This window comes from Corvus brachyrhynchos, unplaced genomic scaffold (assembly GCF_000691975.1).
Source record: "Corvus brachyrhynchos isolate BGI_N302 unplaced genomic scaffold, ASM69197v1 scaffold61, whole genome shotgun sequence".
Lineage (NCBI taxonomy): Eukaryota > Metazoa > Chordata > Aves > Passeriformes > Corvidae > Corvus > Corvus brachyrhynchos.
In genome coordinates, this window is record NW_008236478.1 from 6,048,958 (window position 1) to 6,102,864 (window position 53,907).

Below are 53,907 nucleotides of genomic sequence, written 5' to 3' on the forward strand. Positions count from 1 at the left end.
AAAACACTGATAATGGAACTGGATTTTTGTACCTGGGCTGATGGGTTAATTGTAACATTCAATTTAAAAATAATTAACTCAAAATTAATTACTTAAAGCACTTAATATGCAAAGACCAAGCACAAATAGGGATTTCATGTATGACACTTTAATTGTGTGTGTGTATGTGTGTGAGAGTGTAAAACCCTCCTCTTCATTTTGTGGAATTTTAAAATTCAAATGCATCCAAGAATTTAAAAATACTTTGGTTTCAGTGTCCTAAATAAGGTATTACCATTCAAAAGTTACTGCATCTTTAGCAGCATTAGAACACCGTTTACTTCCCATTTAGTTCCTTTATGCCTTGCACTGCTCACTCTCATCTCTCCCTTGAAAATATATTTTTGTAGGAAATACCTTTTTTGCCAGCTGATTTCAATGTTATATGGGTACAGTTCACAATATGCATCACCTACATTAAAATTACAAATATTAGGCATGGAGATGGCCAAGTCTTACACTCCAGATGAGTGGGAAAATGGCCTAAGAAATGTAACAGTGGTCACTTAAAATGGCCACCTGCAGAATCATACTGATCTGTGTGCTCCAGATTAGAGAGAGCACGGCTCCTTCAGCAGTCAAATGTCTTGAAACCGTTTTTGAGAACTTGGGAAGAGTGGTTTCCCCCTTCCATCAAACAGAGGTTCAGGCTTCAATCTGAGAAAAATCTTTTTCTGGTTGGTAGGGTGCTTGTGTGCCTTTTTACCCCTCAAGTCACCCACAAGACAGATTTTCGCCAAATTGCAGTATGTATTTCACTGGTAACAGCAAAGTAAATTTGGAAGACCCATTTAATTTTTTTTACTAGATTCTAGATCCTCCATTATTTTTGTCCAAAGCACTGGTTTTCACAGATGGCAACTATGCTAGATAAATAAAGCTACTCAAGTATGAATAAAATATACTAATCTGGCTCTGTACCTACTGGATACAATGAGCCAGAAAATGCATAACCTTGTTATCTGTCTTCTTAGAGTCCTTTGTCCATGACTCCTTTTAATCAAATAAGAATTGGGTACAGTTGTATATGCTTGTATGACCCCCTATCCTGATTATCTGTGTATTGTGATCAAAGGGAACAAGATTATGTTACCTCACTTTAATAGTAAACCCCAGGATGTTTATTTCACGTAAATACAACTTTCCTGCCAGTCACCCACTATCTGATTTTCTCTAGCTATAAATTCTCCCTGTGTTTGATTTTGTTGTTGTTGGGTTTGGGTTTTTTTCATTTATTAATTAATTCTGGCTTTTCTCTTTTATGGAATAAATAATTTTGATCTTAAATTGAGCTTTCCTGATCTGAGAATGGTAAAAGCTGAAACATACACTGTGGTTTGCAAAAATAAATACATTTTATCTCTGCGCTGTGTTAGTACATCAGGGAATCAGATTACACACTTGCAAGCGATTAAGACAAAATAACAAATCCTAACACACACAGCAAGCATAATTAACGATATTTTGGGGGGATAGGTTAAAAAAGACCACCTTCAATTTAAAAAAAAGGTATTTATTTAACAGAAGCATTTGGATTAATGTGTTTCACTAATGTAAAGTGACACTGATGACAGTCCGCTACAGCAACTGCAGTAAAACTACTTTAATTTTGTTAAGAAACCAGCCTGAAATTTATATACCTAGAGAATACTACTTCAGTCTTAGGCAGCTGATAAACTAAATTAAATAGCTGTACTTTTGGAAACATATATACTCTCATCACCTAACACACAAATTAAACATTTGGTAATAATACTAATATAGAAGCTGTTTCTCTCCTAGTTTGATTTTTTCTGCAGAAATTCTAGTCAGTGAGTTAGTCAATGACAAGCAATAAACTGCAAGGAGAAGAGGGGGGAGAATTCCTTTATTTGCATCGCTGGCCTCATTCTGTCAACATATCACCCAGATTGCTGGAAACACACAGAGATGCATTCTGGCAATGTTAGGAAGGGACCTGCATTTCCTGCTGTCTATTTCAACTTACTAGTAATAGGATGATGCTTCTGGCACATCTAAAATAAATTAATATTGGATTAATTCACTTCAAAAAGGCGTCAAGAAAACAAGTTGCAGATTCATTCACCACAAACTTGAGACCAAAATGTTTAAAAAAAGAATACCATAGTAATTATATTTACATGTATAATTGCCTAAAGCTGAGCCAAATGACAGAATATATTCTAACACTTCCCAACATGCCTTCAGTGCTGATTAAACCACCAGTTCTTAAAATAAATGTAGTATTTTCAATGCTAACAATAACAGAATGAAATTATTTTAACAGTCTTGTTTTACTTTAGAAAATGTTTTATCTGAATTACTAAATGATTTTTTTTATTGCTTTTGATTCAAAGTTGTGTTCAGTTACTATTTCTTTGGTCTTCGCTGATGGTCATTTAGGTATCTTTGAATATCAAGGAAATATAGTTCAGCAGTGCTCTTTTAGTGGTAATAAGCTGGGCAAGGACAACTGCCAAACTTCACATAATTGCCTTAAGTGAAGTACTGCTTGGAACATTTTATAAGACAATACCTATGTTAAATATAGTATAATACAATGCCAAAAGTAAGAGCAACAGAAAAATCTGAATAAATGTTTTAGCATTTCCACTACCTTATTTATAGGAAGATCAAAATAAACAAAACAAATGGGAGCCTGATTCTGTGCCTTTGACCAGAAAAAAATCCTACCTGTTACAGACACAACACCTGAGCAGAAGTTGCAGATCTGGACCCCTGATTTGGATGCGCCTCTATTCTGATATTTTATTCACGCTACCTGCATCTTCAGTAGGAGCTCAGGTACAGTTATATTCTGCTCAAGTTAAGTAAACCTGTCAGAATTTCAGTGAATGTGGGTGCAGTGTATGAATGATGCACAGTCGCCAGTTGCGGTATAACTAGAAACATTTATTAAAAGTGTACATCGCTTTTATAATATTTTCACTATCAGATTAGAATAACACACACCTGAATAGCCAATAGTATAACTGTTCATGCATCTGCTAACCAGTAATATAAGTGATCACGTTCCTAATATTCACATCAGCTATTCTTCCTTAAAACAAGTGGTTTTGTATAACAATTTTTTTCTGCAAGCTGCTGTGGTTCTGCTACCTGTTACATTTCAGAAACTTTGTTACATCTCTCCTGCCTTGACTGAATAGCCCTTGTTTTTCTTAACCAAGAGGTCTTTGTTCTCTTATTGCTAAGCATTCTTTGTTTTCTTGCCCCACATCTCCCCTTTTTTTATTTACAAAGCATTGCAAAGTGAGTACAGTGTGTGTCTGCATAAGCATTACCTGCTTTATGTTTTGACTGAAAAGCCATTGAATACAAGAAAAGATGCATGGTGAACATAACATAATCATCAAAAGTGCTCTAAGTCCTATTATAGCTAAACCAACTATGTTTAAGCCAAGGTCCAAAATTGAAACTTCCCAACCAGGAGAATAAACTGAAAGGATCCCATCCCTGGTTTTGCTGCAGCTCTCCAGGCAGTTCCTTCAATTCCTGGATGCTTTTGTGAATGGATTCATAGTGGTCACTCAGGTTCATACAGCACATTCCATCAAAGACTTCACATCCGTGTCCCTGGGCTAACAATAAAAAGTCTATTGCTGCTCTTTTGTTTAAGAAGCATATTCTTTAAAAGGGCATGTGTGTGTTCCACAATAGCTTGACCTGTTGAGGAATGAGGTATGCCAGTTAAGTGACATATACCCCAAAAGTGAAAAAAGCGTTTTCATTGGTTGTGAGACATATGCTGAACCTTTATCAGTTTTCACTGCCTTAGGAACTCCTAAGCTCACAGCATGTGCTTAAAGACATCTCTTGCCTTTTCCCCTTTATGAGCAGAGGCAGCAAAAATTTTGGAATATGTGTCAACTGATACACACACATATTTTAAGGTGCCAAAAGAAGAAACATGTGTAACATCCATCTGCCAGAATTCATTGACACCGAATCCTCTTGGATTTGGACCTACTGCAGTAGCTAAAGGTGTTAAGCATGCACAATCAGGCCAAGAATGAAAATTTGTCTAGCTTGAGAAAAAGTAAGATTAAATTGTTTACTCAAAGCTTTTGCATTCTGATGATAGAATTCGTGACAACTTTGCTTGTGTAATTTGATTTGGAACTGTTGCCATCATAGTTAGGGGTCTGCAACTGCATTGCCTTCCACCAGAGGTCCAGGCAAAGATGAGTGAGACCGAAGATGCATAACATAAAAACAATGAGATCGGCATCGAACATAATCATACAGAGCAGATAACAGTATAAACAAATTCTTGTTGTGCGCTTGCTTTAGAAAGGAATGTTCAATATGGTTTAAAATGCCAACTACATACAAGGAATCTGATATTAAGTTGAAAGCCTCATTTTGAAACAATCGAAAAGCCTCTACAGTGGCTGCTAATTCTGCTAGCTAGTCAACCCTGGGTGAAAAATCAGTTTTCCCAATCCCCTGTGGAATTTTTCCAGGCAACAACAGCTTTCTAAGTTTTCCCAGAGCCATCAATGAAGACTGTCTTTGCTCCAGGCAGGGGCTGTGACGATGTTAGAAAACGCGGCTGTAGAGAAAGGTCTTTTAAACATTGGAAAAGTTTACTTTTCGGCAAAGAATTAGCAATGTTTCCCAAAAAGTCTGTCAGGGCAGCCTGTAAAGACTATGATTCCTGGAATATATCCTGAGAAGCGTCTGCAGGCAAAGGAATGTGGATATGAGAAGGATCTTCCCCAGTTAGAGTTTGGCATTGTTTTCATCCTGTGGAAACAAGTCTAACAATCATGTCAAATAATGTGGTTACTGTTTTTGAAAATGTGTGAGGTAAAAATACCCACTCTAGCCTCCGCAATTGTTGTTTATCATCATACCACTGTGCAAATGCATATGGTTGGGATTCAGCTATGATAACAAAAAGTCTCAGTAGTTACTCCTGCTTGTTGTTTGGTTACAAAAGATGTCTGAATTTTATCTGTCACAATTTGCAGTTCTTCACAGGCATCTGGATTGAGTTCACGAGGAGATGTTAAATCTGTGTCCCTTAAGTAAATTAAATAAGGGTGACAATTCTTCAGTGGAGAAACCAAGGGTAGGTCTGAGCCAATTAATTGTTCCAAATAATTTTTGCAAATCATGTAGTGTTTTAATAGAGGCCCACAGCACAATGGGCTGAGGAACAATTTTCTGTTCAAATAATAGGAATCATAGGTATTACCAAGGTGGGACGGCTTGAACTTTGCTGCAATACAAAGATCAAATTTGTCAAGAAAATGATGCAAAAAGGCAAAATGGCTTTGCAATACAACAAGAGTCATCTGCTACTAGCAGTATATCACCCATATAATGATACAATAGAACTGTTGAAAATTGTTGCTGCAGCGGTTGTAAAGCACTTGCTAACACAAATTAGCATATTATAGGACTGTTTTTCATCCCTTGTGGTAACACAACCCAGTGATACCTTTGCACGGGTTCACTGTTGTTCAAGGATGGTAATAAATAAGCAAAACGAGGTGCATCATCAGGCTGCAATGCAATTGTGAAAAAACAATCTTTTATGTCAATAATTAACAATTCCCAAGTTTCAGGGATCATTGCTAGATTAGGAATTCCAGGTTGCTGTGCACCAATTGGGGCTGTTACTGCATTGATAGCTCTCAGATTTTGTAAGAGTCTCCATTTGCCAGTCTTTTTTGGAATCAAAAATATAGGGGTGTCCAATGGGGTAGTGGAAGGAGCTCTATTTCCCAGATCCAATTGTTCCTTGACCAGCTTTTGTGCTTGTTGAAGCCATTCCCCTCTGAGGGGCCACTGATCAATCCGCACAGGAGTTTTAGTGCTCCATGTCAGTTTAAGTCTCAGCTGCACATCAGTGACCCCTCTTAGAAATTTGTTGTCAATGTCAGTCCCCACTGTGACAACAGATCTCTTCCCCACAGTGTACATGGAGTAGAAAGTACATACGGTTTGAGCTGTGCTTGTTTCCCTTCTGGCTCATGTACCATGAGTTCTTTCGCTGACTCCTGTGGCATCTGCTGACCTCTGATGCCTGCAACGATCGCTGCTGGAGTTGTTAAGGGCCATGTGGGTGCCCATTCACGTCTATTGATGATGGTTATGTCTGCTCCAGTATCTATTAATCCTGTAAAAGACTTGCCATCTATAACACAGGTTAGAAAAGGTTGTTGTACTGAAATAAGTTTAGACCAGTAAATGTTAGGAATGCCTGCACTTCCAAAACCTCCAGTGCCCCTGTCAGCATTGACAGATGGTATTGATTGCATATCTGGCAATATAGGGAGTGATATCAGTTGAGCGTGACCCTGCTGGCATAGTACAAGGTGGGTTAGGAGTCCAAGCTATGATTTTTATTTCGCCCCTAGAAGGAGAGTCGATGATTCCTGGTAAAGTAAAAAGTCTACTTTCACATGATGAAGACTTCCCAAGTAGCAATGCATAGCATTTAAAGGGAAGGGGTCCATTTAAACCTGTAGGTATAAGGTGAACCAATGTGTTATTTATTGTGGTTGTGGTGGAAACTGCCAAGTCCAAGCCGGCACTGCCTGGGCTTCTCCTGCTGTAACTTGAGCTGTGTTGGTTTGCTGTGGCTGGATCCTGTTTTGTTGTGGGGCACCGGATCCTGCTCCCTGCTTCGACTTTCCCCATTGTGGCAGAGGTTTGCCATCTTTGTCGTACTTGGAATGGCATTCATTACTCCAGTGGTAACCTTTCTTGCATCCGGGGCACTGTTTACTAGGTTTTCTATCCCCTTGCTTTTTCTTTGAGCACTGCTTTTTCACATGACCTTCCTCTCCACAGTCAAAGCATTTAATTGCTGCCAGAGCCACTTTTAGCTGTTGAGCTAAGGCAGTTGCTAGTAAATCTGCTTTGTATTGTTCTGTACCAACATGTACACAAGTTTTGATAAAGTCAGTTAAGGAAATATTAGGATTGGTTTTGATTTGATCAAGTGCTTTATGACAGTCAGTATTAGCATTTTCATAGGCTAAGGATTTCAATAATATTTCTGCTGCAGCTGGTAAATCAATTTGCCTGTTCACAGCTGTTTGCAAGCGATCGATAAAAGTAATGTAGGGTTCTTGGGGTCCTTGCCTTATGGTGGAGAAGCCAGGTTCAGTTTTGTTAATGTCCGGCACTCTTTTCAGAGCTCTTATAGCCAGCCCCCTCACTTGGTTATATGTCTCTGGGGGCATTCTTAACTGATCTCTTATGCTTGTCTGAGCTCCAGTCCCTGCCAAATGATCCTTTGTTATTCCAGCATTACCAGTGTTCATGTTAGCCCATGCTTGATTTTCACATAGCTCTTCATACTCTGCCCACCATATCAAATATTGTCTTGCTGTCATAATCAATTCAAATAAAGCTTTCCAGTTAGCAGGTAACATAACATAGTTTTTTGCTATAACTTCTACAACTCCCATTGTATAGGAAGACTGCAGACCATTTTCTTTGACAGACTTTCTTAATACCTTAACCATTTCATAAGAAATTTGCTTATGACGAGGCTGATTGCCTTGATATACCGTGGGCATAGCATGGAGAAATTCAACATCCCCAAGATCTAATGCTTGTCTTTGACAGGTGTCTAGGAAGTGTTTTGGCTCAGGGGACAGCAAAAGTTCATTGTCAGTCATATGTCTTAAGGGCTCAGAGGGTGGGGTATGCAAGTGCTGTTTTAGCACCTTTGCATCAGTAGATGGTGATGCAGCCATAATTTTCAGTGGCTGTGGCTTTATGGCAGGATATAAATCACATTCCTGTCTTAGATCAATAGCTCTTAGATTTACGAGATTGCCCTCCAGTTCCTCCCAATTCATTCCCTCCTCCACTTGCAAAACAACCAAATCAGGATGTGAAAGTGGTGCTGTGTGTTCAGGGGAAGCATCTGCTGATGAGTTTATGGCTGGGTGTAATGTTTCTTCTGAATAGCGAGAAGCTTGTAGTGCAGAATATACAACTCCCCATGTAATAAATTCATCGCAGTTAGCCTCATGACTGTCTAATTGATGAGTCTTTAGAGACTCCCCCACTTGCTTCCAGTGATAGAGGTCATAGGAGCCATCAGGGGGATACCAAGGACAGTAAGTTTTCACCCATAGAAGGAGTTGTATAAGCTTGCTTTCTTGTATATTATAGCCTTGTTCCTTTGTAATATGCAATCAACAGTCTTTATGGAGAGTTTCCAGTTTACTTATATTATTGCCCATTTTTATGGGGAAATTTTCCTGGCCGCTCATAAGGCTAACCTGTTCCTTAGCCAGCGATGAAAGGAGTCCTCGGCGATCCCTGAAGGCCACTGTTGGTACAGTGGGGATACGCTGCAGGTCCAGGATCACCTAGGAGATTGTAAATCCCTGTTCAGGGAGCCGTTTCCAGCATAGGAATGATGCATGGTCCCCAGCTGTGAACAACTAGAAAACATTTATTAAAAACATTTATTAATATTTTCACTAGCAGATTAGAATAACACGCTCCTGGATAGCCAATACTGTAACAGTTCATGTGTCTGCTAACTGCTAATATAAGTGATCATGTTCCTAATATTCACATCAGCTTTTTTCTCCTTAAAACAAGTGCTTGTATAACAATTTTTTCTGCAAACTACTGTGGTTCTGCTACCTGTTACATTTCAGAAACTTTGTTACATCTCTCCTGCCTTGACTGAATAGTCCTTGGTGTTCTTAACCAAGAGGTCTTTGTTCTCTTATTGCTAAGCATTCTTTGTTTTCTTGCCCCACATCTGGGGATGAATTTGGACCTACTCTTCTTGTAGTTATGACAGGCAGATGAAATACAGATGGAGTAATAAAGATACCTCTAGCAAAAGAGTCTCAGCATATTTAGTAGCTGATCTTTGTGCACTTTACAAGTGAAGACCATAAAAATCTTATTTGTCTGAAGTACTTAATATCTTATGATTTTTAAAAAGCAATCATAAAAGCCTCTTAAAGATTCTTAAAAGTACTGGAATATTTCATAACCAGTGTCCAAGGTAAAGAGTGATGTCTCTAATAAGACTAGGATATTCCCACAGTCTTTCTTCCTTAGTCTGCTACTTTAAATCATAACTGCTAACAGTTAAATAATTACAACTGATAGTATTGTCATGCAAAGCTTAGGTGGAAAATATATTTTTAAATATACTAAATTTATCACACATCTGAGCTCTGGAGGGAAAAATTCCACACAGCCAGTACTCCAGAGGAAAAGATACTGTATACTCTCAGCAGGCTCATTTCAGAAAGCCCTCAGGCCCCAAATCTCTCCCTCCTAGCCATCAAGATTGAAATGGAATACAGGGCATCAGAAGCTCAAAAATGCACTTGGGATGCAATCCTCTTGGGACTTTAAATATTAATACGAAGAATCTTAAACCTTCGGCTACCAGGCAGCCGAGACAGACAGCAAAACATTGTGAGGAGTCACGCCCCCTTCTGTCGATCTCTCCTTGCAACAACACAAAATTACAGTGAACCAGCTGCAGGCAACAGATCATGTATGCAAGGTGCCCAACGTGCTACATGTATTCCATTAATCTGTCTGCCGTTTCACAAAGATATGCATGGTGATTCTGATCAGGGAATTCAAACGCAGCATGGTCTCATTTTCATTGCTGTGAAGTTACCAGCTGGCTTCAGGTCTGTGTGCTGCAGCCTCTGGTCAGTAACTGCACAGAGCCTGCACAACCTGCTGGCCCTCAGGGACAGCACCTCACCACCATGCAGGGGAACAGCACCTTCTTCAGAGCTCCTGCCCAAATCCACCATTAAGATAAATCTGCAGGGGTTTGGCTCAGCTAATCTTGCCTTTTGATCACATACTTTAGTCATATAAAACTCTTGTTTAGTTGCAACCGGATATAAATTACACTAATACTAACTCAGGCCATCTTCCTCTCAAACTCTCAGTAAGTCAGATTGTGCTTTCAAATAAGTGCAGGAACCAAACCAGACCCCTGTGACACACAATGCAAAAACAGGCAAGAAAATAACTAGGTTCAGAAATATTCTGGCACCACTTGCCACCCCAGGTAGCTCAGGAAAATAAACCAATCCCAAAGAAATGCAAGACTGAAAGAAAAATCATAGGTTTCTTTATGCTCATCAGTTTGAAACAACGCTCTATTGTTTAAGCCTTCAGGGTGTTCTAGTGTCATATTTCCATGCTTTTCTCTCTATAACCAGACAACATAAATGCATGCTTTAATTAAAAAGGAGTAAGGCAAGATACATACACTAGTATATTCCAAATTTTTCAATAGCTGGAAAAAAGAGCAATTACCTTGACACTTGAACTTCAAATGTAGAAGCTGGCAAAGTGGGAGAGAGATTGATCACACACTTCTTATTTCTAGTTTATCAGCTGGAGAGCTATCTGGATCTGCAGCACCAGAGAGAGAGAGAATGCAAAAGGTGGTCAGGTACACAGCTATAAATCACAGGGGCCATCATCTACTCATCAGATACTCATTTTATTTTATGCTATATGCCATAATTCTAATAATTTAATCTGAATTTGGGTCATGGTAGGAATTTACAACACTGAAATCAAACTCTGAACAGAAAATTTTTTATTATCTAGAAAAGATACTCTTTTGTTGACAATCATCAGTGATGCATATTCCTTACATTCTTTTTTTTTTCCTTCTAATGAGACAGGTTATTCTTTAAAAAGATATGTCAAACACATTTAAAAGAAACTCCAAATTTTCAAACTCTGCCCTATAGAGCTCTTTAGATTATGCACATTTCATGTGGATTTTGCTATTACTCAGTCATGAAGCTTTGTTGTATGCTTATGCAATAAAGGAGTTAAACCAGATGAGGGCTGTATTATTGCTCCAATACTGTCAGGCATTCTGCATACAGGAGTGAAATATAAATTGCATAATTTAATAAATGTTTAATTTGATAGCCATCATGAGTGTGTTTTCTTGATGAATAATATGTAGATGTTAGCAGTTTTCTTATGGATGGAAATGACACTGACCTTGTATTTATAAGCCCATCAACAAATCAGAGATCAATTATTTTAAAGAGCTGAGAAGCAAGAATTCATGAATTCTTTAGTTTATCCTCAACTAAATACCTGTACTCTGACACTTTGTAAAACATCACAGTGTGAAATTTCCTTCCAGTCTTTGGAAGCCAGTAGTGTTTGCTTGTAGATCCTAATCTCTCCTGCATCCAATTCTCATCTATTTCAGTTTACCCTTACCTCAATCACTGCAACCAAATAAACTACATTTTTTTTCCCAAGCTTTTTGTAAAGAGGAAGGAGCAGTTTTCTCTGTAAATCTCTAGGCTTACCAGCCACCTGTTAATTTACTGTGACTTCCTTCTGCAGATCTTAAATTGGATGCACGTTTAACCAGGGAAAAGGTTGCAAAAAGCAAAGGCAAGTACTGCTGGAACAATTTCTTTACATGATGTTACAGAATTTTAAATAAAAAATTAAAAAGCCACTCTCCTCTTGCAGGCAATGCCTCTACTGATGTGAATGACCATTAGCATCCTTTATGTACGGAATTCTGCACCAACCGCTGCAGACACCAGGAGCCTTATTCCCTAGGCAGCTTCCTGGACTGTGCAGGCAGAACAGCCACACTGTGCCAACACCTCTGCTGTGGGCAAAACCTCCCCAGGGGCAGGGAGCTTCTTCTCTATAGTGGTGTATCAGTGGTGGTTTATCAATCTGATTTTCTGCTAGCACACAACAAAGAAAAGCAGAAGAGGAAATAAAGTCTCTTCCAAATTTCTCAAACAAAATTGATCCATATCCTTCAATACTGTGGGGCAGGGGCTAGAATATCACACTACTGGGAAGGTCTGAGAAAGGAGAGAGAAAAAGTCATGCATTTATTTACTCCAAAAGCAGACATTCAACTAAACTTCTGTACCAGGAGAAATTTCAAATCCCCACAGTAAAAGTCAACATTTAAAGCATTCCTGTCATACATGGGGAATATAAAATGGTCCCTAGATTTCATGTTGAAAAGGTTAAAATTATCCAGATTTACTTTGATGCTGGGGGTTGAATCAACAAATGTTAAATAGATCTTAATTTTAAAAGAGAAAAGAAATAATGAGTTAAACAGTAAAGAAAAAAATTACGTATCACATAATGAGAACATTTACTAGATTAAATTTAGTGGGGGACAGTTTCTCATGTATTTTATGTAAATACATTATTTGAATGTGTTCAATCTCATTCATTATATTGTTGTTTGTAGGTATAGCAGATGATTTTTACCTCTCAAGATTAATCAGTGTTTAAATACTCACTGTAATCTAATTGGAATACTGACAGGTTTGGAAATATTCTGTACTATAGGAATTATCTCTCAAAGGAATTTTTTTTATCAAATATGTTTTTAATGATAGAAAATGATAATATGAACTTTAACAACCAAACATGTTGAATCAGATGCTGAGACATTAAGAACATTTTCCAGAAAAAATAAAGCCACGGTGGCTGTTCTTGGATTTTAAAGATACATCTTGGCTGTACAAGTTTCACCCGGCTGATTAGAATGACTAGCAGGCTGAACTGACAGATACAATTACTTTTTCCTGCCACAGCAACAGTTTATTTTTTTTTCTACATAGTTGCTTGTGCTTCTTTTGTGAAAGCAAAACAGAAAAAAGAGCACTACAAAATTGGTTTTCATTGAAGAAACCCTGCCTGTTTTGTTTTTACTAAGTCTTAATTACAAATATGTTATTTGTTCAAATATTTTTTGCATCTGTGTATTATCTTTACTCATCATTGTAAAACAGACCTGCAGGATTTTCTAGGTGGTCATAAAGAATCTGGCACTAAATACGGATTTTTTTAGTGTATGCAAGTGTGCAGAGCGTATTTCTATATAAGTAGTTTAGAATTTGTTATTTCCATGTAAGTATAAGGAGAAGTGTAGCATCAGTAGATTTTTCAGATCTATCTATTTAAAATGCAAAGATGTGCATATGTGAGGGTAAAGGTCTATGTCTATAAAAAGCCTTTTTAAAAGCTCAAATTCCTAATTATTTTTTTAAAGATTCATGGAGATTCTTTCATTCAGATCACCTTTCAATTTTTAATTTACTTTATTAAAATCTCAATAAATCATCATATTGTGAGCTTCTCTATCTGGAATTCATTAACAGATCAGAAGATAATTTATCAACCACATCTCATATACTGCTTCTCATACATCAATTTGTCATTCTCTGCTTTTATTCTCTTTTATGGCTAAGAAATCTTATCTAATTTGAAATTTCTATTCATCCAGGACATATAAATTTTGACTATTTAAAGTCATCTAAATGTTTAAGTTAACTAAGTTTACATATGCCAACTTTTTAAACTTTCCTGCTTGATAGATGAAAGTCTTAAGATACCAAATACTATCTGAGGGAGCAGAAGTATATTTTATAGAATTCATTTAGAGTATGCAGACTATCATTAGATAAGAACTCCTTGTGGATTAGCAGAAACTGGAAAGTCACAGAGACTTTACATCATTTAAACATACTATTGCCTAATTCTGAAAAACACAAAAAAGGCAAGTCTTAACAATCTTAGCAGGCCAAAACCAGTCCCATTTTAAAACTTTGTAATATAAACAAAGGAATGATTCCATACACATCTGATAAAACCCATCAGCAAGGATAATAAAAAGTATATGATTTTGTAATAGCACCTTCTCAGGAGGGAATAGAAAAGAATTTATGGAATGGAGACATGAAGTTAAAGCAGAAGAAGCTGTAGATAATCTCTCAACATTTTGCAAGACTGCAACTATGAAATACAGTTGTGAGAAACTGTGAGCAATGATCACTATAACATTAATTCCACCTAAATTTTCATGCTTACATTGTAGCTACCTGCATATAAGTATTGCCTGATTTTTTTTATTCAATTAGAAGTAATATGCAGAAGGGGAAGAAATACTCACTTATAGAACACAGTTCATCTGACCTATTTTAAACATCTATGCAAAAGAATACAAATAATGCCCTAAAGATATCTGCTGCCATTCACTGAAATATACATAAGAGTTAACATTTGCAAATATATGCACTGAAAGTGTTTAAGTTCAAGCAGATGAATCTTACCCAAATTGTTATCAATGAGAAGAGCAAATGAAAATTGTTTATATGTAAACTTGGATGAAAACAACCATATTGTCTCACTCTGGCAACAAAAAACATTGTTGTGGCCATAAATAATTGTGGGAGTTCAAGTAGAATGTATTCTCTTTAATTCACATACTGCCTATTTTTATTTGCCATTGTGCTCAAGGTCCTTGCTTTTAAACCTGCATCTCTTTTATCCATTCTGCAAACTACTCAAAGGAAAAAAAAATTACTAACTGCTGTTAATGAACCCTTAAAAGCTGCTACGATCAGCTCTTGACTTTCCTCAATGACCTCCTGAAACAGCAAATGCTAATGAATGGTTATACTCCAAGAAAAAAAATTGCTTTGGTCCTTAATTTCACTTTATCTCCTTACTTCATACATTGAGATAGAGGTAAAAGGAAGACAGTAGTCATTTCTTACTAATCTTCTCACTTCAATCAAATCCCTATTATTCACCTTATTCAGACTGAATTAGCCTTGCTCTTTTCAATCACTCTTTGTTCCTATAGAAGTTCTACCATACCCTTAATCACCTTCTTTACACCTACCTGGATGCTTTCAGTCTCAGCTTTATCTTCCTGAGGCAGCTGCCAGAGAAGGCTCTGGGATCACAAACAGGTACAGAAACTGCAGAAACAGTTTCTTACGTAGGGTTTCCCAGATTCCCAATGAGCTCGTGCACGCAATTGTTCATTCCTCCGACTTGAAAAACGAGTTGTTCTTGTGCCAGTTTGTGGACTGTAAATAATCTTCTAGATTACACAATAGGCTGTAGAATCTGTGAAAGTTTCTAATGACAACACAAACTTGCAAACTTTTGTAAATAAAATATAGTCACGAGAACAAAGAGGCAGTCTTTCAAAGTAAATATTTTACAACTCCAGGGGAGTAGTGTGGGAAAATACTGTGAATTGTATGATAGAAAATGCAGGCCAAGCAGTCACAGGACTGAGAGAAAGTATAAAGAACATGAAGAGCTGAGTGATGCCTGAAGAGGGCACCTAAAACCAGAAACTAGACAAGAGTAAGGGAACGAATGTAAGTATTTATTTGAAGGGCCTTCAAAGGTCCACCCTGGGAAGCCTAGAGGCTACTGCCAAAATGGACCCCAAGATGGACCACAGGTCACAAGTTCTTCCCAGTTTTATAAGTTTGGTTCATTTGCATATCAGGGTTAATTATCCAATTAAAGCTTCAGTTAATGATGTAGTTTCCCCAAGTTTCCCCCTCTTTAGAGGCTTTTGGTTTACACGTTTTGGGCCTAGGACAGTCTGAGTGTCCTTGGAGAGCAGGCCTGGAGAGGCTTTGTTATGTCTACCTGGCATGAGAGAGCAGAAGTTAACAGGCTACAAGAAACTTCAGAGTTACACACTAGGCAGTACAGGATTTGAAAAATATGAAAGTTAAAAACCTAAGGCATCAAGGAAGTCATAGGAAATTTTAAAAAGAGTAGAAAATTAGATGATCTAGGGTACCTGCCTAGGTGGAAGGAGAAATAGTGGTAGGAGAAAGACACTGAGAGATCAGGGATATTTTATTCTGGTAAAAGTATCAGAGGAAATTAATTCTGACAAAGTCCTTATAAAATTTTGTTCTGAATCCTATGAAGTTTATCTGAAGTTTATATCTTCTGCCCTCTTCCCTCCTCACCAAAGAAATGCATAATGATCAAGTGAGACATTTTGCTCCTTTAAATTAAATTGGATGCCAAGAATGAAGCATTAAAGAGCAACGTTTCCTGGACAAAATTATAACTGCATTTGTAAAGTTTATTGATGTTCATAAAAAAAGGACAGAGGTGGCATAACCCAGCTTAATGATCTTGGAAGTAAAACCATCACTGAAAATCTTGAACGATTTCCTACACATTTCAGTGTACATAACATTGATAGAGTATTTGGGCCAAATTAACCTGACTGTTGATATCAACCTAATTACACGAGGGACAAGTGAAGTCACATTTTCTTGAAAAATTTACAGCTATATAAAACCAAAGAAAAAAGAAGTTACTAAGCATTTTGTCAAAAAGCTTCTTAAACAGATTCTGCATGGCCACAAGAAAAATAAAAATAAAAATAAATAAATTTTTAAGAGAAGAAAAGCTACGGTTAGCGGAGAACTGTGATACCCAAAGGGACAAGACCCACCAGCAGAGATGCAGGTGAATCTAAGGTTTTATTTGGAAGCATCAGTATATACATCTCTACTCCTTAAAGCTTTTTTTTTTGGTTACAACAAATGCTCTGTGTTGACATGGAAATTCGTTCATCCAGTTCTGTCTCAGGTACACACTGACCAGGGAGATGCTGCTGCTTTCTGTTTAACTCTTTCCTTACTCCAACATCTGTTACCCCAAAAGAAAACTGTTCACCAAAACAATAATTCTCTTTGAATCAAAGGTTTTTAAATGGTTTTTAGACAAATTCTGTTGCACCAGGATGACATCAAGTGGCTACTCAAGCTAATTACTCTACACTTGCTGGAAACAGTCATTATGACATCTCTTTAATAAGCTATTCCTATTGTGTAAACATAATTGTATTACCAGCAACTGCCTCTATTTTAAATTCAAATTTTACATGTTTTTATTTCAAATCCTCTGTGCTTTCCTCAAACCTTTTTAAAGAAATAATAAACCTTCCAATTCATTAAATAAATAACTTTTCACATAATACTTTTGAATTCAGGGAATCATAAATGCAGGCTTCTGTGGATTTAACAGATTTATTAAACATTATAGTAACTGGAATAATTAGACTTAGCCAATCATTCTTTAGCTAGAGGGAAGAAATTAATCCTTGAAAGATCTTCTTGGTATGTAAAACACATGATTAATAATTGAAACTAGTCTCACATTTTAAGCCAGTGAGAACCATCAGTCACTGATCCACCTCTCCAGAGACATGGGAGAGCTTCCATCACTGGAGGTTTTCAAGATGTGGTGGGACAGGTTGGAAATAATCTCATCTATGCTTCCCTTTGCTGTGAAAGGCTGGACCAGACGATCTTTCAAGGTTCTTTCTTGCATAGGCTACTCTGTGATTCTGTATTTTAGACAAAAAACATCTGTGGCTTCTACAAACTTGTATTAAGGCCATAAAAATATCATAACCAGTTTAGAACTAGTTAATGGATAAAAATTTCAAGCACCTTTTGACTTTAATAATAATATGGTTCACTACAGTTTGTATTTCTCAAAACTTATTTCAAGAAATGTCCATGTCCTTCTTCAAACATGGCAGCAAGGATTATAATCCAAAATTGAGTTTGCCAAAAATCAAATATTTCCAAGTATTTGACAATCTTTTTACAACATAATGGATGTGATCTTACAAGTTTACATGTATCCTTCCCAGATGCTGCGCAGAATTTAAGAAAGTCTCCAAAGAAAAAGAAACTAATTTTTCAATAGCAGAAGTAATGAAACCTTCCGATGAATTTGTATCACTCGCTCCCCCTACCAAGCTTTACTCACCTCAAGAACCTCACCCTTATTCCAAAGAACCAGGTGTATTCTGCCTGCTTTTCACTTAGTGCAACATTATTTTGAATAAATCTGCTGCATGTAAGTGCCACAGATCTCATAGGAATTGAAGTATATTTCAAATTTGTTTGAAAATAGCTGTCATTTCAACAGTTATTGTGTGTGCAGTGACCAGATGGAGAGAAGCAAAGAGAGACATCATTGCCAAGTAAGCCCTGTCTCCTCAAGGAGGTAGTAAAAACAAAAAACATACACAAAAAAGCCCACAACCACCACAAAACAAAACAAATCTCAAACCCCCTACTATTGCCCTGAACAGATATCAATTTTTAAGGTGTCTGTTTCCATTGTTTCTCTTGCTCTCCCAATGTCCTATATGAATTTATTGTAGGCTAAGAGTCTTCCACATTCCTTTTGTTCTTTCATTTTCACCAAGTCTAAATGCACTTTAAAAGATCACCCACTCTGAAGATGTCTTTCAGAATATACCTACAGAAGATTTGTCCAAACCTTGTCTTGGCAGCAGTTTCTGCTCTGCTTGCACGTCAACTGACATCTTCATTCAAATACTCAAATGACACCAAGCTGCCAAGTTCTGCCAAGAGTTCCTCTAAGTTATGCTGTCATGTTTTTATTTAAAAATCTCTGATTGACTCTTGGAAGGATGTTTTTATCTGCTATGAAGCCCACAGTAAGCAGATCTATGCTAACCCCTAGAAAAGCAGGCCTGAAACAAGTACTCATCTAGAAGAACTAAGCTGCCCTTCAGAGTCTGATTCACCCAAATGCCCCCAGGGACTTTTCTAACAAGACAGTCACCTTGTCTTTTCTGAGCTTTGGGTTTCAGAGCTGAAGTTGATAAGAACTGACAGCTCTTAGTCATGGCAGACTCTGGAACTAACAAACTTCTTTTAGGTGACAGACAAAACTTGCTGCACTGAATCCATGATTTTGTGGTATTGGGTATAACACACTTTTTCAAAAGTATTTGCCCTCTAAATACCTGTGTATTTTTTTCCTCCAATCATTTATTCATACTGAAAATAGTTTTAGAACAATATAAGCATAAGGGTTGCATTATCAGGGTTGCTTTAACCAGTGTTATAGTACCAGCAACTTAGTAATCACTAGAAGAAACAAAAGTGCTTGATTCTGTTTTCACTGAAAGTCACAGCAAAATTCATGAATTTTAACAGAAATACACTTGTGGTCCTAAAATTTTTAATACTTTAACTTTGAATTTTTAAAGTTTTTCCTTTAGTAGCACCCTGAAAGTTCAAGCATCTGTTAAATTTGGGCTATTATCAGTTTGAAGACTTTAAACTATTGCTAGCAGCTTAGTCTTACAAATAATGAGCCGCATATTTAGCTGAAGTAGTTCAGATGGCTTTTTCTAGTGGTGTTTCCTTGTAATGTCCACCTTTGGTAGCTCTACCAATTAATTTTCTTTCCTCCCTGCAAGACCAAAAGGACATTTATTCATTACATCTTCGATTTTCCTTGTTCCAAATAGTTTTGGCCTTCCATTTTTAGGATAAATTAGAAGTGAACTGTGATTGCCATGATGCACAGATAAGAAATTATGCTCGTATTTCAGTCACAAACTGAAATAAAGAATACAGAATTAAGTGCTAACCAGTTAGATAATTCAGTCATTGTCTGTAGAACATTGTCAGAGAATGGAAACATGGGACACTCATCTAGAGCACTTTATGCACATTATTCCAAGTTATTTGATAAATAACCATAAACATTCAATAATCACATCACAAAACCTAAAAGATAGACAGGACATCTTATCTATTAATAAAGGACAGATATAACCAGACTTGTTTGGGTTGGAAGTAACCTAAAGACTGTCTAGTTCCAACCCCCCTGCCATGTCCAGGGACACCTTCCACTGAACCAGGTTGCTCAGAGCCCCATCCAATCTGCCCTTGAATGGTCCCAGGGATGGGGCAGCCACAACTTCTCTGGGAAACCTGTAACAACATCTCACCAACCTCACAGCAAAGAATTTCTTCCTAATATCTAATCTAAACCTACTTTATTCAGTTTGAAGCTGCTCCCCCTTGTCCTATCACTACACACTCTTGTCAAAAGTCCCCCTCCAGCTTTCTTGTAGACCCCCTTTAGGCAGTGGAGTGTGCAAAACCCGGTGCTTGTGTTTTCCAGGGTGAACAGCCCCAATCATCTCAGCCATCATAGGAGAGGTGCTCCAGCCCCCTGATCATCAATTAAGAAGCCTGTTCTTATTGTTGTCCTATACATGTTCCAGTTTCCATAACTTCTTTTTCAAAGCTTTCAGGCTTTTTTTCTCTAAATTAAGGATAATAGTGTGTGTGTCAGAGAGAGAGAGCACGAGCAAGCACAAGGACAGAGAGACAGCAAATGTGCACACAAAAACTGCGAAAGTCATTTCTCACAGGCTTGAGCTCTAACGATGGAAACAATGTCACAATAGAAAACTGTAGCTGTTTAAAAAAAATATCTACTGGGGTTCTGTTTTAACAATAATTCAACATACTTGCCAATATGTTTCCACCACTGGAAAATTCAAGTATTTCCAAGTACACGGGCAAAGGAACAAAGAAATTGTAATGCAGCATGCATAAAGCCAAAGAGAAAGGCTTTCTTTCCAAACTCCAAGAGAATTTGCCTCTTCACCTTCTTTTGTCACAAAAAACACTGAGAAGGACAATGTGGTCTGAGTACTAAACAGGATGTTTGCATAGCTTCCTTCTTAAGGAAGAGGAAGTATCTACAATAGTAGATAAGAGATTCATAATGAATGCTGAGTACTTTGTAGAACTACTTAGTTTTGATTTAATTGTTTAATGATAAAATATCTGAAAGTCTAATAAAAATCTGTTAATGCATTATCACTTAGCAGCTTGAGGCTTGTTTCAGGTTTGTTTTCTTCAGGGTCGGATCCTTACCTGATGGAAATGCACATAGTCCCAAGCTGGCTGTAATCAGATGAAGTTTCATGATCTACAGCCTAGAACCAACAGAAAACATGCAGCATTTATAACAGAAAACAAATTTTTTTTTCTCTCTGATGTAGAGTGCTATTATAACCTGAAGTATAATTAGTCACAAAAAAGGACTAGGGAAAAGGAAAACTATAAATCCATTTCCAGTCCCACTGTCATAGACAGAACACAATACTGCAAATTAGAAGCTGACTGTAAAACAATTAGATAAAACAATGTAGATCTCTTTGATTCATTAATGCAATCATGGACTGTAAATCTAGCCATAAAGAATGCTTATGCTGTTGCTTAGTCAACTGCAGGCAAATGAAAGCTTTAGAAATAACATAATGCAGGACTGCACCCTTCCATCAACACAGCTACAGTTTCCTTTTGTTCCTACTGTACTGGTAGAATCAATTATGGCTTCTCCTTATGTCCTTACCTGGTGTTAGCTCCAGCTAAGCCTGGCTTTAGAGATGTCATCCCTAAGCAATGCTTTTATAGCACCTTTGACACCTATTCTTGCTTCTTATATGCCCTCTTTTTGCATTAAGAAGCCATTGCTGACTATTTCGTGTTGACAATAGTCTGGTAGCAGGAGGCTGGAGTAGTTAGCCCTCAAAGATCTTTTCCAACCAATATGTCCATGATTCTCGGAATGCTTTTTTTTCACTTTTATCGATTTCTAAAGCAATATTAAACACTATATTAATAACAGTACATATAAAATTTAGCTTTTAGTGCAATTTACTCATCAGAACACAGTCAATATTAATTTTGGGAGCCACAGAATACTGCTCCCATTTAGTAATCAATGGTCATTATCTCAGAAAGAAAAAAAAAAGCTATTTTCACAAAATCCTTGGTGCTTGTACTGAACTGTCATTATTTAAATACAAGTATTTTCTTTGAAGAACTAATACTGTGCTGGTTGTTAATATCTTAAGAAAGACAACAATTTCAGGTCCTAAATTACTGGCTGCTCTCATCTGATAGTATACATAGATGTTTTATTGAAGACAGGTAAAAAAATGTTTCATAATTTCCACATCATGTGAAAACAATCAGACAAAATCACTTTATTTTGCCACAAAGGGTTCAATTTCCTACTTCTTTAAATTTCATCACAATAATTTACATCTGTTCAGAAGGTATGCAATCTGTTACCAAACTGGTCTGGTTTCATTTAACACCTAATTTCACTCTGCATATGTGCAAATTAATACCTGAGGTGCAAACCAGTGGAGAATTAGGATTCAAGGCAGAAAATTATTTTCTGGTGATTAGAATTTCATAATGCACTTACAGAATGGAAGGTCATCTGAGACAATTCCTAGAGTACAACTAAGTACACACAAAGTTATTTGAAGTTCTGTAACCTGGCAAGAGAACAGAGGTTTGAGTTAGCCCGAGGATGTAAATGAGAGAGGAGTTATTCACAGATGAGCATCCAGAAATAGCTGTTCCCAGCTGTCTCCAGCTCTGTACTATTGGGACGTCCTGGGCAAACTAGGCAGCAAAACCAAAGGATAGCAGAACTTGTGAGCCCACACTTCCTTGTGGAATTTGACCCAAGATGTGAAGAAATTAAATATTGTCACAGGCAAACAAGTCTTAACAATCAGGGAATTTATTTTAACTTAATTTAATTCATTGCCAATTAATACAAACTTACAATGACTGATTCAAGTATTGGGGAAAAGGAAACATAGGTAATTAAACAAACACTTATGGAAATATCTTTCTTCCCCCTTGCTCAGGCTCAGCTCAGGCCGAACTCATACCCTCTCCCACTTGCAAGTTTCAACTTTCTTTATTTTTCCCACGGCTTCTGTTCTGTTCATCCTAATTTCCTCAGTGAGGTGATAGACAATGCAAAAATTTGGCATCAAGTGTGTAATGGCTTCTTTCTGCAATCTGGGCCAGGAAAATGAGCTACACCACCAATAAATGAAGATAACATCAAAAAGAGGTTTGAGTTGCAGGAGTCACCAGTATTTGAAGGGAATAAGGAAGATTTCTCGTGGGAAGATTAAATTGGCACAAGGCTTCTCAATATTTTTTGCCTTACTTAAAGAACCAAAAGAAATTATAAAGTCCCTGGGAAAAAGATTTGTCATGCAAATTTGCTGCAGGAACAGTACAATCCCCAGCAGGCAGATTCCAAGGTAACAGCGTGATAAAGGACTTGACAGCAAACTTAAAAGCTGGAAGGAAGAGCCTGTAGGAGGCTGAACCAGAGCTAAGAGGCTGACCTTCAGCAAGATTGATTTAAAAACATTTCAGCCTCAGAAAAAAGTGAAGGTCTTTCCACAAAGGGAAAGAACATTTTACATAGTCTAGAAGACAGTGTAAAGAAACAGAATAGATAACAAATAGCTGGTGTGTGTAACTATCAGGCCAGGGAAAAGTTAAACAGACTTAAAATTAATTTTCAGTGTCCACACTAACAGGAGTTATTGTATGAAGCACCTAATTTGCGTGCCTAAACTCAGAAGTTTCAATGCAGAAACACAGAAGTTTCCAGGACTGTAACACCCAAGCATTAATCTCCTTTGTGCTCCCCTGCCTTTGATGCTATCTCTAGTTCAAAAGGCGTCCACTCAACATCACTTTGTTCTTTCTCACTAACAAAATGATATTGGCATCTAGTGGCAACACCCTGATAGAAATTAGCTCCAGGATTTTTGGTATTGGTTTCTTTGTTGCCAGGATTTCACTCATTCATGGCACAATAACCTGCAAAATGTCAGTTGTTTCCACATCAGGAGAATCATCTTATGTGGAAGAATGCAAGATTGTCCTGATATACCTGTGCTAAATCAGGTGCCAAATGTGATAGTGATGAGTTACTGCATTGTTCTGCCTTGAGCAACTTACCCTGCTTTGTCAGCAAAGCAGCCAAACTAAGAGCACTGATCTTCCAAAGCTCTTCTGCTTCTGAGATCTGAGCAAGTTCATGGCACTGCCTTGTGCTGTGTCAACACTTGCCAGCAACAGCTGGATTTATGTGAAAGTGGGGAGATCAGTCTTCTAGGCTGACTTTTCTGGTTTGGACCAAAATATAAGCAAGAATTGATTGAACACGTACCAGAAATGACTGAGGAGAAAAAGGGAATTTAAATGCAAAGATTACAACAATTAATTTCTTGGTTATGTTTGTAAGTGTGCCTGTGAATTGTTGCAGCTAAGTGACAATGGACGGGGACATTTTAGACTCTCTGCTACTTCCCCATAATTTGTCACAAAATGCACAGCCTGTGACAGGACCAAGCCAGAAATACTATACAGTCTAAATTTACAGCAAATGAAACGTATTTTGAATGGCCATTTCTCTTTATTTGTATTTTTAGTATGTCTTTTATAAGACTCTATCCAGAAAACTCCTCTGGAGGAAATAGCTCTAAAGTTCAGCATGCAGCCAATCTTAAACAGTCCATGTCTTTTGAACCCTGAAGCTCATTCCTTCGAGATTTTTGATCTTTGAGTAATGCAAAAAAAACCCCCTCTGTAATCAATGACTGTAAAGAGTAAAGTCTCAACACTTATTTTGACTATATTCTAGATACTGGTTTTGCCCATTACTTTAGTTTAAAGAGTCAGTGCTTAGAGAAAAATAACACCTTTCAGTTTTTCTAATTAATAAGGTATATAAGTAGCCTCTAGCATAAAGATAACAAAAGTTATTGCAAAAGATACTTCTTCCTCTCTGGACAAAATACACTGAGAGTGCATACACTGTCCATTTCAGGTGGCTCCAAATTAATCATAGGAAAAGGTCAGGGACTAGGATCACTCATGCAGAGTTGATGGTGAAAATATGGTGAAAATATTCATGAAAATATGCCATTACATAATCTCTTCAACAGCTTCTCTGGAACTAACACACATCCAGACTAATAGCTTCCACATAAGAGGTAATGCAAAACTGGCTTCATCTTAGTAATTATTGTTTGCAGTATGAGTTCTATGAGTGGAGAATTCAACAATTGAATAAATACTGCTAAACTCTTCATATTCTTGTTACAGGAAAGCATCAGATAGTGCAATATATAACTCAAATTAGGGTAGACATTAAACAGTCTGTTCATCTTTAAGTAAAAACCTCAAAATTTACAACAAAGGTCATGGTAAAAGTTAAATTAAGGGCCTATGGTAACAGATGCACGGCAAGTTTATATTATTTTAAATTTGTAATACTTAAATGTGGACAAAATTATCCTTTCTTCAAAGTGAATTGCAATGTCAAAACAAAACATAATTGCAGTTCAGGTTCTGGGGCTCAAACATCCAGCTTCTTGTGTAAAAAGGGTTTTATTTATACATTTTAAATATCAAAAGCAAACAATCCTCTCTCTCTTGTCTCTTTTTTATTCTCGCTTATCTCTTGCTGTTTTAATTTATCGGGACCTCAAGATAACCTAAACTTGTTTTATTTTTCCACTGTTTAATTAAGTTCAGCATAATGACAGCAAAAGGAGTAGCAAAGACCCTATTTCAAGCAAACAAACCAGGAGTTTGCTGAGCTGGCAAATCTTCCTGGGCTGTCACAGCTGTAATTTTGACACTGAAAGTCTGATCAAGTTGCAGTTTGAAACTGAAATTTGACTTGCTGCTGCTAGATTCAGGGCTGGTAATTACATACTGGGTTTTGTAGAGGGAGGGGAGAAATATCTGTGTAGAGCCTTCTTACCTCAACTTGGCAGAATGCCTTCCTGCTATTAAAAGTCCACTCAACAATAGTTTATTGTGCTGCATTTTCAGTTTTGTTAAGGTCATTATGAAAGCAGGCCCCTTGGTTGAGTTCAGCTCTCCTCAAGAAGCTCATCTTGGATCTGGGAATGTACATAAAGAGAGATCTAACAATACGAGTATTTTAAAACATTAGCCTAACATTCCAAATATCCTACAATAAGCAGAAAAACTTTGTATACTATAACATTAATGTACAATATGCTTTGGAGCAAAATCCAATTAAACTGCCTTTTGAGTAATAAAGATAGCAATATTTGAATAAGACAGCTAGTCAGATGGTCTAAATAAACTGAATCTTCTATATGCCAGGAAGCATATGCTCTTTGACTTTAATGTCTATAATTATCTTTAAATATGGACACTAAATACAAAAGACCTATCTTGGTTTGATTACAAAATTCTGAGAATGAGAACAATTAAACTGATGAATGTAATTATAAACAGTAATTGCATCCTCCCACCACATTTATTCAAATGAAGAGAAATAGTAGAACAATCTGAAATATAGTTTAATGTCAGTATGACACTTTCCTGCAGAACCAGCTAGTGTGTATATATCTGACTTTTTTAAGGGGGTGTGGAGGAGAAGGAAAAAAAAATATCTCTCAGCTCTGTATGCTGTTAACAAAAAACCCAGGGGGAAGCCCAGAATTTGTTTTTGTTGGCTCCAGGTTTACTTGGGACTGAGTCTCAGCCCTGTCCTTCTAGGCTGCTCTAAGAGCTCTTGCTTATCTGCTCCTGGGGCAGTCACTGGAGGCAGTAAAACAGCTGGTCTCCGAAATCCAAGGGCTGATCTTACCATCTATACTCAGGCTCATTGGTTCCTTCCAAGCTGCTGCTTGTGGAAGAATGCGCTATTCAGATACAAGCAAGAAAGGCCAAAGCTATGTCTTATCTAATCTTCACTGCTATTAAAGTACATATGAAAAGGATAGTGGTAATATTATTTCATCTCTCACACACAGAGATAGTGTGCATAGAACCTGGGAAGAAAGGGTGCTGTGTCAGTGCTGATTCATTGTGAATATTACAAAAACTGAGATGTTGTGTGTGACCAAGCACACAGAGGATCTGTTCTATGGGAGACTAGAAATGAAGCATTTGCTTTATAAACTCTCCAGCCTGTAGGCTCAAAATTCGTTCCAAATCAGGAGGTTGGTTTAGATTCAGTGTCTTCTTGGCTGTCTGAGAACAGCTAAAATAATTTCAAAAGCCTACAAATGGACACTGTTTTAGATGTTTTGATATGCATATCTCCCAGTAAGATTCTGGAACTCCATCTACCTCCTGCTTATAACAATTTATATTCACTTGTTAATTTTCTGTCTTTTAGGCTCTGAGTGCTAATGCCTCAGAAACAGCCACTCTGGCCATTGGGTACCTGGATATTTTTATTGTTGTAGTTTCTTAACCACCAACAAAATAGAACAGTTTGAAGACTCTATTAGGACCCCCAAAGCTCTAGAAAGTATTGAAAATGGTTTTTCGTAGTATCTTGTATCCTGTTAACAGATCTACAAATTATAATAACTTATGTCTGGCCTGGGTTTGGACGCAGGACTATGCTAAGCATTTATATCTTGAGTTGATATTAAGAAATTGAATTCAAAACAAAACCCTGAGATTCTTTACATAGTTGTTTCATTTCACTTGGCTATTACTGCCATCTAGTGATATAATTTACAATATTCAAAACTTTCCATTTAGAAATTATATTGCATCAAAAATATTTGGAAATGTGCAGGATATATTCTAAAAATCTATGCTTCATTTACTTAGTTATGTAATGGCCCATGCTGGCATGCAATTTTATACATATTCAGTTTTGAAGGCTGATGTTTTTTCTGCCTTCTTTATAAGAATGTACTTGAAGACCCAGATACTTGCCCAAGCAGAAAACTTTTCAGAGCCATAGGAGTTTATAATGTATTCAGCTTCTCTTCTGGCAAATTTCCCTAGAAATGGCCATATAATTTATTACTGCTGTAATTGTAGTTGTTAATAAATGATTCATAATTATTTATATCAACATAAGTTTTGAAAATAATTCAGATCAAGTAAAGAGAGCTAATCTCTCCCTCTTTTCAAAAACCAGAAAGTGTCCTATCTTATTTGAAAAGTAATCACTTCCCAAATCTCCTGCCTACCTAGCTGACTCCTCGGATAGTACCAGAGGCTGAAGATCAAATGCAAATAAGGCACACAATCTTAATCACGAAGGTAAATTGCCTATTTTAAACACTTATTATTTGTCTGTGATTTGAGGTCTTTAAATCGAGGTTAATCTTTCTAAAGAATTCACTGGAGCTCAAATTGGCAGCTTAAGTTCTATGAAAAGATGGGGGTTTTTACCATCTGGTTTTACCTAGTGATTTTCTGTAGCTATGTGCATTTAATTTTTTTTTTTTTTTTAGTCAGATTATCTCACTTACCTGCATGGTCAGCCAATTAATAGTGTTTCTGAGTTTAAATCAAGTTACACATAGAAGAAAAAGATACTAACAACAAAATCTGATGCTTGATATTATCACATCAGCCACATTCAGATTTGGTTTTGATTGTTAATTGAACTGCACATAGAAAGTCTTCCCGCACAATTCTACCCTGGGACAGTTCAGACTTTCCAAGCTTGCCAGAGGTGTCTGGCTCACAGACAGACCACTGAGGATTTAGTCACAGTGAGCTCTTCTATCTTCTTCTTCTCAGCTTGATGTTCCTCCAAGTACTTCCACAGGCCTCTAGGGCATGTTTTATACTCCTTTAGATGTCTTTCCTTGGTATCTTCCCTAGATTTGACACTCTAAAGAATGTTGACATTCTTTAAATTAAGTAATCCTTGAGTCCTTTATTCTAGCAGAAAATTGTATAAAAAACACTTTGTCTATCATCATCAGAGTGAGCAGGTGAATATTTTGTTTTAATATTTCCAAATACCAGATGTCTTCCTGTATTTTTCAATTCTCAGTGTTGAAACAAATATGTATGTTTAAGTCTGATTTCAGACTTAACTCTCTGTACAAAATAAAACTGATAATCTAGCACAAAGGTAATCCTATTGTCACATGTTACAGCAACCTCAGTTCTAGACAACTTAATTAAAATCATTTCCAAAATCCCAGAAAGCTTAATTCTTAGATTTTCAGCTTTTGATACCTGGATAAATCTCACTGTAACAATACAAACAGGCAAATTATAAAGGAGAAAATGCAAGATAATGTATTCTGTACAGTGGATTTTCATTCTTCCTGGAATCTCTTCAGATTTAGATACTATTAATAAATATACACTCTGCCATATTACAGTCAGATATTCAAAACACATATTTCTAGCCACTTTAGTAAACTGAAAGAAAATGCTTCTTCTGTAATCAGATGTGTCTTAGCATCATCAATTAAATACACAGATTATACTGTTTAGAAAATTTATGACTTCTTGCATTCAGGGATCATCGTCAAATTAATTAAGCTGATGGACTACTAACAATTCTAACTTACACTATTTTATGAGTCATAACGTATCCAGTGCAAGAGATGACTTCAAGTGATGGAAAAGTATGCATTCCAAGTTATCTTTTTAAGAAGTCATCTGCCATTGTCAGAAATGCAAGTTGGGATGGAAAGCAGAAACCATGCTCATACAGAAAATTCTGTAACTTGCCAGAGCCGGTGAAATGGATCAAAGAGCTGCTTCTAAATCAGGGTGTTACCCAGAACTAGCCCAGGAAATACAGACACTCAGTATTTAACTTTGAAATGAAATAAAGATAATAAATAACAATTCTTCTTTTCTGAAAACAACTGTAAGGCTGTTGCAAAAAATAGCAGCATGGGATGGTTTGACATTAGGCCTTGAAAAGAATCTACAAATTCATCATGACCAAAAGGGGGAGATCTTCCTCCTTCCTCCTCCTTCAGACTATAAATACTGCCCTTTCTCCTTCTTTCCCGTTCTGGCTCTCCCACACATCATGCCCTGAGTTGAGTCAATTCAAGTTGTTGAAAGAGAAGAAAATTAGCCTAACAAAGAAAGAAAAGTGAATAGTTTGTCTATGATTTAAATACTTGAAACAATTTATCCAGTGGAGTGCTGGAGCTGGTGTGAGGGAGAAGGTGAGATCATGCAGCTGGGCCCAGCTGAGGAGTGATTAACCCATTCTCACAAGAATGAGCCTTTACATCTCATCACTCCACAGTGCAACTTTATCTTCAAACTGTGCTTCCAAATCCTCCATCTCCATGTCATCAATACAGTGTTGCACCCTGCTATGTCTCAGTTCTGGTGCTTCTCCAACCCGGGTACTGTCACGAATAAAAGACATTATTTTTTCCATTGTCACTGACATACTTTACTGGGTTACATTGCTCTAAAAAAAAAAGTCAAACAAGCCATGCTGAACCTGACCTAGTGAAGTGGCAGAGATGCTTGACCAAGGCACTTCAAGAAGCCAGGCTAGTCAATCATACTGGTTTAGCTTGACACTAAATTGCAGCCTCCCTCAGAATCAGAAAAACCTGTTTTCCTCTCAGTATTCTCACTTTTCATTCTATTTCTTTCTTCATTTATGGGCAGAATAGCAGAACAGAGCAGCTAGAAGATAGAATTGGGCCATCATTTGTCAGAAGGACAACTAGAAGGTAAGTGGGGAATATTAGCCCACCCTATTCCTAACCTTTCCTGCAACCGGGAAATTATCTGAGGCCAACAGCTTGAAAGTTTCAATAGTAGGTATCAGCAGTATGTAAAATTATTTCATTGTAATGATAATTGAAGAAACTTAGCTGAAAAAGATTACCGTATTGTGATTAATTGAAAAACCAAGACTGAGCTAAATGTCAAGTCTAAAAATAGTATAATCTCATTAAACTGATTCATTATTTGCTGTAATAAAGGCATATCTATTATAACTATGCCCCTATAAAGACAATAGGCCAGAAATTATAAAATAACAGCATATGAAATTATAAAATTCATCAATAACATACCCACTATAATCATAGTCTTTATAATATCTCATAAAAATGAATTAAAAACAGTAAATATTTTGCCTTATGACAGTGGGCTATGTATCTTCATATATTGAAAAAGCAGTAACACAAGGTATATGGAAATTTTTTTCTGGTTACTATAAATATGATTTTTTTAAGCAAACACCTACATAGCAATTGCAGAAGGAAAAGGGATTAAATGTTGTGAGTTATGTTCCAGTTTGGAAGTAAAATGCTCAAAATTAAAAGACAGGAACAGTCATGTTTTCTTTTTTCCATTTTATTAAATTTTATACTTAGGAGAAAGTTTTGAACTTGCAACATTAGAGCTGCAGTTTGACAAAGCTGAGGACATGCAGCAGTCGGATATTGAACCAGGCCAAACACATCAGCTCTGCAGTGACCATCTCTGGGTCAGTCCATAACTCACTCTCCTCCAAACACTTACCAGTTCTCACTGCACTGTTGAAAAGGATTTGGCTAACTCGGCTGGGATCACTGTGGTGGAGCAATCTTGAGACGGGCCCTTTTACTCCTCCAGCTACAGCTCAGTGTTACGGCCGGATCCAGAAAATGCAGCTTCCAGTGGAACAGATGTAACCAGGTCTTTCTGCTCAAAGCAGGGTCAGCTTTGAGCTTAAATAAAATTACCTGGAGTTTTATCCCTTTAGTTATTGAAAAAAGTCCAAGGACAGACTGTTCAAGTTCTCTGTGCAGCCTGCTCCAATGTTAATGCAAACCTGTCCTGGAACAGGATGAGTGCTCTATTTCCTTTGTACGGTCAGACACTACTGGGCAGCAAAAACCACTAAAGGACTGTGAAGAATTTTGGTGTAAAAAAGATTCTGAAGTCTGACTTCTGGCAAAAGCAAAAGTGAAATAAATTAAACAGTGGATAAATATTCAGCAGAGCAGCCTCCTCCTCTCTTACAGTGGCCATAAGGGATACAAGAGGAGCACCCCCTATAAATGCTCTTTGAAATACTGATCACTTCTCTGCCTATATTCCTCAGAGCAAAATCACCCAAAACCCAGGCATTTTTTCTTGCCTACTTTTTTTTTTTTTCTCTGATCTACTACTTCTTCATGAGAGGTGAACTAAGACATTGAGAAATTCTGAACAGCTGGTACTTCAGCTAACATCCATAAAGGCAGTTTTCTCTTAAAATTCAGGTGGCTGTACATTTAAATGAAACAAGGCTGAAAACAGCAGGTTGCAATTATTTCTCTGAGCAAGGTCACCTGGCAAACTGAATCTGAAAAAAATATAAAATGAACTGGCTGGATTGAAATCTTAGAACACTCACTTGAATGATGAAATCACTACCTTTGTAATTAGTTACACACAAACACTCCTTCTCAACACTGGAAACAAGGCTAAGGCCCAAATTAAAATCAAGATCAAAGCACTTTGAGAATATTCTATCTATATTTAATTTCCTATCTAAATAACTGCTTAGAAAGAGCTATACATTATCACCTTCCATAAGTGTCCATTTTACCCTCCTGGGCAGTAGTTAAAAGAAATTAATATTCAGAATTAATACCTTCATCATTTCTGAATTCATAATTTCATTTCTATTAAAAAATACATTGCATGGACAATGTCAGAAGTAGACAATTGAACTTCTGATTATTGAAATAGGATAAAATACTGAAATCCTTGTGTTTTCAATGAAAAGCAATCGACTGTGAAAGGAAAAAACAAGTCTTATACTGAAAAGTTTGAAAGTAAATACTGTTAGTGGTTTGCATTTCAACTTTGCAGCTACCAGAGATCAACAGGGTTTCACATGGTTTTGCTGTAACTCAGCTGCAGAGGAGCTGTTTGGGCTTCGGTCTCACAGAGTGATACAAAGCATCTTTATGGGGAGAAAATACTAGATAACAGAGAATTATCTCATTCCTAAGGAGCAACCTAACAACCAACACCAGAAGTAGAAGAAGAAATGCAGGGTGATTAATCACAGTGGAGGAGAGGGGCCAGGGATTACCAAGAAAAATAAGGGTCCCATCTTTTGACTTTTAAATCAAAATGAGGTAATCTTTTGAAAGAAAAACTACAGTAAAACAAAATTAGTAGGATCAACAGCAGAGGTAACGAGGTAAAACGTAAGAGCCTGCTAAGTGATCACCTGCTATGAAACCTTCCAAAGCTTCTTGTTGCCTCGAGTTCCATGAATTCCTTCTCATTTACAATATTTTGCTTCAAAAATCATACTTTATAAGTTTCAGAACACTTTGTACTGTATTCATAAGAGGGGAGAGGAATCTGTTATTAAGCCAGATCTTAACTGAGGGAGAAAAGCGAATTAATCCCAAGAGGGATTTTTTCTAAGGCTTAACATCTGCACAGAAAATTCATTTGAACAAGAAGATACAAATCTACTCCCTACATTTTCTGGTAAGATGCATTTTCTGGCTATAGATTTGAAAATGAAAAATGTTGATATTCCAATTTAAATGAGCAATTTTTTAACAGTAATTTTGGTCATTTTTGTGTAGCCCTGCATTTCACCTGATTTCAGAGCCCGATTTGATAAGTGTTTTACAGTTGCTGGGAAGGAAGGGCATAAAATAAATAGCTTTTGATATTCCCTAGGTGAATGAAATTACTTTCCATGTAATAAATCCTTTCTGAAAAAAAGGAAAACTTTTCACCACAAAGAAAAAGTCAGGGTTATCAAAGTTCCGGTTTATATACATTCTGACAAGCTTCAAATTCTTGATTTTATTGGAATATTTGAAAATATATATATATCTACACACACACCCACACTAAAAAGAGAATTTAATTTTCTGTGAAAAAACTATTTTCAAAGTTTGGTGAAAACATACACGTAAATTAAAAAAAGAAGGGGGGAAATATAAAATATTGAAAGGCCTTTAAACCCTCCATAAACCATTTTAATAGTTACTCTGTCTTATTTTCACTAGCCAAAATAATATTCAATATTTTTCTGATGTTTATGACACGCATCACCCAACGTACTTCAGAACTTGGCATAAAGAGTTAAGATTTGAAACCACTTTTAAAGAGTGAATGCTTACTGCACAAAAGGAAAATATTTTTCTTTTTGTTGTTTATCAGTCTCTCTCAAAACAAAGTTGCTGCAGATGGTACAGAGGCTGCTTTGACATAGTCTCAGCTAGAGATATTGCTAGACATGCATTACATTAGTTCATAATCTGAAATAGATTACTTGTTTTCTTTCTTTTAGGAGCTCACGATTCTGCTACAAAGATGTAGAAGTCTGTCACAATCCATCTTCTGACAGAAGAATCGACCATTGTGCAATCCTGCACTGGATGAATCTTTTGGGACACATGAGCCATTAGCCAGTAGTACTTAGGGGAGTCACTCAAAGCAAAACTGAAACTTGTCTGTGTGCATAGCTACAGAAGGGTCAGGAGAGCCCTGGGTTCAGGTGCATGAAGTACAGTAAAATCAGAATTTGGAGGACTGTAGCAAAATCTTGACCTCTTTAGATCTACTAGAAATATATATGTTTTCCTTCAAGAGAGCCATAACCTTTTCCTGATGCCCATCCATTTCCATCTGACCTCATGCCACTGTAGGGGTCATGCTGATAAAAAGGGACAGAATATATGTCTCAAAGCATCTGTATAAAATGCATTTATTCTCATGCAGTTATTAATAACAATTCCCCTTCTTTAACTTCACATCTCAATCCCCTTCATGACAACATGAAGTACCTTCTAGTTTATCTAATACTGCCCTGGTTAAATATGAGACCCAGACATTTCCACTTTGCTTTGTGCTGCCCTTTTTTCTCTTTCTACTTGCACACTCTTTACTATGACTCTTTCCTAGTAAAGGCTATTTAAATCATAGAATCATAGAACAGTTTGAACTGGAAAGGAGCTTGCAAGGGAGCAGGGCCATCTGCCACCTGTCTGAGCAACCTGGGCCAGTGTTTTTACATCTTCATTGTTAAATACTTATTTCTTATATCTCGTCTAAAATGACACCCCTTCAGTTTAAAACCACCACCCCTTGTCCTGTCACAACAGGTCCTGCTAAGAAGTTTGTCCCCATCTTTCTTGTGGGCACCACTTCAAGTACTAAAAGACTGCAAGATTTCTCTGGAGCCTTCCCTTCTCCAGGCTGAACAATTCCAATTTTCTCAGTCATTCCTCACAGGAGAGCTGTTCCAGAGAGATATTCCTCTCATAATCTTTGTGGCCTCCTCTGGACTTGATCCAAAAGGTCGTTCCTGTGCTAAGGACCCCAGAGCTGGATGCAGCACTGCAGGTGGAGTCTCACCAGAGCAGAGGGACAGAATCTCCCTCACCTGCTGCCCATGGTGCTTTGGATGCAGCCCAGGACACATTTGGCTTTCTGGGCTGCCAGTGCTCATTGCTGGGTCATGTTCAGCCTCTCACCCACCAGCACCCCCAAGTCCTTCTAGGCAGGGCTGCTCTCATTCTGCTCATCCCCCAGCCTGGATTGATACAGGGGGTTGTTCCAACACAGGTGTAGCACCTTGCAGCTGGTCTTACTAAACCCCATGAGATTCCCATAGCCCACTTCTCAAGCTTGTTCAGATCCCTCTGGATGTCCTCCCATGCTTCAGGAGTGTCAACCTCACCACTCAGCTTGGTGTCTGCTGCAAATTTGCTGGGGGTGCACTTGATCCCTTCATCTATGTTGTTAATGAAGATATTAAATAGCACTGGTCCCAGTACAGACCCCAGAGGAACACCATTTGTCACTGATGTCCACTGGCAGGCTGAGACTGACCACAACGCTCTGGATGTGACTGTCCAGCCAATTCATCATCCACTGAACAGTCCAACAATCAAATCCATATCTCTCCAGTTTAGAGAGAAGGATGTTGTGGGAGACTGTGTCAAAGGCTTTACAGAAATCCAGACAAAGCCCTTCCTTTGCCCACTGATGTATCTCTCCATCATGGAATGCCCCTGGGCTGGTCAGGCAGGAGTTGTCCTTGGTGAAGCTGTGCTGGCTGTCCCAGATCAGCTCCCTGTCCTCTATGTGCCTTAGCAGAGCTTCTAGGAGGATCTGTTCCATGATCTTCCCAGGCACAGAGGTGATGCTAACACAGAAATAGGTCCCAGGATCTTCTTTTCTACCCTTTTTAAATATGAGTACAATGTTTCCCCTTTTCCAGTCACCTGGGATTTCACTTGACTGCCATGACCTTTCAAATAGCATGGAAAGGGGATGGACAACTACACCAACTGATTCCCTCAGGACTCCAGGATGCATCTCATTCTTCAGGTGATCAAGACCTTGATCTTTACTTGCAGTGGGGAATACTTTTCTCCCACAGTCCCCATCCTGCTGTCCATCAACTCCACAGATGTGGGAAGAGAGGTTGTCACTGATGACTGAGGAAATTCTGGGATGCAATTTAGCTAGTACTTGCTAAAATTCTCTGTTTTGAAAGCAGAAATGCAATGCTTCCTGGCCTGTTTTAGTTTTAGTATAATCATTATTAGTTTTAGTATAACCATTATCCCATGATACTGCATATATAAATTATTGCATAACCATATTTAAACTAAGATCTGAAAACATATAATGTTGGCACCAAAAACCTAGAGCACTCTCTTTCTGAAAGAACAGACATTAAAAAAAATAGTGTTCTTAAAAAGCAGGCTAGAAGACTGTTTATCATAACCACCAAATATTAGCAAGGAGTCTACAGCAAATATGTCCAAGTTAGTATGCCCTAATGAACTAAATATAATATTAACAAAATCTCATGTCCTGAAATATAAATTCTAATCATCATAAACGGAAAGTGTGTTTGACAGTTTTGCAGCAGGTTTCAGCTACAAGTAGAAAAAAATTCTTCAAATATATGGAAAAAGTATGAATTTTATTCTTACTCCACTTAATTATTTATTTTGCTGACTATCTGAAACTGAGCCTGAGGCAAGAATTTTAAGCCTGATTAAGATCAGGATGCTGTATTTTTGTCACGCTCAAATTAAATACCTGAATGGAACTTTGCTTTTAGAACATGGGTGAACAATATAGTAATTGAACAAATCTTTCTATCAGACTACAGAAAATATGAGCAAACTGTATTTGTACTCAGAAATTTTAGAACAGACAGGACTGCTGGAACATTGTTTCAGAAGCACAGTAAGTAAAATGTAACTGCCCACAATCAGTTAAGAATGGTTGACCTCTTCATGTCCATAACTTCAACATTGTGTCATGCTGTTTTCACAAGAATGCTCTCCAAACAGTTTTCAAGGTTAATTTTGCTGTTACTCCCTCTGGCACAGTAAGCAGATAATTCTGTCTCCTGACTAATTTTTTTCCCAGCTTCTTTGATATCAGTAACTGGTACTCATGCTAAATGAAGTTTTCATATTTTGCCAAGGCCGCTGTTTGAATTTGTCTCTCTGTTATATTTCTAAAGGCAATACTGATACTTCAAAGGATGTAGAAGAAACATTGTCTGCTTCTTGTTAGTGAGATTGCTGAGAATGTTGTATACCTTCAGTGACAACATTGTAGGGCAAGCTGCTGTATTGTCTCCATTTCTATTTCGGAGTAATTAAAATTGAAGAGGATTTGCTTGAACCTGGTCAAAAGTATTTCCTCCTGTGGCTGTATAATCGATTGGGGAAAAATATAAATCTCTTGGTCACAATGTCAAACATGAAGATTTAAATTAGCTGTATAAATGTTAAAGTTTTACTTTACAGATCATGTCCTTCAAAATGTGTTCCATTCCTTGTATTACTCACATTATTAATTCTGCTGAAATAAGACTATCCTTCTAAGTGTAAACATGTAGAGTTGTTTAATTTGGGGTCTGTGAAGCTTTTGGATACAGTCAGCTTAGTTGCTTACTAAATTAATAGATTCAAATTTAAGCTATAGAACAAGTTCCTAAATATAAACATATGAACTTTTGTTCAACAGCAGAAAATCTTTAAGGCCTGCTGCTGTGAATCAACATAATTTCACCCCACTAATCTTTACTCATTCATATCAGCTGGAGAATCTGTCTACAGGAGATATTTTACACTTGAGGCTAACAGATTGTTCAGAAGTGCTACAGCCATTTACTAATCAGTCAGGAAAATGCTTCAAGTAGTTGAAGTCTTATGAGCCAATACATATATTTACAGGTTAAATAAATCCTCACATTTTATTAACACATAGGTATTTTTCCACATCTGAAATGCATTCTTTTTACAAAACTGTATCGATTTTAAACTGGATTGGAGACAAAACCTGGTCTGTGGAAATGGCACACAGCAGTAACAGCATTCTGAGACAGGGCACAGAAAAATTCCTGCAATTCGGGCTTTTTATGCTTTGAAGGTATGGTGCTGCAGTCAGGCCAGCAAATCTTGCTTTCTTGCTTTTATGAAAATGGGGAATCTATTTCCACTTCTTCTTTTTTTAATTAATCCCCTATTGAAAACTAACTGGTGAGTTGAACTGGCCTGTGAAGAGGAGCACCAAAAGCCAGAATCAGCACAGAATAAGCAACAAAGGCACGTGGCTGGGACTCGGTGGAAAAGCAAAGAGGTAGCTGTGCTCTATTAAGATTTTCTCTGCTGATGTCAAGAAACAGAACCTTTAGAGAGATTCAGAACTGACTCAATTAAGGATTTACCTTAATTACCCTACCTTCTGTCAACTTCCTCCTCTATACTTCCACAAAGATGAACAAGAGGTTTATCTTTGAGCATGCTGGATTCCCAGTATCATACTGAATGCATTAGTACTTCAATTAATGTACTAATGAAGCACAATGAATGAAAAGAGCACAGTCACCTGCAAGCAAAAACAAATTGAGAAGAATTTTAGAAACTGCTCTACATGCTCCTTTCTAGTGAAAAACAAGGTGACAATGGTTCAAATACTTCTACTAATGCTCATCTTTAAACACAGCTTTTTTCCTTAAAGTCAGTCAGTCTTCAGGGACTTAAAATGCAAATTATTTTAGAGTATACTACACTGCTGAACTAATTGCAGCGATCCACTCAGGTCATATAGGAATACACAGTTCAGATATGAGAGGCTAGAAATGCAAAGCCATTTTGTGGAGTGTTCATTATACTCCACGTATCTGGCAGAGATTAAAAGGCTTGGGGCAGCTTATCCCCAGTCATAACATTACTATAAGCTCAACAATCCTTTCCAGGGAACTGTGAAACAAGTTGTTTGTCCTACTGAGGACAGGAGGGAATTGTCAGCTACTCATTTGTTCAGCTTGTTTCCTCACTGATACCCTGGGGAAGACACCTCCGTGCAAAAGCATCTTGCATCCTTTATCACATACTGGAGATGGATCACTTAATAGATGCATAATGGAGCATCACATTTTAGTTCAGAAGCATCACTTGCAAGGGAGAGAGTGACAGCATCAGCACACCAGAAATGGTTCACATTTAGCCTACCCTAATGTGCAAAATTGAAACCAATTATTTTTGGTAGCCCAGAGCAATCTGTGGTTTAAGACAACTCTGTACCATGTAAGTGAAAAGTATAACTGTGTATGTTCAAGTTCCACCAGTAGATCACCCTCCAAACACATAGCTGAACAGTGCTTTGAATGAAGAAAAGAGAGTAAAAGCCACACTTGTAGGGAAGAAGAAAATTTATCCCAAATCAAATATTGGGAAGAACAGGAGCCTTTCCTCTTTTAATAGATCAAGAGGCAATTGAAGGATAGGAAAATCTTTTTAGGGTAGTTTCAAGATATGCTTGTATTGGTTAATGTCTATCAAGTTGAACTTAAATATAATCAGATCAAACATCTTCATTTAAAAGCCAAATAATTCTACTAGTTGTGTTGGAATTCTGGTGCATCTGTACAGTCAAGCAGGGTTTCAGCTTTGATGTGTAAAATACTGGCACTTCATATATCCCTCAGAACAAAAGGAGAAAAAACACCCCAAAGATTTTGGGGTTCCAGTGTTTTTGCTGGGAATCTTTTGCTGACTTCAGTGGACACTGAATCAGATCTCTGAATATGAGTTTATTCCAGTTGATTTTCATAAGCTGCTTCCTGCAGTTTGCATACAAACAACTTTGTTCACATGACTTAGAAAAAACACTTTTGAAGGCCAACTACTGTATCTTGTGTTCTTTTAGCAGTTAAGATATTTGCCAGCTTCATTCTTCCAGACAAAATATGCATGCTTGCTTTCCAACAGCTTTGACCATTACCATTCCTGACAGAAGCATAGTTTTTATAATTTATGCTTCAACTATCTGCTCACATTTCATGCATCTTCATTTCAAGGCAATTTAATTAAAAAAAAAGAAAATATAATAATGCATCTTGTTACAAAATTATAATTTGGCATTTGCAAACAAGAATGCTCATTCTCTTCTACTTATATAATGTTCTATAAACAGATTTTGTGCAAATAAACATTTTTTGCAAGGATCATTCACTGATGGTTTTATGCATGCACTACATTTTCCTGAAATGAATTTGCAGTGGTTATACTTTTAAGCTAAACATCGAAGACTTTAGGCACCAAACAGTAAAGTACTTTACATTCCCAAAATAAACTGAACCTCAGCAGAACATTATTATATCAAACTTCCAAAGAATTATATATAAATATTATGTATTCAGTATCTTTTAGTCATGCTTTCCATTATAGAGTTTACCACAAATGCTACAAATAACAGTAATTTAATTATATGTTTGTCCAGGTAAGTATGTTGTATTACAGAATAAACTAAAAACTTAGAACCTAATTTAAATTCGGCAGTTTTGTCTGCAAAGCCCTTCAGCTTCCCCAGTCACCTATCAAGAGGCTGTGTGTTGATTTTTGTTTAGTGAATCACACAGGGCAACATAGGGCTGTAGTTTCATTAGGAGCAGTTCTTCATTAGAGAGGAGGACCCTGAAAGGGTTCTGTAAAATACATCACAGAACGAAAAAAATATAATCCTTGCTCCACACAGTGAAGTACTAAACAGAAGATGGGAGGAGGTTAAAACAACAAGACAATTAACCTCACTAGTTAGTGACAAATTAGTCAGCATGATGAGCAATATGATCAGTCCCATGCAACCTATCAAGATGGTTCTTGTACGTACTCTGGCAAAAGGTGATTTTTAACAAAAGATTTCTAGAAAGCAAATAAAGAAATCTTTGTAGATGTAGAACAAAGCCTTGTTGTAGAGTGGAAAGAAAAAGATCCTTGTTTGAAAAAGTAACAACAAAGGCTATCATCCTTGGTTAAGCAGAAGCACAAATCAACTTTTCAGTAGTGACTAAAAGGAGATTGATACAGGTACTGATCATGTATGGAAGGCCTGGAAAGCAAAAAAACATCCCTACACCACGATGTGCTTATGCCTTAGATCTGAGACAAATCCCAACTCAGGCCACTACAACCAAAAGCACTTTTAGAATATAGCAACATCCATTCTTCAGAAGGTTTTTAAAGCTGTTTTCAGAATATGCATTTAACTATGATAAGAACTATGAAGGAATATAATCAAAAGACAGAAACTTACTGAGCTCACACTTATATCTGTAAAAACGTACATGCACCAACCATATACTCTTCAAGAAAGTCGGATTCATTGTGGACACCGAGCATCCTTACACGTCAACTGTCTGCAATTGCACCTGTGATTGTCATAATGTTGTTGCTTAGAAAAGGTCCATTGGTCCAAGAAACTAACTCTAAAGAAAATATGAATCTTAAAGGTAAGAAGAAACCATTTATACGGGAGTGTGCATGTGTATGTCCCATTTGAAAGCCAGCACTGTAGGCTGGTAGATCCCCTTCCAGTTAACAGTTTTCCTCAATGTGTATTCATAATACACAAACAGTAACTCCATTTCTGCTCTTCTTCCTTTCGGTCATTACACAGAATGTGCAATTAATGAATGAGTCTTCCAGTTTTAATTCAGATGCTATGGTAGAAGGTCTAACAAACACCATTTCTACATTTAAAATGCGTGAGAAATTCAATAGAAAAGGCCTGACTTTTTCATATCCTAAGTATTTTGAGAAATACTATTCTACAAATTTGAGCTTAGTTTCATTGTAAGTAGCATCTTGTAATAGTGATCTCTCAAACTGCTGCTACAACTTCCTGCAAACTATGCCTCCAGCCTAATCATACTTTTCCATGCTGCCACACAGGTCCAATGAATTGCATTCCAAACTATTGTCTTTCAAAGCTACAATTCAAATATTATAAATCATGCAGCTGATGGAAGATAAATCTAGAGCTTACAGCCCAATTGGCTTTCCCTTCTGGCTGTATCTAGTCTGCAGCAATCATTCATGGAAGGACAGGTTACAAGTGTTTTAGAGGAGTAGTCTAGAATAGCTTTTAATATTCGAAAGGGGATGTTCAGAGTGCTCAAAAGTTGGCAGCTACATGCAATTGAGAATGTTCTAAGACCATTAGATTTTAAATATCCCTTTAAAAATGCCAAACTCTCTCTCTTCCCCAAGGCAGTGATCAGTAAATTAATAACAAGTGCACTGGGATAATGAAGGATGGGGGGTGGCCTGAGTTGTTGGTTTTGCATTTTTTTCAAGAAACTTGGTTTTATCCTCTCTGGTCATGGTTCAAAATTAGCTTCACGAAGCTTGTATGAGTCTTTTTATACGAAGCAGTTGTTAAATATTTATGATATCAAATTACACATACAACACAAAAAATATTGGAAGCATCAAGTCTTGAATGCCTTAAAATTTCAGGCTATTTGTTTTACACTAGCTACCAACTTTATGTGGCTTTCAGAGGAGTGCCTGAATGGAGTACATTTCAGAAAACATGCCTCGAGGTTAAAAAGGATTAGGTCACCACTTTGTATTCAACATCAAAGCCAGAAGGTTGACCAGTGTGTTCTTTTAAATTTTTTTTCTAACATTTTGAAGTTGCCATCTCTATTTGTATATCTGAATAAAACACAGTTTAATAAAGGTTTGATTCTGCAATCCAAATGAAAACCAGCTTTAACTGTGTTCTAAAGAAAGATTGATACATTACAAATCACCTGTAGCAGGTTCTTTCCAAATCCACAAATAAATAATAACAAATATAAACCAGAAAAATCAAGAGACTGCTCTTTCACACACAAGAGAACAATCTTACTCTCAGTGAGGACCCTTATCAGAACCCTCAGAGCCCACACCAGAGTTCATTATGGTTTTCTGTCGATACAGCCCTTAACGAGAGCTTCACACACCATCTAAATGGCATTAGATGGCCTACCTAGAACTCAGGACTAGAGCTTAAACAGCATCTACATTCCAGCTGCCAATCCAGCAATTTAGTGTTCAACTCCCCAGGAAAACAAACAAGCAGAAAACAAACAACCTTCTCTCTCTCTCCCTCTGAACACCACACAGCAAAACCAAAACTGACAATTTCTCTAGCACACCTCTTATATGAAAAACTGTTAAAATATGTTCACAGAAAATGTTCACAGCTCTGAACACTTTCTGGTTTTGTGCAATTTTTCTCTTTCCAGGTGATATAGCTGTCTGATTGAAGGCAGAAAGCCCAGCAGAGTTGAAGCAAGCATTGCATATTAAAAATAACAAAACAAAGCACTTGCTTCAGGTCACAACTGGGATGGCTTCACAAACATAGAACCTGAAGAAAATCTGAAAGGATCAATTGTACTTTTGTAAAAATCTAGGGAAACCTTCATCCTAAGCTGAAAAACAGATTTTGTTTTTTAGTTCAAGGTACTATATACATATCAGAACGCAATGACAGAAAGGAACAAACTGAACCTGAGGTTAAAAAAGGGAAATTAGGAAATTAAAGAAACTCTGAAATCTTCTGACACTGAAAGAACACACAATGAGTTTCAGGGGTGTGCAATGTTATGAATAAACAACAGCATGTAACAATTAGTATTGTGGCTGCTTGTGACACTGTAGTTCTCTGAATTACTTTGAACCACTTAAAAAAATTTTAGCTGATCACTTCAGACTTCTAACATATAAACCAGAGCATCTTTACATAGGAGATGCAGTTTTATAATATAATTAATGTCCTAAAGGAAAGACAGCAAATTGAAAGCAAATGGTTAATGAATTTGTTAGCAAATAGGACTAAATATGGTGAAAGATGTTTCCCAGCCTTGGCATCCAGCACGGAGCCTCACTGGTGCCTGGATAAGCAGAGGAAAGCCTTGTACACAGACCTTGCTATCTCCCCAGTAAAGTCGTATTTGCAAGTGAAGGACATTGATAGAGATTCTCAAAATAGTGAGCTGGGGAAAAGGGGGGTGGGTTAGACTGAAAACACAGCACAGGCTTTGAGAACAAAAGGTCCTCTCACAGATTTATACTTTCCAAACACCACTGACGTATGTGAAAGAAAACACAGACAATAAATTCTCATTCTCAGCACAGATTTCAAGACATCACTTTAATTATTCCTATCAGTTCTGTTGTCTATTGCACTCCTCCAACACATGAGCGATACTTCCCATGTTTTCAGCAGCACTTTTTGTGTACCCAATGTGCAGGTGCAGCAAATACCTTGGCAAGGGGCAAAGTGATTATCACTTAAGAAAACAGTAACACTGTATAGTTCATATTCCTTCAAGGTCTTGAGCAAAGCATAAATTCTCATGGAAACGAAGTTATTGCACTTCAAGCATCAGACAGCGAAGCAGGTAAGACTTACTGCTGCTTGTAGTGATGATTTTGCCACATTTTGTAATTTATAGACTTTTTTCTTTCCTTCTCTCCTGCATTTGTTCAGTAATTCAAGTAAGTATTTTCTCAGGTCTTAAATGTAAAAGCCTCAAATATTGTGCAGTAGTGCAATATATGGTAAAAGGGGATATTGCTACTAACTTGCAATTAATTTTCAGGTCAAGTCTGCAGAGCTGCACTTCATTTTTCCTAAGAACTCTACACTTTCTTGTATGTATTTCAGAAACATTCACTGATGAATTTTTAACATACTAATTACTGTTGAGTCTCTGCTGAATCCTTTGCATTAATGTTGGTTATCTCACACTTCAACCTCTGTTTTAGTCTGCAGTAATCTTTAACAGCCTTATAGTTAAAAAGAAATGGTACTGTGTCAGGAATAAAAACCATTTTGATTCTCCCTAATATACACATTTATATTCCAGGCTTACTCTTGCCACAAGTGGAGTGGATCGCGATCTGGCTCGTTGTTCCTTTTTCCTATGCATATACTTCTTTGAGAATTGCTTCTAAAGAGGTATAGGGCATGGGAAAATGGGGCAACTGAGATACTTCATTACTCATCTCAAGCAGCATTGCAAAAGCAACAGTAGAAATGTTTAGAGAAAACAGATGTGTGAAGAAATGAAAGGTAAATTTATGAAACTCCCAATTAACCCTCAAAACCTGCACTAAAAGATACCGGCACTATTTACTCTGATCTAACAGCTAAATGTTGGTTTCCTCTTAAAATCCCATTTATTAAAAGAGCAATATTTTAAGCATTTCTCCAACTACATTATTAAACATATCCCCCTTGGTCTAATGTAAAACACATGCATCGCTAATAAGCTGCTTCTATAGTCCTTATTCCCATAAGCCTCCAACTGAAAATAACAGAAATGCAGTCACACACACTGCCAAAAATGCCACTCTTTCTCCCTGTCTCACAGGTGCTGGGAATCGGCTGTCACTGAATCCAGGTAATGCTGGCTCACGTGTGTAAAGCCCAGTCATGCAAATGCCACCTAAGTGGGTTGTCTGTAATACATCACTTATTCTTAGGATTTTATCCTTTAAGATCCTAGGTACCTTTTACATGATGCCTGCATGTGTAGAATTGCAAAGTCTTCTCTTATAAAACCCAGTTAATAGTAAATCAAATTAAAAACATATTAATATCTTTTTCTTTCTTTCACCCACAGGTATCTTGGAAGTGGAAGTACAAGCTCTCTTTGCTCATTTCATTTAGTAGAAAAACAGTCATTAAACACAATTTTTATGTTTCTGTTCAATTACTTTCATTTACTCTAAATAACAATGTGTCACATCAATTCTGGGGGGAAAATACTGCTGTTATGAAATAATGTAACTGTACATAATGCGTGTCAAATAAATATCTAGTGATTCAGTCACAGATCAAAAGTTTGTGTTACACTGCATCTCAGTTTCTAACAATTGTTGTAAAGCTGTGGGCTCAGAAAGAGCAAAACAAGGTGCATTACAAGTCATTTTACTCGGTGGTTATTGTTATGCTACACCATTCAATATTAAATGAATATTTTAGAAGTTACTTTTAATTTATCTCTAATAGTGTCGGAGGACTATTCTTTTTACATATCACTTTTTTTCTTAAATTAAAAGTCAATTTAAAAATTACATCCACAACTATATCTTTATTCACTAATTTCATATCAAAGCTTGTGGTAAAGAGAGTTTGTCAGGGATTATTTTTAATATTAAAAAAATATTAAATATATATAGTTATTCAAGTCAAAAGGAACCCCCACAATTACTGCATGAAAGGTGGAAAAAATACACACAAAACAAACAAAAGTATAAATAAACAAGAGATAACTCCCCATATAACTTAGTCTCTCATATTTCACATAAATTTCACATTAATATAAAATTTTAAAAGCAATTGCACCAGCAAAGTGTATATTTTACCTTTAATATGTTTCTTGTAAAACTCAGCCTATAACAAATCCCAGATCCCTATGCAGCAGGACTACAACTGATCCTTTTTCTTTTCTTACAGCACAGAATGCACAGTTTAAGTTCAAAGCTAATAGGAATAATAATGTCATCTTGGCCATTACCAAAAACAGAGGCAAATAAAGTGTTTGAGTTAGGAGTGAAATCTATAAAAATAGGAGGCCAAATACAGTAGCAGCAAAGCAAGCAGCAAGACTGAACTGAACAACATGAACTGATAAACAAACACCTCTTTTACATGATTTTGACATTTTATATGATTTGGGGTTGTTGGATGTTTTGGAGTTTTTGTAATGCTTTTAAAATCATTTAAGGAGAGCAAATCTAGTTCTCCCTCCTAATACCACTGGTTACTGATCCCATCTTCCACAGCTAAAGTGAAAACTTTGTTAGCCATAACATAACCTGTAATGGTTCTCAAACTCCAAACACCAGTCTCTGTAAGCATCTATAAAGTGATGACACAACAGGACATACAAATGTTGAAACTCTGAGCAGGTACTGAGACCAGAGCAAGCAGATCTGGAGGAGGGGTGGGACAGTGATGAGACAGTGAAGCCCAGAGTATTTACAGGGGTTTTTTTAACTCTATCCAGTTTATGCTTTATCTTTCAAACACAAATCACAACCCTATGCATAAACACCTTCCTGAAGGAGACTGAAAGGAGAGTAAAAGACATGGTTAAAATGTGGGTGGAGAGACCTTCCCCCTACCCCTTTTTTTTTGGCACAGTGCAAGATACACTCTAATCATCATTAAAAAATAATTATTTTAAGTGGGAGCAATAAGCCTAGAGGGTAAGTACAGGATGATCCCATTCTGTAAGGCTTAAATAGAAAGACAGAATTTAAGCTATAAATATCTTTTTCACCTCCTAAAAACATCAGGCTAAGATGAACTTATGGAACAATGTAATGAAAATAACATACCAAGGTACGTGTCATATTGTTGAATAGTAAATACTCAGTGGTGTAAAATGAAGGGCTGGAAAAATGCAAAGAACTTTGCAATACAAAGGAAATCAGTATTAAGGGTTGTACTGTCCAGCAAGTGCATTACAGTTTGTATCCCTGCCTGAGTTAAATGGGCAGTGAAAGTTTTAACAAAGTTCCTGCTGCTTGTTTCTGTTTGTCATTGATCATGTAACTGCTGGGAAAAGGGAAAAATTGAACACAAGATGTCTTTTTTCAGAAATCATGCCCTCATATTTGGAAACACTGTGCATGGCATGTCTAATATCCTGCAGTTCTCGTGACTCCCTATTCCTACTTTTACTTCTCTGTATGCAAGCTTTAAACTACATCAGAGAACCAACCTACCTTGGTGGGGGGGAGGGGGGAATGTATCAGAAAAAAAAAAATTCTACTCCCCCTCTCAGTGGAATTATTTCACTGATCTGATTCCTTTTGTACCTGCACAAACAGCTGCATCAGTATAATACTGGAAGAAATGAAAGAAGAGCAGCAGAAGTTGCTTATGCTGGAAGGACAGTTAGGAACCTCTTTGGAACTGCAGCATGAGAAAAAAGCTTTTACCCTTCCCCTGTACCCAGTTTGCCTAACACAAAATACCCATGACCGATTTGCCCTAGAGAAAAGTCTTTATCTCTGCCTATTTCAAAGACTCACAGAAGCTTGTAAATGTAATTCTTCTCTAAACACCACCTGTCAGCACTGCCATAAGTGACAGTGGAAAAGAAATAAGGAATCATGGTCTGTGCATCCAAATGCAGGGGTTTTGCTACAAACACAACACAGTTAGCAGCAACATACTATGCTATGGACACTTACATTCATTGGTCACTGAAACTGAAGGTAAATCTTCAAGTACTATTCCAGCATACACATAAAATTTTCTTTTTAAATTATTTTTGAAGATGCCTATAGGTCAGCTTTGTCACTCCATGTGAACAAGAGAGGTGTAGTTCCATATGAAAAACTGAGCAGATTAAACAACTCACTGATGCTGGAAAGGAGTCCTTCACCACTTTCTCCTCCTCCTGCTTACCTTGGACCACTGCAGGCTAATTTCCCAAGCCCCAGATAATTCTTACCAAAGACGGAAAGGGGAAAATTCTTGGTCTTGGGTTAAAAAAAAAAGACATACCAGAACAAGGGGGAAAAAAATTCCACCAAAATGACTTCATGTATTTATCTTTGCTAATTTCATGAGGTTTTTTTTCACTGAAGAACTGCAATTTAGTGATAATTTACACACCATGCATAAGTAATAGACGGAGGAAGGAGAATTTACACACCGTGCATGTGCATAGAGGGAGGAAAGAGAATATTGAAAGCCTGACTCAATACCTGACCTCAAATAGCTCAGTGTGGGACTAACCCGAGGGTTTCTTGCTCTAGTAAACAAATGCTACATCAATCTAATTAATGAGCTCTAATTCTTCCACCTCTCAATACTTGACCAGACAGTTAGATCTCACACAGCCCCCAGAGAGGACCCGCTGGGATTCAGCATCTCCCCAAACCCTTCCCTCCTCTGCGGCCGCTGCCGCGCCCTCGGCGCTCCCCCTGCTGCCAGCGCCCGGGGCAGCCGGCACGGAATGGCAAATACAGGGAGACAGGGTTTACAAAAGCAGAGGTGAAGGAGAGGAAGGACTGGATGTTTATGGAGCGTGTTGGAAGACAAGATCTATTGCGAGGATAGAAGAATTTGGGGCCTTTACGGGTTTTTTTCTGAGCTCTTTTCTTTCTGCAAGCCATTCATTTCAATAGTACAACCCCCTTCAGAACTTGGGGTTACAATGCTTATTCCTGTCAGTAAACCACATCTTTTACCATTATTGATAGTCGGCTTTGATATGCATCCACATTGTGGATTTATTTATTTATTTTTAAAACCAATCTTTGTAACTATTACGCAAACTACCGGGGCCTTAAAAGTAAAATCATTCTGGCATTATTCGATCTTAAATCCAGTTCATAGAATATGCATTAGCATGCGGTCTGAATTCAGTCTTTTCAGTCTGATAAATTATTACTTTTTGTTCCCATATTCTTTCTCCGTTCTGCAGGACCAAAGCCTCACAGATACAGGTATGGGAAGCTGTAGATCAAGTGAAGAAGGAAAAGATAAAATAAAGAAGTATTACACTGAAGAAAGGCTAGTGACACAGCAAACAACTTATTTCTGCTGTCGGGGGCAGGTTTCCCATGAGATGGGTCAAGTTTTTAAAGCTAAATCTCCCGGGGTTTTTTCTCTGTTGTTTTGGTTTTTTGATTTTTTTTTAATGCTTTATAAAATGTCAAGGGGGTTGAATTAAGATTAAGCAGTATTTGAATTTTAATTCTAAAAAATAAGTATTGTTTTGCATTACAGTTAGGGGAGGGGGTTGTCCATTATCGTATAATGTAATTCAAGGAAGAAAAGCACTTCCCAAGCCAGGGAATGAGGCACTTTCCGGCGGCCGGCGCTGCCCCAGCGCGGTGACCGAGCCCGTCCCCAGCACTGCCCGGTGCCTCCGGGCGGCGACACCGGGAGGGAGGTGGCCAGCGAGTGACACCCTGCTGGAGCAGCGCTGGAGCAAGGAGCAGAGGGCAAACAGCTCGAAAAGATGGCAAAAAGGAAGCCCTGAAAATAGAAATCGTATTCAAAAATCAATATTTATTTACTAGTGAGTTACATCTGCATCTGCACATCAATCCAGTTCCCACCGTGCTCTACCGTAGTCTCCCCATCTGGAGAAAGTGAGGAATTATACTGACCTGCTGGCTGTAGAGACACCTGCATTTACTTATATAAAGCAACAAATCGACTCACTACTGAATGAATCAGCCTGTTTCTTCCTCTTTCCTTCCATGCTTCCAGCATTGCTCTGTGCAAGTTAAAGAGCTCATCCAACCTTTCAACTTCTCTGTGCAAGTTAAAGAGCTCATCCAACCTTTCTCCAAGCTGTTAAAGAAAAGCCATTTTCTTTTCTTTTTTTCTTTCCCCCCTGTTTCCTGCTAGCTTAGAAACCTAAATGGACTCCTTGATAGATCAGAGGGTCACCTAAACTCAGAGCATATGGGAAAAAGCATAGCCAGAAAGAGGGAAGGAGGAGGAGTGAATCAATCCCTTCCAACAGCAGAGCTGGTAGTACTACTCAACCTGCTTCGTTTAGATAGTCATGTCCTTTGTATGAGGTAGAAACCTTACAAACTGCATTAATTTCTATCTGATGAGTGCCCTCAATATTTGTTAAAATAACTGAATAACCTGTCTCCAGTGTTTTTCATTGCTAGGATACTGCCAAATCCTACTACAGTTTCTGTGCATTAATATTTTCTGTGCACAAATCAACACCAGAAGAATAATCGTTGCTTTGCAGGAAATTATCTTTGCAACCGATGTCATAACTAAAAGCATTAACAACTATGAGACATTTCATAAAGTTATTTCAACAAGACACTTAAATAGACCACAGAAAGCACCATACTTGTTACCAGACGTTCTCACTGAGGGCTCTTTAAAGAAAAGCTGTCATTAAACCCCAACAGTAAAACGTGAGTCGGCTACACCTTCACTACACTTACAGCTTACCATTTACATTCAAAGTTTTGGTCGTCATGGGTTTTGTAGTCCTCGTGTTCATAAAAAGTGCTAATAATCAATGGAAAATGGGATAAACGTTTCATCACAGGTTCTGACAAATGTTAATTGCTAACTAGAAACACACAGCAATTACCTTTTGACTTGCAATTGCTCTCATGTGATGGTCGCTGATGAGATCCAATCACTCCATCAAAGTCCTTTTAATGGGAGCTTTGCCTCAAGCCATGCTCTGTATCTTAGGTAAATTGTCACAATAACACTCAACGGCATGAACATTAGCGTTTTTTAAAAAATAATTTATTTCAAGCATATTTTTGCTTGTGTTTGCCACCTTCCTAGCCACTGACACTCCTAGTTTTGTTGAGCTTCCTGTTTAGTTCTAACATTGCAAGTCAAATGACAACTGGCAAAAATAAAATTTGTTATTAATTAGGACACCGCCTCCCCAAAATCAATCAATCGCACACCACAAAACCCCAAGTCTCTAAATTTTAAATATCAACTGAAGGAAACATAACAGAAAGATCCTACAAGGGAAAAAAATCACATTAACAATACCAACACCCAGTAAAAACAAAATAAAATGTGTACTGATTTTCTAACATAATAGAACAGTACACATCTTTTTTAGTGCAGTCACATGCCAGCACAGGAAAGTTTAGTCATTTTATCATCTACTTCTGTTTACAGTAAGAGAGACAGTGTCTAAAACAGCCACCAGAGTCACTTCCATTGTATGTCTGTACATGGTTTTCTGCATGAAAAAAGTAGGAAGGAAGCCTCACAAGCTAAACCATAGCATGAGTCTGAAAGACTGCTTTCCTAAGAGAAATATAAAATATTGTATTAGCTTCCTGTGTCTTTTGAAATTAAGGCTTTTCTCCTGACACAGTGCAACCTATTATTCCAATATAGTTAGATAATAACATGATCAATGATCGCAGGATAAAAAACCCAAAATACCCACAAACCCACAAGTTTCATTAACACTAAAATACAAATTTTAAAACTGCCATGATAGTGGCAAAAAGTTCGTTGTTTCAAGACAATTGTGCATCTATTAAAATAAGCACAATAATAATCAACAACTAGAAACATTACTTATAGCAAAGGAATCATGCCTTGCTAATCCTTCTGGTTAGATGTTGCCTGTAACACTAAAATTACAAGCATTCACTTCAGAAATTGTCTAGTACTTACTCATTTTTCCAGACCAAACTTTACTTTCTCCAGGATTAATTTGCAGGGTTTTAGGACTAGGAAACAGGCTAACTAAAAAATAATGGTCCATTATTTGTAATGGTCCCTTTCAGGCAAATCCTCCTGAACACTGAATTATTTCCCTGTAGTTTTTCCCATAACGTTATGGAAACTAAGGGTGGTGGTATTGGGTTGCCTTTGGATTGGTTTTTACTAAAAAGAAAAGCTGTAACTTCCAACTTACATCTTAATTGCTTTTAAGAACTGCAAATTGCTGTGGGTGGAATCAGAAGCGCATGAAGACAATGCAACTACTGTCCCTGCTAGCTTAGTCAGAAGAGCTTTTCTGTAAAACCTAAAAGGTGTCAGGTCTGCAATCATTTCTTTACCTCGAAGCATATGTGGTCACCTATTAGAAGTGTCATGTTTATTAAAAAAAGAAGGAAAAAAAAAGAAAAAAGAAAAACAGACTGTTCAGGTAGATATTCAAGAGAGCTTTCTGGCTTTTTTTCTTTTTACCACAAGAAGAACAAAAGACTTCCTAAAAGCAGCTAAACGTATGTATGAAGAATATTCAAAATCAGTGTAAAAGCTTCTTATATGTGTCATGCTTCAGCATAGTTAACAAAATTCCATTGCATTTAGTGGGAGAAAATAGTATTCCTACCTGACAGATATAGAAAACCTAAGAAGAGAGAGAGCTGCGAGTGTAGCGTTATCTTACTCCTGCCATCTCGCTATAAATACATCACCCTTCATAAAAGGTGACATGAATTTCTTTGAAGTTTAAGAATTAGCACGTTGTCTCAAACATGTTCCGCTCCGCGTGGAAGCTGCTTCATTATCTCTGACTGTATAAACTCAAGCAGCGGTGACTGTTTACTGAGACAACCTGTAAATGTGTTAGCCCGTGTTTGCAGAGGATAAGGACTGTGCCATCCCAGGCCCACTTCAGACCGTAAAAGTGGTTCTTTTCTCACCCTTATCGGAATCATCCTTGAACAGACTGCCTCTGAACAGAGTTTACACTCCTCTTCTTTGATCTACTTCATAAGAACATCAGAACTGTTTACTTTGAAATGCACACACTTCTTTCTTGGGATGACGGGAAAGGAGATGGCGTTTAAAGACATGAACAGATAAATTCAAGCAAACTAGTCATTTTCTCAGTGTTTCCTGTCCTATGTCCTGACTCATAACCTCTCATTGCTTAATCTCATTCTTAGATAAATTCATAAGCATGAACTCAAATTATTGAGAACTTCCCACCCTATTTTCTGAAAATGACCTAACAAATTGCTAAACGAATGCCGCTGTGCTCTAGTTTCATCCATTCTCTCCCTGAAGACTTCCCAAAATCTCTGATACTACATAAACTGAGTCAACAAGTGTACCTAAGACTTCAGAGGAAGATGAGAGTCCTGACTGCAGCACTCTGCCTCATGGACAGCACCAAAAAAATTTAACCCCGCACTTTCCAAGTAACTCCAAGCTCAAACGAGCTCTACCGACCCAGACCTAGTAAAGAACACCGAGTTCCTCACAGGCATATTGGCAAGACACTGTATCAGTGTTTCTTCAAGATTTCTATCTGACGAGGACTACTTACTTGTTCCTACCTCACGTCCCTACTTCCTTTGCTGATAGAAAGGCAAAGGGATTCTTTCAAGCCTTGCATCAAACAGGCAAGAGGGACTCAAAATCTGGGAATAGGACTCATAAAAGAGGCTTTTCCCTGTCCTTCTTTGTTATCAGTCCCTTCTGAATCCTTGTCCTTCGTAGTAGGAGATAAAGATTGAAAATCACGGGGGCCGAGGGCAGCTCGGGCAGCGTGGAGAAGCCCAGGCCGTGATGCAATTCCCAGCACCTACGTGGTGAGGAGACGACTCCGCGCTGAACTTGGCGCCAGGCCAGGCAGCCTTGAGTTCTGCAAACTACTGCGCTCGGAGATTAGGCGGATGTAACAATCACCTGAAAGGGGAGATTAAAGCCCCTCTAAATGAGGCCCTTTGTCCCCGGCCTCATTTGATGCTTTGGGCCTTTTTAAACCACGGCGGGGAAAGCGCTTTAAATGTTTGTCCGGGCGGCTCCA

General features: G+C 37.5%; 1 protein-coding gene and 3 long non-coding RNA genes across 5 annotated transcripts; 2 read left to right on the top strand and 2 right to left on the bottom strand.

The window, feature by feature from the left end:
• Nucleotides 1-1,889: 1,889 nt before the first annotated feature.
• Nucleotides 1,890-15,192, bottom strand: LOC108444675 (endogenous retrovirus group K member 7 Gag polyprotein-like). Its single transcript, XM_017726082.1, has 3 exons — nucleotides 14,744-15,192; nucleotides 10,351-10,449; nucleotides 1,890-8,480 (listed from the first exon to the last, which is right to left on the bottom strand). The coding sequence occupies exon 3, from the start codon at nucleotides 7,884-7,886 to the stop codon at nucleotides 6,567-6,569; it is 1,320 nt and encodes a 439-aa protein (XP_017581571.1). The 5' UTR covers nucleotides 7,887-8,480; nucleotides 10,351-10,449; nucleotides 14,744-15,192; the 3' UTR covers nucleotides 1,890-6,566.
• A 5,302-nt stretch (nucleotides 15,193-20,494) lies between these two features.
• Nucleotides 20,495-31,153, bottom strand: LOC108444645. The gene is made up of 4 exons (XR_001859275.1): nucleotides 30,846-31,153; nucleotides 25,351-25,492; nucleotides 21,964-22,036; nucleotides 20,495-20,680 (listed from the first exon to the last, which is right to left on the bottom strand). It is a non-coding gene; the product is annotated as an uncharacterized LOC108444645 (long non-coding RNA).
• Nucleotides 29,840-34,167, top strand: LOC108444646. The gene is made up of 2 exons (XR_001859276.1): nucleotides 29,840-30,046; nucleotides 33,619-34,167. It is a non-coding gene; the product is annotated as an uncharacterized LOC108444646 (long non-coding RNA).
• A 9,673-nt stretch (nucleotides 34,168-43,840) lies between these two features.
• On the top strand, nucleotides 43,841-45,645 carry LOC108444676. 2 transcript variants are annotated; one of them, XR_001859306.1, is made up of 3 exons: nucleotides 43,841-44,043; nucleotides 44,245-44,296; nucleotides 44,512-45,645. It is a non-coding gene; the product is annotated as an uncharacterized LOC108444676 (long non-coding RNA). The 2 variants fall into 2 exon arrangements; XR_001859305.1 differs by having other exon boundaries at nucleotides 44,033-44,043; nucleotides 44,245-45,645.
• Nucleotides 45,646-53,907: the final 8,262 nt, after the last annotated feature.

Excerpts from the sequence above, each read along its gene's own strand:
- LOC108444675 (XM_017726082.1), bottom strand. The coding sequence starts at position 7,886 with ATGAATTGGGAGGAACTGGAGGGCAATCTCGTAAATCTAAGAGCTATT.